Source organism: Tenrec ecaudatus, chromosome 1, assembly GCF_050624435.1.
Source record: "Tenrec ecaudatus isolate mTenEca1 chromosome 1, mTenEca1.hap1, whole genome shotgun sequence".
In the NCBI taxonomy this organism is placed as follows: Eukaryota; Metazoa; Chordata; class Mammalia; order Afrosoricida; family Tenrecidae; genus Tenrec; species Tenrec ecaudatus.
Genome location: NC_134530.1, coordinates 43,185,942 through 43,257,220, shown reverse-complemented (window position 1 = coordinate 43,257,220; position 71,279 = coordinate 43,185,942). Strand labels below are relative to the sequence as shown.

The 71,279-nt window shown below is 47.4% G+C and overlaps 2 protein-coding genes across 2 annotated transcripts; one reads left to right on the top strand and one right to left on the bottom strand.

The window, feature by feature from the left end:
* Positions 1–5,413: 5,413 nt before the first annotated feature.
* Positions 5,414–8,269, top strand: LOC142433542 (group IIE secretory phospholipase A2-like). Its single transcript, XM_075538403.1, has 4 exons — positions 5,414–5,453; positions 6,077–6,215; positions 6,358–6,464; positions 8,127–8,269. The coding sequence occupies exons 1-4, from the start codon at positions 5,414–5,416 to the stop codon at positions 8,267–8,269; spliced, it is 429 nt and encodes a 142-aa protein (XP_075394518.1).
* A 7,704-nt stretch (positions 8,270–15,973) lies between these two features.
* Positions 15,974–42,057, bottom strand: OTUD3 (OTU deubiquitinase 3). The gene is made up of 8 exons (XM_075551512.1): positions 41,722–42,057; positions 37,492–37,640; positions 32,771–32,883; positions 28,611–28,733; positions 23,656–23,787; positions 23,148–23,244; positions 21,870–22,054; positions 15,974–20,745 (listed from the first exon to the last, which is right to left on the bottom strand). Exons 1-8 carry the CDS (start codon positions 41,937–41,939, stop codon positions 20,575–20,577), a joined length of 1,188 nt encoding a protein of 395 aa, XP_075407627.1. The 5' UTR covers positions 41,940–42,057; the 3' UTR covers positions 15,974–20,574.
* Positions 42,058–71,279: the final 29,222 nt, after the last annotated feature.

The window sequence follows — 71,279 nt, the reverse complement described above, 5'->3', positions numbered from 1 at the left end:
AGGTGTCCATCTGCCTCTTCAGGCCAGCACTCGTTCCATGTAGATAGAAACGAACGCTGCTATGAGTGGGCGGGTGGACCCACTACTTCTGTTAGCATACAGATCCACTGCTCAGAGCCCAAAGGTCGGGGTGTGGGCTGGGTAGGATTGAGTAGGGAGAAGGGAGAATGCAGTAGGCAAGCCCCAATGGTTTGGGTCCCTATGCCACAGCTACACAAGCTTCTGCCAGTCTTGCGTCCTATGTCTGCCAGGCCCGGAGCATCCCGGCAGGATGGGAACTTCTGTATGGGGGGGAGTGGGGCGACGGGGCACTGGCTGGAAGGTCTGTGGGGAGCACCGAGATGAGGCAGGGACCTGTGGGTGGAGACACCTGGGTGGGGAGTGGGGGTCTATCTGGCGGGTCTGTGCAGAGCCCTGAGGCTGGGCAGAAGCCCCCTCCGTACACCTGGCCGGCCTGTGGCACCGGTCGAGGCAAAGCGTGCACACTGAGCACTGCAAAAGAGGCCATGGGGGTCCGCAGGGAGTGCAGGTGATACAGTCAAGGTCAGCTTCTGTTTCAGAGAAGAGCTCTGAGTGGTTTGGGTATCGACAGACAGACTTGATACCCATACTTGGCCCCCCCAATCTCCCCACTCACCGATCTCCACAGAGCTCTCGGCATGCGCTACCTATCTGGTCACCATCTTGGCCAAGCCTCCCCTGAATACAGTATTTTAGCAATGATTATTGCTAACAATTATATATTAATAATAATAACGCCTGTTTTACAGATGATGAAACTGAGGTTTCTTCATAGCCGTGAAGACTCTCACTCAAAAGCATACGGTCATTGAGCCAGGAGGCCCCCCCCAGCCTGCCTGCAAGTCTGGTCCTTCTCCACTCCTCTAAGATCCTGATAAGAGTCAGCTGTTGCCTCCCCTCTCCACAATGGCAGCGCCCAAGAAGCTCAGTCTGCCCTAATGCCTTCCTAACCCACCCCCAGCACCAGCCCCACCCCAGCACCGATCTGTGGGGAGCACGCGAAGCCAGGAACATCCTGGAACTGCAAATCCCTGCCAACAGGTCTCCCTCTTCCTTCCTGCTGTCCCTCCTTGCCATTCTCCTCCCAGCAGCCAGGACCCTCTTTCCCAAACACTCAAGCAAGCAGGCCATACCCTGGCTTATAAAGCCCTTCCCCGAGGTTCTATTGTCCCTCAAATAGAGGGAAACATGGCCCAGCTGAAGCCTGTCACCAGGACCTTGCTGACCTCCTAAAAGGACAATAGGCCTAAGACAAAGTTCTTATGACTTACTCTCCATAAAGGATGGGTGAACTGCTGCCACTGGAGGGCTGAGTCCCTGCCTTCCTATCCCCCTGAGCCTCATGCTTCCAAGAGAAGGGTCGTAGGAGGGAAACACCACAGCTCTTTCAAAGAGCCTCTCGGGGGTGATTCCCAAGCCCCACCCTCCCCCTTCCAAGCTCAGAACTCCCAGCTGCCCAACAGGTCTCCTGCAGGATGAGCTCCCAATGCCAGCTTCCTGCTGAATCATGTCCTGCAGGACCCACCCACCACCCCTTCAGCTACTCCAACTTCCCTTCAGCTTCTCCTGGGCACTGCCTCTCCCGGGCCACAGGGCCTTTGCACAGGCTGTTTAACATATTCAGCCTCTCTGCACTTTCCCCTTCACTCAGGTGGCTTCTTGAGATCCCGGATCAACCATTTCTTCTACAGAGAAGCTCACCCGACCCCGGCCCCGATCAGACACCCCTGTTAAACAGTCACCCTAGTCTCATGGATTATGCCATGAAGCCACTGATCCCCGTTAGTGGACCTCCATGCAGGTCATTACTAATGTCTGTCTTCCCCCACTGGGTGGTAGCAGCGCAGGGCAGGAGCCACCCCTGACGTTCTCTCCCTGGGCGTGTCCTCGGCCCCCAGCAGAGCCTAGCATGGCATTGATGGAATGAACAATTCATCCTTCCAGGAATATGGTTATCCTATGGGCTGGGAGCGCTCTGAGGACTCCTGCGGCTCTGGGAGAAGCTCTGTAAACTGTGACAAGCGGGGAGACAAAGCAGGCTCCAGGCTCAGCCCCAAGCCTGCAGCCCTGCAGAGGCTCAGTGAATGGCCTGGCTACGGCTTGACCATTGTTGGTAGCATTGACCATTGTTGGTTACCATTAGCATAACTGCTGAGTGCAAAGGGCAGACTGCACCAAGAGAAAGATGACAGGTCCTGTTTCCGCCCAATCACCCTGCATCTCCAAAGTGAAAGCCTGCCAAAATAAAATGTTTGAGGTTTGTTTTTTCAAAACAGTTGCCATCGAGTGGATGCTGACTCATGGCAACCCGTGTGTGCCGGTGCAGAGCTGCTCCCTGGGGTTTCCAGCGGCTGTTTGCAGAAGCAGCTTGCCGGGCCTTTCTTCAGCAGCACCTCCGGGGACTCGAAGCACCAACCTTTCAGTCGGCTGCTTAGCCTGTTAAAGGTTTGTGCCACCAGGGAGTTCCACCACCTGCCAATAGAGGCAACACTCCGGTTTGGGGGGAGGGGGATGCTTAGAGCAATTCAGAGGATGACTGCTTCCCCTGTGGGTCAGTGGGGAGGGGAGCCCCGGGGTTTATGGGCTCCTCATCTGCCGCAAGGCTTCCTGCTAAAGGCTTTACCCATCCCATTTCCTTTTCATCCATCCACAACCCTGAGAGGCAGGTCTAATTATACCCATTTTATGGATGACCAAGCTGGGCTCAGGGAGGTGAGGTCACCCTGCTCTCCTATGGGGCAGAGAGACTTTGCGCCTCTGCCCATGATGCCTTCCTTCTTCTGTGACCTCCCCAGGGCTCCACCGCTCAGCCTCCTCTCTCCTCCCCGGTGCTGGGTGCTGCTACGGCCGCCTCTGCTTGCAAACTCCACCCCATCCACACCTCGGTCCCAAATCCTGCGTGGACACCCCCCAGGCCACCTCAGCCCCTGCCAGGTGCCGGCCCTCAGCTCCCCATCCCAGTTTTCTGCCACAGGTACTGACCAGCAGGGGCCAGGCCAGGGCTCTCACAGATCACAGACTGGACCTTCTTCAAAACCTGCTGGCCCAGGAAACGCCTTGCAAGCCACTGCAGGAAGGGATGTGGTCCAAAGCTCCCGGGAATCCAAGCTAATTTTCAGTTGTTTGGGAGGCAGCTCCCGGTGACTCACTGTTTAGGCTGTTGTGACCCAGGCCAGCAGCCAGGGGCAGCCGGGATTTACCTTGTTAAAAATCAAAAGGAAGCAGTCAGCAGAGGAGCCTGTGACCCACGCTGCGGGGTGACCCTGGGCAGTTGGACGCTCCTCTCTGGCCCCACTGCCCCTCAGGTGGGCCGAGATGGAGAGAGCCCCAGGAAGAATTAAAGCCGGAAATGGGAGGGGTGGGAGGCAGGGCTCCCCAAATGTGTCAATGTTTACTGGACTTCTCCTGTGCAAGACTATACTCCCCATCACTGGCAGCCTCCCTCTGTCCCAGAAGCACCCTGGCCATCCCAGGCATTGGATCGGAAGGCCTTCCAGGCTGTAGAGGGAGCCACCTAGCAGGGGGCTGTGCAGGCTGGTGGTGCAGCTCCGGGCTGCATCTTGGTTTTGGCGGGGGACCAGGGGCCGTCTCTATATGCATTGACTTGATCGGTATAAAAAGGAATATCCACCCAGGCGGTATGTTTGTCCCTTTCCTCTGGTTTTCAGGAGAGAGCATTTGGCCTAGGGGGTGTGACGTGGGAGGGCAGTGGAGAAGCAGGAGGCTCGGCTGGAAGTCTCAGGAGTCCCTGAGCGGCACCACCCATCTGGCGCTTGACTACTAACCCGAAGGTGGGCAGTTCAAACCCACCTGGAGGCCCGGGGGAAGACAGAGCTCTGGCAGCTGCTTTGGAAAAGGCATGGCCTCAGAAACCCTGCGACGCGTGGGTCACCGTGACACAGAACCAATTTCACAACAACTGTGGGTTGGGGTTTTTCATTTTATTTGAAAGTAGCATGAGCTCTAGGCACAGGGCCAATAGCACCTAGTGGACAAGTCAGAGCCCTTGTTAGCTCCCTGGACTGCCTGGGTCTAAATCCTAACACTCTGTTTACCGAGGTGCGTGCCTCAGTTTTCCTATCCGTTAAATGGGGTTTCTCAGACCACCGCATCAAGGAGCTGTCCAAGGGGATATTGAGCTCCATCTGGTGAAGGACCTGGCACGGTGCCCCACGTGGAGCAGGTACTCAGGCCACTTATTTCACATGAGGCTCCGACTCCCCATGAAGGAAGGAGGTGCCGCCCCATCATGGAGACAGGAAAACTAAGGTCAGAGTAAGGGGAGGCCTTGTACCAAGTGGTGGAACCCAGACTCCCCAGCCTCGCTCAGGCAGCTCCCAGAACCTGAAGGTGAACGAAGTGGCGGTTGAGTGATCCCAGCCACAGACCAGGAACCAGGAGGCCAGGGCAGGGAGAATCACAGGCAGGGCAGGAGGGGCCATGGCGGATGGCGGCAGGGGTTCTCAAACCTCCAGTTCTGCCTGAGTGGAGTCAAGGACAAGGGCACAGCCAGCAAATGAGGCAACTGTGAGCCCAGGACCAGGGGGGGATGTGGCCATTTCTGGCCAAGTAGGGCCAGGCCTAGCACAGGACAAGAAGGGCTTGGCATCCTGGAGGCTTGCCTGCCTCTCACTGGCCTCCAGCCTCCTCATAAAATTGGCCTCCGTGTGCTGGCCGGACAGGGGGCCATCAGCCCCCGGACAATCTCCCAGGATCTGCGGAGTACTTGTGGGTTTCCGCTGGCTGGGACAGAGTGCCTTGCAGCACCCGGAAGCCACATCTGGGAGTGTTTTCAGAGCTTCCCAAATAAGCAGGGGCCAGCCAGGAAGGGCACAAGAAGGGCATCTCAGCCTCACTGTTCTTGGACCAATGGCCCTCCAGGGGCCCTGGCCCAGCTGGCTGTGTGGCCAAGCAGTTGAGCAAGTCTGTGCCACACCCGCTTTGGAGAATGTTCTAATGGGGAATGGGTGAGGAAGGAAGAGGAAGAAAGAGAGCATTTAGCATTTCTATGCGATGTCTCTGAGCCTCAGCTGCCGCATCAGTGAAATGGGCCTGAGACAGGCAATAGGAAGAATGTAGAACCGGGCTCACAGAGTAGAAGGAAGGAAGGGTGTGGGCAGGGTGGAGAACAGAGCCATAGACCCTCCCAGGAACTAAAACCTCCCTAGAAGTAGAAGCCCAAGGCCGTGGCTGCCTCCTCCCCCTGGAGACTCGCTCGAAGCCCTGGAAGGATCATTGCATCACTGGCCATCAGAGGGTTAATGATGGGGAGTGGACAGCACTGGGTATTTAACCAATTGGGGAGGTGCCCTGAGATCAGAGGTACCACTGCTACCTGGCTGCTTGCTGTGGTCCAACTCCTGCCCCCCCCCTGCTCACACCCCTCCCTGGGATGAGGCCACCCCCTCTTCTCGTCTGCCTTTGCCTCCAGGGTAAGTGACCCCTCTGACCTTCCCCCTCCCTGGGTGCCACTGAGCCTGCCCAGCCAGACTTACTTACGTGGGGGAGTGGGACAGGGCGGTGCTCAGAGCTTCGGGGCCACCTCCTCCTGCCCCTGGGGTCATCCTGGAGTCTTCTGCCTGAGCCGGTGCTGATCAGTGGAGGAGAGAGAGGGAAGCCTGGGAGGAGTGGGGGATACGCGCAAAGCGGGGCCAGCTGCCACAGGCAGCTTTGGGCCATGTTCATTCCATCCCCTGCCCCCACCTTAGCTTCCATTTCCATCCTATAGGTTCCCTATCCGGAGGGGAGGGGCCCAGGTGGTTAGAAAACTGGTGTGGGACACGTGATAGAGTCTAGGGGGACAAGGGGACCCCAGAGGGACCAGCAGGAATGGGTGGCGAGGAGCTGTTGTGGGAGACAGTGTGCCAGCCTGGTGGGTGAGGATCGAGATTGGGGTGCATCTGTGTATCACTGTTGGGAACTGAGCTGAGTTTGGTATCTGGAGAGATGCGGGCACCAAATTTGAGGGGACACCAGAAGAATTTGGATGCAGCCGGGGAGAGGTGGCCTGGGTGGACCCCGGATGGTCCTCGGCTCTTGACCCCACTCCCCACAGTGGCCCTGGCCGGCGGGAACCTACTGCAGTTCGGGGTGATGATCGAGAGGATGACGGGGAAGCCCGCCCTGCACTACAATGACTACGGTTGCTACTGCGGCCTCGGGGGCTCCAACTGGCCCGTGGACCCGACCGACTGGTGAGGGCGCTGGGGACAGCTGGGAAGTGGAGGCTGGAAGCCCCCTGCGGCTCTGGTTCCCTGGGCGGGCCCCTGGCCCTGCCCCCATGGCTCCACTCTCCTCAAGTTGACAGCGACACCCCCCTCGCCCCGCCCCCGCCAGGTGCTGCCACGCCCACGACTGCTGCTATGGGCGCCTGGAGAAGCTGGGCTGCGAGCCCAAACTGGAGAAGTATCTGTTCGCCCTCAGCAAACACAACATCATCTGTGGTACGTCCAAGACCGGAGGCACCCTTGCCCGACAAGTGCCTGCCTGGGACAGCTAGGGGACAGCTCAGGCAGGAAGTGCCTTCTGATGGCGACCTCCTCAGAGCCTGTCCCCTGGCTGAGGGTGAGTGCGGGAGGAGGCCCAGGCCCGTACAGCTGCCTCAGCCCAGGAAGCCCCCACGTGTCCCTCCCACCCAGCTCAAGTCTGCGTACAGCTGCCTCAGCCCAGGAAGCCCCCACGTGTCCCTCCCACCCAGCTCAAGTCTGCGAGGAGGAGCAGAGGGGCTGAGCTCACAGACTCCTCCCCAGGGCGGGGCCTGGAGGACCCGGTCCAGTGGAGCTTTGCTGTGGGCCAGCAGACCCGGTTCCCCAGGCTGGCTTCCCCGGGCTGGGCATTGCTGGGGCAGTGCAGCTCCACAGAGAACAGGGAGAGTCGGAGAACCATGGGGAGCAACCCACGGGGAGGCAGGGCCGGAGCGTGCGGGGCTTTGAGCCTCCACCGGAGGACTGGGAGGCTCAGAGAAGCCATAGCACAGATGGCCAACATCTGTGCTGGGGGCAGGGCACAGGTGGCTGCAGAGGGCAGAGCAGGGGCAGGAGCCACCAGGGACAGCTTTGGTTCCTGCTCCTGGAGCCTCCAGCCCGAGTGAGGGAGTGAGCTCCCCATCACTGGGACTCTGGCAATACCAAAGATGACTCCTGTATAGGAGGGGTCGGGAGGGGGCCCAGGAGTCTCCCTAGTGCAGCGGTTCTCAACCTGTGGGTCACGCCCTTTCACAAGATTTGCCCGATACATAACAATCGCAAAATTACAATTATGTAGCAACGAAAATAATTTTATGGCTGGGGGTTACTACAATATTAAAGGGTCGTGGCATTAGGAAGGTTGAGAACCACTGCCCCAGGGCTTTGCCTTCCCGCCGTGTTTGAGACTTTGGGACAAGGCACAAGGCGATTGCTTCTATACCCCTTCCCAGTCTCAGTCCTGGTGAGCACCCCCAAAGAGGTTGAAGCCCCTTGGAGTCCCTGGTTTTGCTGGAAGAGCAGGGGTCGGCAGAGCCTGGGTGGGAAGAGGAGGCTGGCATTTGTGGAGGGAAGGCCAAGGCCTGGAAGTTTCTGAGCTGCGCCCTGCACTGGGGGGACAAATGGACCCCAGGACATGGTGGGCGGACAGAGGCGGCTGAAGCAGGCAGAAGGAGGAGCCTGCTGGGCAGTGGGCTCTGTCCATGCTGATGACAAACAGAGAGCCCCAGGAGGCCACCCGCCTTGGTCTCCCTGGGCTCCAGTCTGGGCACAGGCTGCTATGGGGCACACGCTGACTGTCTCATTGTATAGCTGTCCCTCCGTCAAAGCCCCACCACTGGCTGTGCATTCCTGGGGGGCGTGTGGCGGTGCCCAGGTGCTAGGGCAGTGAGTCGGTGACCCAGAGGGTTCCCCCAGGGCAGCAAAGCACAAGGGACTCAGAGGTCAGGAGGGGCAACTAGGACTAACTTCCAGCCTCCTCAGTGTACAGGCCCCGCAGGCCCATGTGAAACATCCCCCCGGGGGGGGGGGGGGCTTCTACCGCCAAGGGGGTCAGAACCAGGAGCTGCCCTCGGCTGTCACACATGTGTGAAGCCAAGGCCTCCTGGATTCTCCCGGTCCCTAACTCTGTGCCCTGTCCAGCCAGCAGGACCACCTGCCAGCAGCTGACCTGCATGTGTGACAGGAAGGCTGCACTCTGCTTTCGCGACAATCTGGGCACCTACAACCGCAAATACGCCCATTACCCCAACAAGCTGTGTACTGGACCCACCCCACCCTGCTAAGCCTGCACTGGGCCCACCCACCCCACCCACCCCCCCACCCACCCCCGCAATCCATCCACCCACCCGCCCCAGGTGCCTTAGGAATGCTGATGGAGCCCCAGGCCCCGGGGACAGCAGCTCCAAAGGCAAAATGCAATCATGCTTCCCTCCCTCTCTGGACGAATCCTTTCCCGGAGATCCATCCCTCCCTGGAGGCCCCCAGACTGTGGCTGGCCTGACGCTGCTAGTCTCCTGGCCACCTCAGCAGCAGCCTCAGGACCCCACAGCATGCAGAAGGTTCCACGAGCCCCCTCTAGAGCTCCACGGGGCCTTCTGAATGTGTGAATAAAGCACCCCTTGATGCAAGCAGCCTTCAGCGCTCCACTTGTTACTCCGGGGACTTGGTGCACAGCTTCTTCCACTCTCGTTCTTGAACATCCACTCCGCACACCACCCCCAGGAGCCCTTCCTGTGCCACGCCAACCTGCTGGTAGCTGGTCTGTGTGATTCTAAGGTTCTCCAATCTTATCCACAGCGGACAACAGCAATCTCCGGCAACATTTTTGGCCACATGGTATATAACAAGCCAACTTCCTCATAGCGCCACCCCCATCGTCAGGCCTGAAGTCTCTGCCGTAAGCAATTCAAAGGCTGGTCAGGAGGGAAAAGGAGCTCCCAACTCTTCTGGGACGGACGGATGGACGGACGGAGAAGGAGGCATGCTGACCACCTGGCTACACTTCCTCCGTTGCTGTCTGCCGTGGACTCTGGGATGGCCGTGGTAGCCTGGCTGATGTGAGGCTCCCGGAAAGGGAGGGGAGGATTGTATCAGCATCAGTCCCGATTTAAACAGCATCGTCCCCCTCCAACCACCTGGCTCCGATGCCGTGAAGGATCCTACCAGATGGGAAGCAGTCTACTCTGGAAGCCACAGCCTGCAGCAGATTTGACTCCTAAGGCTGGATGAAGCCCAGCCCCCACACTGCTGAGGAAATGTCTGCGGCCTTCAGCTTTCCTTGGTGGGAAGGCAGGGAGGAGCAGGTGAAACAAAAGGGAGAGTCGTGCTCAACTTTAAAAGGTGGAGTTCTGTGCTGCCAAAAGAAAGAAATAAAGGCGGGAGGGAAGAAAAGAAGGCAGGTGTGCGCACTCAGCTGTTACAACTGGCTGAAATCCTTATTAATCCCCCCGGCCTGACCTCTGAATACCTGTGACTTAAAGTGAAGAAGTGTGGTGGTTGGAGAGCCTTTGGCTTGATGGGAAAAGTGGTCCTGGGGCGCCCTCTGGTGTCCGTTTTATTCAGGCTTCTAGGAGACCAGTTGCCTGAAGTGAGCCAACAGGGGAGACTGGGTCTCTGTTCTTACTTTTAAGTATTCAGACATCACCGGGGCTTTCTTCTGAGGCACTGTAGAGGGACTCAACTCCTCAGCCTTTCAGTTCTCAGCTGAATGCTTTGACCATCTACACCGTCTGAGCACCTAAAGATGGCTTAACCCTGGAGGGTCTCTCATCAGAAGGGGGTTCTGGACCAGTGAAGCTGACCCCTCATTCCCAGTAAGAAAGACATTAGCACATTGCCTAAAAAGACCTTACAACCATCCTGAAACGCTGGTGCCGCAGGAAACAGGAAGAAGAGAGGGAATGCTCTGGGCGTGATCAACTTCAGGCACCAATGGCACGTATGACAGGTGGTGGTGACGTTTTATCACCATCCGACAAGGTGAAACTAGAACCCAAGAACAAGACCACAGCCTGCCCGTTGTGACCCACCCTCCTAGGTCTCCCAAGCACACGAGGCCTTGCCATTTTCCCTCTTTGTGCTCAATACGTTAGTGAATAAATAGGTCTGTCTAAATTGTGTGTGTGTGTGCGTGCACATGCCTTTGATGTGTTTATAGTACAAACCCGTGATCTCCAGCTGCAGCGTTATGAAGGGGACTGGAAACAGACAAAACAAGCAGATGACCCTGAATGTGAAGTCAGAGGGTCCAGCTAAAGCCCTGGGCCCTCCCTGTCCCTCCGCAGCAACGGGCCTTGTGTGCACAGTGAGGGTCAGGGAGGGCAGCGGCCGCAGCAGGAGGGATCTGGTTGAAAAGGCAGTCTTGAAGCCCAGCCCAGAGGCGCCGAACTGAAAGCCAACACGTGAGGAAGAGCGCCTGGTGACTTGTGTGCCTGGCACACTCCGAGCGGCTCTCCTCTGTGGCAACGGCCTCGCCGTCTACGTCTGTAAGACAGAAAGAATGTTGTGGTTTGGTCTTCCCAAGCCTTAATTGAGTTAGCACATGTGGATGCCCACAGAGGAACACCTATCACATAATAAACACCCATGTCTGATGGATGACTAGAAAGAAAAAAAAAAAGCCGTCATCAGTGCCAGCTCTTGGGAGCCTGTGTATCAAAGCAGGGTTTCTTTTCTCTCAAAACTCTGTGAATTACATGGCAGAGCAGATCATAGTTTCACAACTATTCAACCACTCATAGACATATTCTGACCCAAAGCACCCATGGCGATCCCTGCTGTGTACCCTCAATTGTCCCACCTTCTCACATCTCATTTCAGTTCCTCCTCCTTTCCTGCTTGAGCTCTGTCCTTGGGGAAATGTTGCCCTCTGGATCCTAAATGGTCCATGAATCTAATATACGTATGAGTTCAGTTCCATCCCGGAAGGGGACAGGGCCTTGCGGGTACCAAGAGTCTATAGCAGACCAATACTCCTGGTCTCTTTTATGATTTTGAGCTTTGCTCCACATTGCTCTCCCACTCTACCCACGACCTTCTAATGTAATCCTTTCCGGAGCAGTTGCTGGTGGTAGCCGGGCACCATCTAGTTCTTCTGGTCTCTGGGTCATAGAGGCTGTTGTTTGTGTGGCCCATTAGTCCATTGAACTAGGTTTCAATGTTCTTCGCTCTTCTTCCCTGCAGACTGGGAGAGACCAATATTTTCCCGAGAGCTATTAAGATCCCAATCACTACACGCGGATTTTTCAGTGACTTATTTTTTTGAAGTATTCTTCCAAGGTCCCTGAGTAGACTTGAACCATCAATTTATAGGTTAGTAGCCAAGTGATTAACTACTTAGATCACCAGGGACTAATAACAGCTAGCTTTACTAAAGAGGCCCTGGTAGTGCAGTGGACTAAGCATTTGGGCTGTTACTAACAAGGCATTTCAAACCCACCAGCCATCCAAGGGAGAAAGATGAGGCTGTCTGCTCCAGTTAAGTGTCACAGTCTGGGAAACAATGGACCAGTTCTATCTCACCATGAGATGCAGCAACTTGACAGCAGTGGGCTGAATGTTAAGCACTTGGCACTGTCCTCTATGCTTTGCGTACCATTAACTCATGAAATGAAACAAGGAATGAGGCCAGACTTTTATCATGTTGACTCTCCATTTTTGATGGCAGGGTTTTGGATCATTTTTTGCTTTTGTTCCTACTTAGCAGATAACAGAAGCTGTGCATGAAATGTCTGATCACCACTTTCTGAGTAAGTGATTAGAAATCACATGGGAATCCCAGGGTTGGCTGAAGTCTGGTTTTGAATTCTGGGCCATCCCGTTGCTCCGAGGTTCCGTGTTGTATCTCAGCTGGAGAACTGGTTGCTTTAATACGGTTCTTCTTTTCTTTCAGAGCTGTTTATAACTAGCTCCGCTCTTGGCTCCCCTTGTTCACACACACACTCATCGCCATCTTAGAATCCACATGCTTCCGGCACCCCTCAAATGCCCCTTTACCCATGATGCTCTTCAGGTTGGAGCAAATCCTGCCCTCTTTTGAACTGCCAAGCAGTGTGCCAACCTTTCCCTGCACCACTTCCACTACAGAGCTCTGGGTTCTTGTACCAGGGAGCGACCGTAGGTGGATGGGGTCAATGGAATTAAAAGATCACAGCATCTTCCCATGACCTTTTGTGAAGCTCCATCTTATGGGGGTTGTAGATTTCCCAGGGCTCAAACCCTGCCTCGCCTACCACACAGTGACCTGAGGTCGGTTATTTACTCCCTCAGAAATGCAGGTCCCATCTGTACCAGTGTCCATCCTCTGGTCTAGTCAGACTTGCAAGGTAGGATTCGGATCATGACAGTGGGAGGGGGGAGGAAGCATTTAAGAACTAGAGGAAAGTTGTATGTTTCATCGTTGCTACATCGCACCCTGTCTCATCTCCTCCCAAGACCCTTCTGTAAGGGGATGTCCAGTGGCCTACAAATGGGCTTTGGGTCTCCACTCCGCACTCCCCCGCTCATTCACTATGGTAAGATTTTTTGTTCTGATGATGCCTAATACTTGATCCCTGACACCTTGTGTTCACACAGGCTGGTGTGCTTCTTCCATGTGGACTTTGTTGCTTCTGAGCTAGATGGCCGCTTGTTTACCTTCAAGTCTTTAAGACCCCAGACGCTATAACTTTTGAAAGCTGGGCACCATCAGCTTTCTTCACATTTAGTTGTTCACCCACTTTGTCTTCAGCGGTTGTGTTGGGAAGGTGAGCATCATAGAATGCCAATTTAATATAAGTACTCTTGCATTGAGGGAGTACTTGAGTGGAGATCCAATGTCCCTCTGCTATCTTAATACTAACCCTATAAATATATGCACATAGACCTATTTCCCCATCCTCGTGTATAAATATATTTGCATATAGACCAGTGGTGTGAGTGGCGATACTGGGAGAGCATAGGGTTAGGAAGGGGGAACCGATTTCAATGATCTACATGTGACCTCCTCCCTGGGGGACATACAACAGAAAAGTGGGTGAAGGGAGACGTGGGACAGAGCAAAATATGACAAAACAATGATTTAGAAATTATCAAGGGTTCATTAGGGAGAGGGGAGTGGTGAGGGAGGGGGAAAAAATGAGGACCTGATGCCAGGAGCTTGGGTGGAGAGCAAATGTTTTGAGAATGATGAGGGCAACGAATGTACAGATGTGCTTTACACAATTGATATACGTATGGATTTTGATAGTTGTATGAGCCCAATAAAATGATTTTTAAAAAAGAAATGCAGGTCATCGCACACTGGAATCAACTTGATGACAGCGGGTAAAATGGGGGAGAGCCCTCAGCCTCAGAGTGGTTTGCAGGCTTCAGTGAGACTCAGTGTTGTTCAAAATTCCTGGGGCATTACAGATGCTCTAGCCCACCCCCCACGACCCACTCTGCCACTAGGACTCCTCTAGCTGGGATAGGTCACTTTGTGTATTCTTGCCTTCTCTACAGAATCCCTCGCCTAATAGGTACTAATAGTCCAAGGGAATCCACGGGGCTATGTCAATGGAGTTATTTTAGGAAAGTGGTGTAGGATAAATACTATGGTATTTGAATAGCCTCTGGCTCACTACCATCAGAGTGCTCCTCATTTATGTGAGAAGGGCATGTGTTGGAGAAGCATTAACCTTCAGTGATCTCCCACAGTACAATTGGCTGGGGGGGTGGGGGAGGGCTACATGTGCAGACCTCTTCCTGGAGGGCTGCTACTGGTCATGTGTTCCAAGATCAGTGTGCACACATAGCCCGACTTAGCACTGTGAAGAGAGGTCAGGCTGCACTATATGCAGGACGTCTGGTCTTCAGAACCCAACTTAGCAAGTGCAGATTACTCTCCCAGCTGCCAAGGCACGTGAGGTCAATTGAAATGCCACCTTTTTCCAGACCAAGTGTGTACCCTTAAGAAACTCTCCAAGAGGCCTTGGGTGGTGCAAATGTTCAAGCACTGAGTTGCTAAGCAAAAGGTGGGTGGTTCAAACCCACCTAGATGAGCTGTGGAAGGTGGACCTGGAGTTCTGTTCTGTGCATACCGGGCTGCCAGGAGTCCCAATCACCTGCACAGTAACCAACAGTAGAGTCACTGCTTCATACCCAAGACATGCCACCTCCAGGCTCTGGCTTGTGCTTGCCTTCAAACTGCCATTGCTCCGTTTCTCCTTCTCCACATCCTCTCTCCACTTCCTAAATGCTACTGTCCCCAGCACACTTTCCGCGATTACCCTTCAGAAGTCACAACCCTCTCACCAGAACCTCAGCAGCATGCTTTCTCTGGGATCACTTCCGCCTCAGCCTGGAAGCTTTCTGAGGACCAAGCCCGTGACAGATTCAATGACCAGATGCACACACAAGTGTCAGCAGAGGCTCGTTGGATTCATGAGTGATCCAAGAAAGAAACAATGCAAGAAGGATCTTGGGCTACTGAAGTCCCTCTACCAGAGAGAGCTTCCTACACATTTCTCCAAGAAGAAAGTTTCCCTCTTATGAAATGGAAGGTTGATCTCAATCCTTTTGAACCAATTAAGTTCTAAATCTCCACATCCTTACGAACTAAGAGGGACCATTTTGCCCAACAGTCTGGCCAAAACCTTATCAGAAGAGAATTTATGGTACATTTTTATTGCGTCTCAAAGCACACATACTGCTTATATGCCTTGTGGGGAGAGAGGCGGCCCAGCGAGAGGAAGGCTGGGTAGCAACATGGTATAGTTGGATGAGTAACTAAACCCCCAGGTCTTAAACTCTGATTTCTCCTAGGCAACCGTGAGTACATGTTTCCAAGGAGGGCCATGAGCTCAGCAGCTTCTGCCCGTCTGGATTTCCATCTTTGGCATCATAAACTGTCACTCACCAAGAACTCACAGTGTTCTAGCCTCAAGGAAAATATAAATAATGAACTTTAGGTTTTTTAATTTATTCCCTACTTTGCCCAAGAACCTTTCTGTCCTTAGAGACTCATCTAATCTCACACATGACCGTATAGGTCACCTTCTCCAGCATCTGCTGAGCCAGGAGCGCTTCTAGAACTAACCCCTACTGAATCCCAGCTATGATGCAATAAGGTTTTTGTAGAGAGAGAAAGTGGCCTAAATTGGGGCATCACTTTGGTTCCTAGCAGGGTCTTTCTGCGAGAATAGTTGGATTAATAGTGAATCAAAAGTGAGCAGCAGTCAGTTACCACCACTCCACCCTTAGCCCCAGGCCCTCGGCAGAGATGATCAGTCTCTCAGCTGTGGACCGAGGCTACAAAGTAAGAGTGGGAGCAGCCCCTCAGCAGTGGCAGGAATACAGGGGGTTTCGAAAAGTTCATGCAAAACTGGAATTCAGACACTAGAATTTTTCTATTTACTCTTTTGGGAACTCCTGTATTCTCATCCATGGCACTACCCTACTCTAACCCCTCTTGGAAGTGAGGTTCTGGAGAGACGACCAGCTGATGGGGAAGGAGTAGGAACCTTAAGGTCAAATCAGGACAGTGTGCAAAGGTCTGGCGAGCCAGCCCCAAAGCCATATGCCCCTGGCCCAGGACCAGCCTGTGCTGGAATACAGAGGGATTCCCCGGCCCCCCGTTTGGATGCATCTCTCCTCTAGGAAGGGTCATGCTTCAGTCACACTGCTGCCCCTGGGAGCCAGGCAGAGTGTGCCGCCACTCACTGTGAATTCAATCAAACTGACTCTCAGAGCTCTAGAGGCACCTGAGCTGGGCGGCTCTACAGGACCACAGATCAATTTGCAGTGGGCCGACAGACAGAAATTGGAATTGTTCAGCTGCTGTGTGTGGTGGCTGTACGAAGGCTGCAGTTGGGTGCTTTCAATTCGGAGTTGAGACACACTGGACAGCACTCAATCTGACACACACACACCTCCCACTCGCAGCTCTCTTAAAGGGCCATTTCCCACCATGCTCTCCCAGTCCCAGTCACACGCTGGGGACATCATGGTAAAAACAACCTGAGGCTCCATTCTGAAACCAGAATTTATTGGTATACAAAACTCCATTTCAGTGATAAAGTGGCACATCTTTGCAGCTTCTATTGCACCAAGTATTGAAGATTAAAGACCAAAAAGAAAAAAGAAACATTTGGTTTTCAAAACACTGCAAATAGCCAAGTACAGTACTTTTGGTAAATAAAAAAATAAAATGGTTCAGACTAACACAGTCTGTGGCAGGAAGAATGGACATGGAGGGAAAATCAACTATGGACATCAATCAGCCAATGGTCGCACTTCTCACCATCGAGCTCCACAGATAAGGCTAAGACTGGCTAAGTCTAGGCATCATGACCCTATGGAGGTCTGAAGTAGCTCCAAACTGAAGCTACAACAAGTATAGTGCAAGTAGAGAAAAAGAGAAGGCCCCTTCATTACTGAGCAGCGCCCTCCTCTGGAAAGGAGACAGCAGCACACCAGCACTTCTGCACCAGGGAGAGGAGCCCCTCGGCCCCAGGCCCACCATCAACGGGCTCTTGCTGGGGGAGAGTGCAGGGCAAGAGCCAGGGAGGCACAGGGTCCTTTCTAGAAAATGACAAAGAGTGGGGGTGGTACGAGGACTCCCACACCAGCATCCCTCAAGTTTGGTTCAAGCCGCCTGCCAGGGGATCACACCACAGACCGACCAGTGTCTGTGATGGAGTTCAAATGATTGTCAGGGCTAGTTGGCAGCAGCCACCCGCTGAGGGTTGACGGGCAAAGGGTTAGGGACAGACCGCAGAAGGACTGTCCAGCGCTAATCACTTCCCACGGCTCCCAGCACAGTGAGCTGAAGTTCTGTCTCACGGCTCACAATCAACCCACTGTGCAGACGGGCTTGCGCTCACAGGCACGCATTCTTCACACCGACCAGTGCCTTCTCAAATAGCACTGCAAAGATGCTACGTGTAAGGAGTCCTAGCCAGAACAGTTGAATAGAGGTGCTCTAGAAAGGAGCCCTAGGAAGAAAGAGTTCAGAGCCTGAGGTTCTGTAACATAATGTAACGGGGCCCAGGAGTACACAAGGCCTGGCCCTAACCAGTGGCCTCAGCCTCCAGGGTGCATACTGGGAGTTTCACCATTGTATATGTACTTTGTGACTGGTGTTGAGTTTCATCTCCACTTTCAAGAGAAGTATTGATTCCCCCCCACCCCCACCCCTTTTCTAACCTGCGATGGCAGAGGTATGCTTTAATTAAATATGCCAACTTTGTTATAGCTTAAGTAAAAAAAAAAAAACCGCTTAAATGGGGAAAGCTCGTAAGTTCAATGAGGTCAATGGAAAAATACAACTTGTTCTCGGGTCAGGAAAGCACACCCTGTAAAAATCTGCCTCAGGGAAATCCCTTCAGACTGGTCGGGAGACCCTGGGGTGCCTGAGCCCGTTGTCAAAGCTGAGATGAAGGAAATCACAAACAACAATGGTAAAATGGACCAACGCTGCAGGCTCTGCATCTGAAGGCCTGCTACAGAGACAGAGCCTTGAGGTAAAAAGGTGAAGAGCTATGCTTCTACCCAAAAGGAAGCCACAAATATAAAATGCTACAAGAGCCATGCCACTCTCTTCCGGTCTACAAAGACCGTTTTTGGTCAGGTGACTTTTAGTCAACTCTTCACTAGGAACCCAAGCTTCCTTTAACCATCCAAGTAACTAAGTGGAACAGTCCACAGAAGTAAACCGATAGCATTCTATGTTGACCTAGTAAAACCCAGGCAGTCTAGAGGGTTTCTGAGAACCAGAGAAATTGCACGTTGACTACAGGGACTCCCTACGAGCACCATTCCAGCCAAGTCCATTTGCTATCCACCTACATAATCGGTGAACAGTGCTCCCCGCCCCCACCCCCCACCGTCTCAGTTCACATTGGAAAGGTTCCCAAGGAAGGAGCAGGGCAGGGCAACCAGGCTTACCTACAGGAAGGCTCCCTTTAAGCCCAGCTCCAGCTGCCTCCCACTTCACAAGCCCTTCACGAGCAAATGGGTTTGAAGTATTTTCGGAGCTTACAGAAGAAACTATAGACAACCACAAGTAACAGTTTAAGGTTCTTCTTTCTGCCACAATTCTTCAACCTGGCATCACTCCCAAAAGAACATCTTCATAATATTGAAAAATTAAATATTCCTAAACATTCTAATAATCATCTGAGGGCAACTACATTATTTAGAAGTTGTGGATCTATGTAGTTTGAATATATCTACCTCTCTACTTCAAAGTTGCTGCCACTGAAAGTTTACTTATTTTTTACCTTTAAAAAATAGTTTAAAATCCATAAAACCTTTATACACAGCTCTTAGGACTAGTAAGCAGCTAGGGATCACTGCTCCAGCCTCTCTTGCTCTCACTAGAAGCTCCCAAGAGAATTCCATGAAACTTAAGTCTCCATGCAGCCCAGAAGTTAAGACAGATTGAGTTCCTAATAGAGCCCAGTATCTCACTGGAGTGACTGTACGTAGGTAAGTTACTGACAAGAGTCATCCCAGGACAGAGGACGCTGGGCCTCCATTTTGACTGCTGATAACTGTCAAGTGCCCACTAAGGCAATTAGGTAGAGGAGTCCATCTGTTCCATGAGACAGAGGCAGTGAATTCTAACTTTAAACCCTTAGCGAAGAGCTATCACTGAAGGTGGGTAACTGCACCCCATTCTATTCTAATGATCAACACACTAGCTAAAGAGAGATCAATTATAACTGGGAAGCTCTGAGATGGACATAAAAGAAAATTATAGAATTCGTATGATACGTTTTAAAAACCACTATTAAATTACCCCAGAAAAGCTAAAGCCTATTGCCAGAAAGAACTAGGTAACTTACAAATAAACTTGTCCAGTCTTCTCTAATTCAAATTCTTCTATCAGTGGGCTCCCCTACTCTCCTTCTGAGTTGGAATTCTGAGGAATTCCTGGTACACCAGCTCAGTCACCTGGCAGGGTCTGAACGTCTGGGCTCCTGCACTTGTATACTGTGAAGCAGACACGATGGACTGTTTAGAAGACAACCCTGCTAAATATTACTAAGCCCAGTGCCCGGGAAGCCAGTGTCCTAGGAGCCAGTCCAAGACACTCTTGATGTTCCAACCGGAAAGTCACCAAGACCCAAAGATTAAACAGCATCATTAAAGCCTAAGCAAATGAATAGCCCACCGGTAAAAGCCATCCAGTGAAACCTTGGGGCAACCCAAACAATGATCTGTCTATACACATCAAAACATCATTGTGTCCCTTCCCCTGTCCCACTTTTAAATTTGAGGGGAGAGGGAAAGAGCTACTCTTTTAACTTGTGATTCAACATACATGCATATTATCTGTCCTAACATCAGGTCTGCAAAAGGCACAGCTTGTCAGAGACTGGCCACTTCCTCTGTTACAACCAGTTTTAAAGTTCAGGTCTAACTCCAGTTTTAGGAATGGCAATTCCCCACTGAACCAAATATGCCTACCTATTCCTGAGCCATGGAGTCGGTCATTCAAAGGTCCTAGCCAAAGTCTGCTCTCTGACAACTTCTGGTGGGTTCTGGAGGGTTTCTAATATCCAAGAAATAAATGCAGCATTTTATGTGATAGAATTTCCATAATACTAGGAAATTTGAGGGACCTATAAGGTCAAGTTATCTTTATTTCCCTGAAGGCATCTAACTAGAACAGCAAAATACAACTACTTAAAATATGAACATGGAAAAACTCAAGACTCTTTCTAGACAGTCTTTCCCTCTAAATGCAAATAACGCTTTAACTCCTTCCTGGACAGAGCCCCTTGGTGTCTTACTTGACAGGGATGGAGTCTGCTCGACACACAACCAGGACCCAGAAGCGCTCCACAAATCATTAGCAGCCAGCCTCTCCTTTGTCAAGAAGTGGGGACCAAACACTGAGGACTACCACTGCTTGACTGCGCCGCGCGGTGTGGGCCTCACTTATCACGCGGCTCAACTGCCAGATAGTGCTCAGAGGTGCTTCACAGCACCTGCCCTCCGGCTGAAATCACACTCGTTACTGACTCCGGGGCAGGAACCATGCAGCAGTTCCATTTCCACCGAGAATTGAGGCCACAGCCACTGTAATTGCCATGACTTTGGGGAAACATTTTAGTGGTTTTAAGAAGTTGGAGTAGCAGAAAATGTAACCCAAACGTGTTCCTGAGTTGCAGATTGTTTACAAACTACTCAGTCTATTCATCTGTTAGAAACTCAAAGGGCAACCAAGGAAAGGAGGTCTGAATTGCTGACCATGAATCCAAACGACTCCACAAACAATTGCAGCAACACTCACCCAGGATCACTAAGCTCTGATGTGCGGAGCAAGCAAAACTACACTGAAAAGGTTCTCCTGCCCTAACTGACCGTCCCTAAAACTTAGTATTTTAAGGTCCTATTGCGGGAGGTGAGTGGCTTCACTGCACTTTCATAAAGCAAAACACATCACTAGGGAAACGTAAAGAAGAAAACGAGGCAGCTTGAAGAAAACCAATTAGTGTCTGAGCTAATGCGTGGATTCTGTAGGTTGCATCTCGTTTTTTTAAAAAAACGGCCTCCCTGGGCAGTTGGTACACAGCATTCCAGTTTCCACCCGCTGATCACAACTCCCAGGAGAGCAGAGTCAGATGTTGAGAGCGGCGAAGGTCTTCACCAAGGTGACCTGCGTGTTCACATCTGTTTCGCTTCTGTTGTTGTCCCTGTGGCTACACCTGCTCTCCAGAGCTTTCTGCCGGTGCCGCTCCTCCTGCCGCTTCTTCTTCTCCAGCCGATGCTGCTTGCCTGAGCCTGAGCCCTGGAAGAGAAGACAGCTGTAGGGAGGCGGCCGACACAGATGACCAGGCTGTTGCCCACCGCCCGGAAGGATGCCAAAGACACAAACAGCCTCCCCACAGGAACAGAGGGAAAAAACTGTCTGAGAAACCAAACGCAATGTATTTTCCATGACTGCTCAAAACATACATTTAAATCCATATCCCTGGCTGAGCTAACAAGCAAAATCAATTCCATTCTCCTCAGGAATCAACTCAACATTTCTCAGCAGAGCATTAACCCCTAGTCCTGCAAGGGATAACATTCAAACAAGCCTTAGGGACCCCTCTCTCTACAGAGCTTAAAGCCCAGGTAAGTCTAGCAAAATCTTCAGAGGCTTACTTCATCTTTGCCTCTGCCTGTGGCTTTTATTTTTTAATTAGGCTACACTTTGAACTCAGAACTGTTTGACGAGTCTTCAAAATGAATTCTAAACTCAATTCAATGAAGGTGACACATGCTACGGATGGGCATTTGGGCTGGGGAGATGCACCACCTTCTGGGGAGCACTTGATAATAAAGTTACCAAAGCCTTAAAAAGACGGCTATATCCATGCCCTTTAACCTGTTAATTCCTCTTCTGGGTCTCTACCCAAGAAATTAATGTGAAAGACCAGATTTAGACACCGAGCTGTTCACAGCAGACAATGCATTGATAAAAATAACACAGATTAACACAAGAACACCCATCCAATGATGTTAGGCTGGGGAAAAACAGCACTGAATATGTACACAGAAGATGGATTCAATTTACATATGCCTCCTTCCAATCTTCACTGCCTGCACCCAAAGGACAACAGACACATGGGGCAACACTCCTTTCTGCTTTTTTTTTAAATCCTTGTATTGGGGGCTCATACAACTCTTATCACAATCCATACATACATCAATTGTGTAAAGCACATTTGTACATTCGCTACCCTCATCATCCTCATAACATTTGCTCTCCACTTAAGCCCCTGGCACTCCAGATTTTCTACAATAGCTATTCTTTTAAATCAAAACAAAATAGAAATAAACATAAACATAAATAATACAAATTCCACATTCCCATCAACGGCCACAGAATTCCAGCAGCCCACCCTTTGCCCCTCTGGTTTTTCATACCTTTGGGAGCTGGTTTTTATTTGCTTTGTTTCCTTCACTAGGGCTGGCCCGCACCTTATTGTTCTCAGTCCTGCCTTCATTTAAGCCCTGACTTCCAAAGATTCTGGTGCCACTGCCACCCTCCTCCCATAAAGGGCCACGCTGCTTCAGCACTCGACCACTGGGCTCAAGGTTCTCGTCGGCATCTTCCAGAGAAAGACAGTGCGTTAAAATCATCCCATGGCATGACTGCTGTCTTAAAAAAAACCCGCAAAATTACCCGGGTCCCTGGCTGGCTAGCCTTTGGAAAGCAAGTTTCCTTAGACGACATTCCAATATCAAGTCAATACAGCGGAGAGCACAGAGAAAAAGAGAACTGGTCCCCTCTGGAAGAGAAAGTAAAAAATAACCTACTGACCAGTCCTATCATCGGCATCTCACCAACAACACACATGTGCGTTATTCTCCTAGAAAAGCATGAAATTCTAAAGAGAGATCTTTCACTTGCACCCAAAACCAGAAAAGAAATAGGCTTGAACACTTTAATTATGTTATAATTTTATAATTACAATATTATCCATGGCCAGCTTCCAGAGTCTATGTGGTCCAGCACAACACACGTGGCTATTTCATTTCAATTTCCCTTGCTCTAGCCACAGTTTACGTATCTACCTTATGGGGCAGCACCCATGCTGGGCAGCGCTGCAACACATCCAAAGTCCTAGTGACGTACAGCTTTCCAAAGAGCACAGGAAAGAAAGGCACAGCAACCACATGGGAAACCGTATCACGCAGCACGGTGCTTGCCACCTAATACGTGGCAATACATATTTTTTGAGATCATTAAGGGACATGTGGAATTAGATGTCACATCCTTTATCTACGCTGCATCATAAAGTTGGTCCCAATTCAAGTACTCAACACCTAAAATGCCACCTAGTAACAGATGCTAATAATTTAAACTCCTAGCTTCATCAGAAAAAATAAGTCTGTTTTATCCCACTGTGTTTCAGCTCTCACTTTGTTTGTAGAAGAGGAGCTTATAAGTAAGACTTCCCTGAAACTCTCTATCCCATCCCTCCCCATTGGAGTTCCCCAACACTGCACTGCACGCTATTTACATATATTTACTTATCCACCTCCATACGCCCCTTCCCCTGTGATCTACTCGTTCAATAAACAGAATAATGAATAAATAAATGATAGTTTAATTACTACTTGTAATCTGATCAAAAATTAGTATTTGGAAAATCACTAACACAAGCTTTTGGAAAACATATAAATCAACCATAGACTTACTACTTCTTTTCCCTTGGTTCATCTGAAGCATGGCAATTATTGCAGATTCAATATTATAATTTTCAGCTTCCAGGTTCTGGACTATTAAATTAAAATCCTATCAAGAAACAAAGAAATACTTCAACTAGAAAAGAAATAGGGAGAGTTGCAGAAAGGCATGCAGATCTTTTTCATTTAGAAAATAGCTTACGTGTTTGTTAATAAAGTGGGTTCCCTGACTAACCACTACTATACATTATTAAATGAATTCTCTTTGTAGAGTGCAAACACTATTCAGAAAAAATTAAAACTGCATACCTTCCTTAAAACTCTGAGGAGTACAGGCAAGCAAACAAGAGAAATGAATAACCGCGCTCATCCAATGTCACCACATAAACTTAGTCAAACTACAAATCTCCTGGATCTAGTTGGCTCCCCCAGGTGCTGGCATGCGGTGGTGCCACAGACAGAGAGGTGAGCGAGGCGCAAGAGCAATGGTTCAGAGAACAGCGCGTGCAGAAATACTAACTGAGCATCCGGTTGCGTTCCAGACTTTCTGGACAGCATCTTCTACTTCATCTCGCAGGCCCTCCTCACAGTCCACGCCCTTTGACTTGAGCGTTTCTCTCTTATTTGCATCATCTTGACGAAGTAGCTGGAACTAAAAGGAAGCAAAGAGTCATCACAGAACTCTGGCAAACTCCTCAGAATCTTCAACATAAGGAGCCCCTCTCAGCCCACACACATTCAAACAGGTGGGGGAAAGAGACAAGCTTCAGGGAGGTGGCAGTGACGAGGTGGGAATCGACCCAGTCATTGAGATTCCTGGCCACAAGAGGAGGAGGAAAGGCAAGGCTGAAGATGTGGGGTGAAGTGTTCCCTAAGAACGGCATTCTCCTGCATGCTAGAGGTCATGATTTTGGCGATGATGGCTGACTGGTTTCCGGAGTTGTGAGCGTCTGACTGAAGAGGATTCGCTACACTAGCGCCCAGTCAGCTTCTGCAGCAGGGCAACACTGCCCTAGGCCCTCCAGATCACCAGCCTGATTCAGGGAGCTGCAGCTCCTCTCCCTACTGGACAGCTAAGCTTAGGAGCATACCGCCACACTCCGGGGAACCCGCCAACCCAAACTCTGAAACCACAAGGGGCAGTTAGCTTGTGCCATGAAGCTGTTCTGATCGAAGCTGAAATCACAAAATCTTCCCTCTGTAGCACTTCACTCACCTTCTCTCTCTGCTTCCGATTAAACCAGAGAGATGGGTAAATGAGCAGGGACATCTTTACTTTTTTCATGTAAAAGTGTTAAGTGAGCCCCAGCAATGCACAGTGATATTCCTTAGAACATTAATAAAACAGAACCGGTTATAAAATTACACCCTCAATGACAACGCACCTGGATGCAAGGAAGCAATCTCTATCAAGACTCTTGGACCCAATAGTTTCACAGCTTGGAAATTTAGCCAAAGGAAATGTTAACTATTGGATGGACTTACGTAACGATGGTCATCACAGTGCACTTATAATGGCGAACACCTGGAAACTACCTAAAGGCCTCACGTGGATATGGTTAAATAACCACTGTCAATGTGAAAGTTAATGGCTTCATTCACATCAAAGTCAGGAATATGATAAGGATTTTTATTACTACCATTATTATTTAACAATGTTTGGGTGCTAATAGCCAATAGCAATTGGCCAATGTTTAAATTTTGTAATTATAGAGAAGATGAGAAGTTATCTCTAGTTAGAGATAACATAATTTTACAACTAGGGGAAGGGAGTGGGGAAGAAAGTACACAATAAAACCCATCTAAAAGCTACTATCAAAAAAGAATCCTGCCAAAACATGCATCTGATAAAGAAGTATAAAAAGACAACCCCATTCAAAAATGGGCAAAGGACTTGAATCAGCATTTCTCCAAAGATACAAGGGGGCCTTACTTTCCTGTTACTTTAGTCATTAAGGAAATGCATACCCAAACCTTAAGACGCTACATCACAACTATTGGGGTAAACTCCAAAACAAACTCATTGCCATCAAGTTAATTCCAACTCACAGTGACCCTGATAAGACAGAGTAGAAAGCTCCACAGGGATTCCTTATGAGAGCAAATCACTGCCAACCTTTCAGTTACCAGACCAACGTTTAACCCAATATAATTTAACCCACCGCACCTTTATTTTAAAATAAAAACAAAAAATATCAAATAACCAAGTATAAACTTAGCAAAATAATAGGCAAGATTGATAGGAAGAAAATGCCCCACTATCACGATCCCAAGTCTATCTTACAAACCCAGCTGGACCAGAGGATGTACACTGGTACAGACAGGAACTGGAAATACAGGGAATCCAGGACAGATTAACTCCTCAGGACCAGTGGTGAAAGTGGCAATACCAGGAAGGTGGGGGGAAGGTGGGGTAGAAAGGGGCAACCGATTACAAGGATCTACATATAACCTCCTCCCTGGAGGACAGTGGAGAAGTGGGTGAAGGGAGACGTCGGATGGTGTAAGATATGACAAAATAATAATTTATAAATTATCAAGGGTTCATGGGAGAGGGGGTAGTGGGGAGGGAGGGGGAAAAATGAGGAGCTGATACCAAGGGCTCAAGTAGAAAGCAAATGTTTTGAGAATGATGATGGCAACATGTGTACAAATGTTCTTGACACAATGGATGGAGGTATGGATTGTGATAAGAGTTGTACGAGCCCCCAATAAAATGATTTTTTTTAAAAAAAGAAAAGAAAATGCTCCTAGAAAACTCAAACTCACTGTCATCAAGGACAAGGCAGAATCATTTCTGTAGGCTTCTGAGACTGTAAATCTTCATGGGAGTAGAAAGACCTATCTTTCTCCAGTAACCTTGTGGGTTGCAGCCCCAGGCTACTACCCACTACGCAACCATACATCACCAGAAAACAAATCAATTAAGCAAATAAAAAAATCTTTCCAAGTTCATGGCTGGGAAGAATTCAGTACCATAGAGATATTAATTCTCCCTTGAGTTACTCTATAAATTTACTGAGACGGCAATACAGAGCAACAGGATTTCTTTTTAAGCAGATAAACCAATTCTAATGTTTCCGTTTTTAAAAAGATCTAAAACTAAGATATTACAAAAAAGAAATGAGTAAAATGTTTCACATAGTCTTAGTAATTAAAATAATGAGGCATGAGAATGTGAACAGAGAGACTAGTGGAAAAGTACCAGAAATCTAGAAATAGACGCAGATACATACGGGAATTAGGTGTATGGAAAAGAAGTGGCATTTTCATCAGTGGGGAGAAGAGAGTTCAAACTAAAGTACAATTGGGTAGAATTGGGTAACCACCAGGCACAAAGTAAAGCTGGATTCAAATCTGAACACTCTTGAGTATACAAATCTCAAATTTAACTTTTTATAAAAAATGAAACCATAGCATTGAGTTAACCTCAAAGTGAGAAAGGCCTTACCAATTATGACCCAAAACCCAGAAGAAATGTAAGAAAGTAATAATAAGCTCATCCACATAAGAACTTAAAATTTTTCACAGTAACCACCACCACAAGGAGAAAAATGAAAGGCTGAATGATAGATAGCCTGTGAAGAAACATTCCAAGTCGTAACACAAAGGTGAATTTCTCTCATATGAACAGAGTTGCTACAAATCAGTAAGTTAATAGGAAAAATATGAACAAAAGACAAAAAGAATGGTGGTGGTGGTGGTGGTGGTGGACACGGAGATGATTCCAAGTCACAGCAACCAGCTGACCAAAAAGGCCATGCAAGCAGACCTTAAGCACAGGGAGCGATGCCCGCATGCCCTTCAGAAAACCCTAATTAAAACTCCGCTAAGCCAACAGTTTAGTCCCAACACTGACAGTTTAAAACAACAACAAAACAGACAGTACATTGTTGGCTAAGATGTAGAAGACATACTATGCCGGTGGAACGTCAAATGGGAAATGCTCTTGAGAGCCACGTGGCAACACCTTTGAAAACTAGACAAGCAGACACACTCTAATACAACAGCGCCCTTCTAACAACGTATCTTGCAGATGCCCTTACATGTGAGGCTCTTCACGTTCACGTGCGTGAGGTGACTCAGATACAAAGAAGTGCACATCATTTGAATTAATTTCAAGATCTGGTTCAACATATACAATCTCTCCAGAAGATCCTGCCACACACTGATAGGCCGGATGCCTCCGGGAAGGGACAGGAATGCTTTCCACTATATATCCGGTTACACATTCTTAATTTTTTTAAAAACACAACTTTCTTTTAATATTGAACAAGTGTATTTCAGGTTAAATATGAATTATATGCAAGAACTACTTAAGAAATCCTGAAAAACCCAAACGCACTGCCATCAAGTCATTGCTACTCAGTGATCCTATCAGACATAGGGCTTCTGAGACCGTAACCCTTTTACGGGAGTAGAAAGCCTCATCCTTTCCCTCGGTGTGGCTAGTGGTTTCAAACCGCTGACCTTGCCAGTAGCAGACAAATGTGTAACCCACTAGGCCTCCTTATAGAGAACATTATGTATGTTCAATGTGGGTTGTTTGTACTGTGATTTGGGTGAGAGTTTACAGAGAAGACTGGTTTTTCCATTCCACAATTTGCACACACTGTCTTGTGACATCAACTGCAGGCCCCTCTCTGGAACAACGATTGCATCCTCCTTTCCTGTCCCTCTCTGCCTTCTGAGCTTTATCCCTGAGCTGGGGCTGCCCTCTGCATCTTTTCTTTTTTTTAAAATCATTTTACTGGAGGCTCACACAACTCATCATAATCCATACATACATCAATTGTGTCAAGCACATTTGTACATTCGTTGTCCTCATCATTCTCAAAACATTTGCTCTCCACTTAAACCCCTGGCATCAGCTCCTCATTTTCCCCCTTCTTCCCCGCTCCCCCCTCCCTCGTGAACCCTTGATAATTTATAAATTACTATTTTGTCGTATCTTACACTGTCCAATGCCTCCCTTCATTCATTTTTCTGTTGTCCTTACACGGTTGCTCATTCCTTCAAAACATTTCTATCAATATGTGTGCAATAATGTGAGAAAGGCGTGCCTGTGAGAGTTAAATGGTGTAAAGAAACTTAAACTCAAGCTGTTCCTTTCTTGATGCAGTAAGTAACTGAAAGGCAGTCTATGAAAGCAATGGGAAAGGCTGTGGGTGGGCAGCCAGTTTTGTGTCTTTTTTACTACCTTCAATCCTTTTTATAGTTTCTAAATGTTAGGTAAGAAGTGTGGATTAATCTTAAGGTATAAGATCAATATGTAGTTCTACATAATTATATTCATATGGTCATAGTTATCGGTGATTAAAGAAAGCACAAGAATGAAAGCAATTTTCTCGCTCACCTGCACTGTAAGGAAAACAAACATAGTAAACCCACAGCTTCCTAAAGGCAGTTAATGTCCATGGAACCCTCACTGGCTTCAGCTCCAAGAAAACAGAGGAACGCCCAGGCCCCACTCACGTCCGTCTGCAGATGTGCGGGTGCTTCCGAGTTGTCGTTGATCCTCCGAACGCTGTCATAGTGTTCCCCGTATCGATATGCAATGTGTAACTCCCTCACATTGCTTTTATCTGTACCACGAATCTGTGCACAGAGGAAGGGCGAGAGCAATGAGGGCATGGGCGATGCTGCCGTGTGGAGAGAAACATGCTATCTGTGGGGTCCTTCATCACACCTGGGCAGAACTAGGTGCCCCAAAGATATCAAACTGGAACTGTGACTGGGATACTTTCTATGCCATTTTTAAGTGCTCTCCATCCCACCCACATCAGCCTCAAGGCACATCATATGCAGTCTTAAGGAAATACATTTCCGTGGAGACATGTATCTGAAAACCAGTCAGACTTACAAAGAGAGGAAGCAAGTCACTGCTGGGCTAGCACATTCCTATCTCTATCTTCCAGGCCCTCTACTACCCAGCCCCCGCCCCCCCACCCGTTAAGTGGGAAGGCCCAAGGGCCAATCCAGACTTCGCTGGGCTAGAAACTCATACAATGTGGGGCCCTCTTTGAGAAAAGGATGGCAAACTACAAATATACAATTGCTAGAACCACTGCCAAGGTGGTGGAAGGGGCCCAGGCAAAGGAGGGGCCTGACATTTACACTACATCCACTTCTCAGGAAGCCCAGTCCTGCTGGAAACACAAAGGGGCACTTTCTATTAACCGCAGACTAAGAGACATTATCAATCACAAACCTAATTATCTTCCAGTTTTACCAATCTTAAAATTATAAAACGGCTAGACTGCAAAACACACAACTCCAGTAGCATCACTCACAACAGGGTCTGTGGTCATGGCAGCCCTGGGGCACAAGCCAAGCTGGAGTTCCTAGAACTGTGCAAGGTGAGATCCCTCGGGGCCAGGGACTGTGTATTCAAAAATGCACCACCAACACCACTCACACAAAAAGAGCACGTATTCCTGGATCTGTCCCTTAGGAAGGAACACAGACTCTCCCCTAAAGTGACACAGCAACCTCATCCACCCCCCAGCGTGATGAGCATGCTCGGTGGCTGTCTCCTTGTTCGTGCTTCCTGAAAATCACAAGCAGGAAGATGCAACTTTCAGTCTGAATGCCAATGAAGAGCCTACCACAAGCATGACCTCCCCAGGCCTGCAAGTGAGATCTGCGAACGTTCACGCCAGCTAGAGTACCCCACTCTCCAAGTCCAAAGAGGGGGAGGTTTACATACTACGGCTGGTTTTCACACTCTCAGCAGAGAGCCCGCACCATTCTTTCTACCAGGAAGAATACTGGGAAAAGAGATTGCTTATAAGAGTCTTCAAATGACATAAGCCCTAAATTAGCACCCTGAGAAAGTTTGTGGGGAAATGCCACAAATCTACTCTTTCAATTCGATTTCTTTCACAAACTTTTTGAAGGTCTTGCACATATCTAAATATAAATATATATATCTTATAAATAGAAAAAATTACTGGAGGAACAATCATCTAACTGAGTTATGATTTCATGGGGAGAGAAATAAGAGGGAATTCTTACTGTCCATGTGACATTTTATATTATGTTCCCCTGTGTCCACTGTCCCTCTTGTGGGTGTGTGTGTGTTGGGAGGGGGTGGTGTTAGGGAGGAGAAGCAGATTCATCATTAATGCAAGAGCTTTAAAGGGCCACAGCAGCGGCACCCACTAAAGCTTTACTTCTGAAATTTCAGAGTTCCTTCATGGGGGCTGGGGAGAGCCAGTGAAGAGCACTTTGCCATTATATAGCAAGGTAGATTTCGCTCAAACTCAAACACACACACACACACACACACACACACACGCTTCACTTTCAACATTTAGAAATCCATGAGAGAGAACACTAAAGAAATCTCCAACTATACAGAATTATCTTTCCCAACTACCTGGGTATTTACTACAAAACACGTTCCTGATGTAGGAAAGGCAGACTACACTGACTGCTTCAGCACTGAGGATTATCCAAGAAGGGTCATTACATGCTATATATTCAAATGACTTTGACGACTTCAGCTAAAGTAGATGAATTTAAGGATCAAAAATTAGGGCCACGAAAAGGAAAGTAACCGGTATGTTTGGCCCAGAGGTGATACTTCAGAGAGTGCCACCTGAAAGCCACCGAAAAATACGACAGCTCCTCCAGGTGTCAGCACAACCAGCCACTCGGCGCCACTCGGCACCACCGACCACACACGGCTATTGTTTCACTGGGGCTCACCACACAACCTTGTAAGGGAGAAGTCCCCTCAGGCCCAGGCAGGTTTTACTGGAGTGTAATTTCGTTACAAAGGACATTGGATCTGGCACTCTGGAAAGAGCCAAACCACATGAAAGGGGACATATGACTACAGAGAGACAATGATTTCTACTTCTATACATTGACAATGGTTACGTGACCATGTGTCTTAAAACCTAAGAAGCACAAGTTGGTCTTCTTAAGCTAAATTATATCTAAAGTTTGCTTCTTTTAAAATAAGCGAAGGCTAGATATAGGCAATTTATGAAGTAGTCGATAAACATTAAAAAAAATGAGAAAAGAAAAGAAAAATAAATAAAAAAAGAGAAAAGGGGGCACTGTGACCTTTACAGTAAATAATGTAGGATATGTAAGTGTGTTGTGTATAAAAAAGGATGTGTGTCGGGGGAGGGTGTATGTATATTTAAGAGCATTCTGGGGTTTATTTTCCAGTTACATGTGACTATTTCTATAATTCGTGTGTGTATGTGGTCCCTGGGTGGAGCAAAAGGCTGGCATTCATCTACTAACCAATTAACAGTTCAAACATACCTAACAGCATTACAGAAGAAAGGCCTGGATGACCTGCTTCCATAAAAACTACAGCCACGAAAAACCCATCAAGCTCTATTTTTTACAAGCAGGGCCGGGCCTCCAGGAATCAGAATCTACTTGAAATCAGTGGATTGGTGTGGTTCGGTTTTGGTGTATGGCAGAGTCATACCGTGAAACATTAACAGTGGTAATCTCTGGGTGATGTAGCTCTCAAAATGGCTACTTGCCTACGTGGGCTTTTCTGTAGTAGAGCACTACACTTGCAGAAGGCTACAGATTCCAGTGAAAGCCCTATACCCATTTTGAGTCTCAAGGATTCAGTATCCATTGAGTTATATTTCATATTGCCCTCAAGCAGCATGTATTACAAAGTGAACTTACTACCACCTCCCTAGGTAATCCAGGGAGGGGTGGCTGATTCCTTAGGGACCTGCTGGCGTATACCCTAGGTAAAAACTGATACCAGGGTGTGCAGGATCAGGAGTCATGTCCTGACTGCCCTGACTGCACAGGCCCAGAACCAGTCCTACAGGCTTTTCTATCTAGCATGGTGTATCTAGTCCAATCGTGGTGCCATTCCCACTTCTGTAGGCCTGCCTACAACTGTGATGTAGTGAGCAGTCACCAATCATGCTCTGGCAGTTTCCCTTATACTCCATGCCTCATCAAAGGGCCCCACTGATGGAAATCTTTGGACTCCACTGTGCCCTCCTGCCACTGCAGTCTCTCATCCAGATGATGAATTTTTTTCTATAAGGAATCTTTTTCTTGTCTTTGTCCTATTTAAGGATTCTCATGTTTTTCTACAATTCAGATGTCCTGCCTTTCTGATTTGAAAAAGAAAAGTTAGAGGTGAAGTAGTAGTGGGAATGGAAGGCAAAGAGTTGACAGGTCCAATGCTCACGGCTGACTTGTAAGTACCTGGACACACTTTCACCCTGACCTTTGAACTTCTGTACTCCAGAATCCTGGGTCTGAGAGATTATTTGGGTGATTAGGTTCCGTGAGGATATAGGAGATATGAGACGCTCCCCGTGTTTCACAATAGAAACAAAAAAGTTGTGGGGTGGGGAGCATTGACAGGGGAGAGGGGCATAAACAATTTAAGAAGAGTCTCTGCTATCGTACAATGCAAACCTAACATTTCATTGCTTTAGAAAACCCCTGGATCCATTCATGCCCAGAGAGAGGGGACTACAACTAGAGCTTGACATTTAAGTCAGGAATTATTTTTCTTGTTCAAAATATACTTTTTAACAATGGACATTATAAGGCATTTTATCTTTTTGTTTCTCTCTACAAAAGAAAAAGTGCAAGAATTTAAGATAGGCTCTTGAGTGGAGACCTACCTGCCACAATGGAGCATTAAGCTGATGAATCACCACATTCAGCTGATGATTTCTTGCAAAGGCTACAATTGCATCATTGCCAGCAAAGGTGCCAGGCTTTGCCAAACTGGCCACTGCATGGAAATAGGAGAGAACAGAAATGAAGCCTGTATAACGGAAAAATCCACATGCAAACTATGGGGTTTATTTCGTTCCAGATGAAGAATAACCATCTGAAAAGTCCATTAGCTTTGTCAGACTCCAGGATTTAGTTAGCTGAACACTGCAAACTGCTACTCAGAAGCAGTCACTATTTATTCCTTCGGTAAACATTTGCTGAGTGCTTCCTATACACCTCGTCTGTGCCAGATACTGACAATGCAGTGATAAACTCAGTAGTCACAATAGTTAGCATTAATGCATGCTTATATATGATGCACCTCCACGTTACAGATGAAGAAACTGATGCAAAGACTAATTCAGACTGTGCCCATAGTCAGAGCCAAGAGCTGTGGCTCCAAGGCGAGTCAACTTCAATTGCTGTCACAGCTTGCCCTCAATTCAGTTACACTCCGTGGGGGCAAACCAGAAGGTATGGGTAGAGCCGATGTACAGGTGCCATGGAAGGAGTGCATAGCAGGTGTGAGAGGAGCACACCAAAAGAGACTCTCAGTTAGTTCAACAATGAGGTAAGGAGTGTCAGATAAACTTCTTACTGGGACACTTGCACTAATGCCCAAAGGACAGTCAAGGGTCCAACGGTAATGTTCCACTCTGGTTCCCAGCTAGGCAGCATCTCTAAACCCTTCTCCACCCCCACCGAGTGTAACTTGACACCTAGCTTTCTCAAGACTTCTCAAAGAAACCTTCCCGCCCCACCCGGCTTCACTGTTCTGCTGCTGCCACAGCCAATGGTGAGAAGCATAGGCTCCTTTTAGACATAATTTATTTCTGTCCCCCAAAAATCCTGTGTTTATTAACATGGGATTCCTTTGTGCTCTCTTCACTTTCTCTTGTGGCCACACGTCCCTGTCTCTTCCCCTCTAGCTCTCTCTTTCTTACTTTGAGCCATTCTCTCTTCACTCCGTCTTCCAATCTTCCCTCACCTTGCCCCCTTTACTCTCATTCCAGTCTGAACACCCAGGCAGGTCGTTCACTCTAATAAAACCTTTCATTGAAAGCCAAGCTCTGGGTCCACTTTCCTTTTATTCCCGTGCTGACAGAGATGTAGGGAGGAGCCGACAGTGATGCTGCAAGCAGAGGCGAGCGAGCATGAGGAGTTGGAGGACTATAAAGTCATGGCAAGAATTCAAACTCCTGAGACAGGGGCAGGGAGAAAAAAATGGTAAGAAATGGGCAAAGAAACTTCTCAAAGCACAGATTACGGCGCTCAAGAGCTTGGTCTCTCGCCTAAGGGCAAGGGGAGCCACCAGTGGGTTTTAAGGAAGAGAAAGGTGTCATGAGATGTACACAGTTTTAAGACCACTCTGGATGCAATGTATAAAATGACTGAAGGGGTCAAGACTGGAAACAATGAGGCCATCTAACCGGCACTGCCGAAAACTAGGCAAAAAGCCACGAATAAACAAGCTGCCATCTAAGCGAGGAGTCAACCAAGTCCACATGGAAGAAGCACATCAGCTTCTGGTCCAATGATGACAATAACAAAATTCAAATATGATGAAGGAAAAAGTATCAGAGCTAAAATTCTGAACACCCAAGTGGTAGAAGGCTATGGAGGGAAGTGGGTTCCCCAAACCCATCCGCAGAATAACTAGTTCGATTAAGCCAATGGCAGATCCCCACTGACTACAGGCAAGAGTCCCGAACACCCTTACTATGAGAGATCATTGTAACCTTGATTATGCTGGATCAAACTTGATACTTGGTCAGTTGACCTCTCTCTTGACCCAAGCTGTTTTTTGTTCTAGGTGAACATGTTCCATGACAAAAATTTCTTCCCTGGCGTTTTAAATATTGAAGAAGGTCTTTTCTTATTATTTGTATTTTTATACTGTTATTTTAGCCTTACCATTTCATTTCAATTTTATTTTTTATTGTTTCTATTGGGTTTCCCAGTTTGTGACGCACAGAAGGGTGGAGGCACAGAGATAAGTGATGCGAGGGTTTATAGTGGACTTAGGGGTGGGAGTGGGAGACAGGGAGAGTGAGGGAATTTCAAGAGTAAACAATGAAGGGGGGAGGGAGCACTAGAAATGACTGTGATTACACAACTCATTTTAAAGGAAATTTAACCATGGGGAGGATGTTCTGAAATTGATTGCACAATTCTTCTTAATATGACTGAATGACTGAATTGTATATGTGGATTAGGTGCCAATAAGAATGTTAAACAAACAAACAAAAAGACATGACGGCAGAAAACGAGGCAAAGAGAGGCCTGGTGGCACAATGGTTGAGTGCACGATTGTGAAAAGGACAGCGGTTCACACGCACCAGTGGTCTGGCGAGAGAAACCCTAGGTGGCAGTTCTACTGGGTCTATGGGGCTATTCTGAGTAGGAATTGACGGAGTGGCACACAGCAGCAGTAACCAGAAGTGAAGGGAAGAAATGCCGTGGAAATGTGACAAGACTTAATGAATGGCTAATGACAAGGAGAGTGTGAGAGGGAAGCATCAAGAACATTTGGGCTTTGTTGTTGCTGTTTTAGCTTTTATTGTGAATTGGGTAAAATTTTACAGAGCAAATCCATTTTCCACTCTACAGTCCACACACATACAGTTTCATGCCATTCGCTGCAATCCCTGCAATGTAGCATCCCTTATCCCACTTCCTCCCCGAGGTTCTTGTGTCCATTCCACCTCCTTTCCTAACCTTTCTGAACTTTGTCATGGGGTGAATGCTTTCCTTTGATCTCAAATGATTATTTTACGGTGCGTGTATCAATCTAGTGCTATTCTGCCCAAAGACCCGTTTATAAACTGAACCACAAGGGTAAGTTCAGTTCCAGACTTGAAAGGTGGTTAAGGGCCAGAGACTAAAATGTTCTTCCAGTCCCTATCCAGCGAGGAAGCCTTGTCTTTTATATGACTTTGCGTTTGTTCCACATTTTTCTCCAGGACCTTCTAACATTCGGGTATTTATACAGTAAGGAGAAAGGTGTTGCAGGATCCCTGAAAGCACAGCTTAGAGGAAAGGACTAACCCAAGAAGATACAATGAAATGCCACGGTAACCAGGTACTCAAAATTAGTGAGCACAGTCAAGTCCCTTCTCTAGTGCTCAAATTCTTATGTAGCACTAACCATCAAGAATACAGAGGACACTAAAAAATAACAACTTCCCACTGCTTCCTGTCCTGCCACATTCCAAAGCTACCACAGAACTTTCACTGACAATGTTCAAAATAGAATTCCACATCACAGTCTTAAAGCTCATTTCATCGAAAATAATACTTTCATAGAATCAACACTACATCTGATACAGCACACTAAACTACCTGCCTCACATTCGTCCACTGTATTAGCAAACATGACCACTGGATACATTGTATTCATATGCTGCACAGTGTGTGCCTCCGCACAGAGACCAAGAATCAGAAGCTGATATATGTATTATCATCTGAGCTTTCACTCCCCCATCTCTGGTACCGACTGACTTCCTGCCTAGTGAAGGGTGAGGGGTGGGAAAGGCTGAGGATCACCGACAGTTGCCCTCCATCTTGCTGGCAGCACAGCTATGTAATCATTCTCCAAGCAGCAACTTCAGATCACCTTTGACTCTATCTTCCCTCTACTCATGTCCCCACCTCCACTGAGTCCTTCCTGTGAATTATACTGCAAAAGTGCCTTGGTCTGGACCGTACTCATTAACCTGGTTTAGTGGAGACTCTCTTTTCTCAGTTGGTCAATGTGAAGATCCTACTAACTAGTCTCCTTTCTCGGTTCCTCTCCCCATCCATCTACTCTCAACATTGTCTCCGCCATTTTCTTCTGAAACACGATTGAGTATGTCTCTTTTCTAGTGAAAAAGACAGACCTTGAGCCATTTATAAGGCATAAATATAACAGCATATTGCAAACTAGATTCATAGTATGTGTTAAAACGAAAATATAAAAGATCATGTGGAACTAGTAAGAACTGTTAACTGACTTGCCGCAAAGAAAACAACCTGTGGCTGGGTTTTGAGAAGTAAAAAAAGTCTTCACTGGTCCATCTGATTATAAAAGCAAGATTTGATCATTTTTAAATTAGAAAAATCTATAGATCATCTAAAATATGCATAGTCTCACCATCCCCACTACCGTTACTAAGAGCTTATTTTATTTTAATTGACTAATTAAATCCTCATAAAACACCTATGAGGTACTAACATTATCCCTTTTATAAAGAAATTTAAAGATAGTGAATAATTTCTGGTGAATAAGCAAAGAATAGAATTAACCGCCATAAAATGTTGGTATTTTTCCAGACTTTAACTCGTATTGTGTACACACATTTTAAAAATGAGATCAATCTATACACACTACTTTATAACCCGTTTTCCCTGATTTGATGAGAATTCACAAAGAGCTTTTCAGGTCAATTAATAGCATCCTGTTTATGAAGGACATATACATCTCACTCAAATACCTAGCATGTTACCTAGTGCAGAGTAAGCAAGTAAGTATTTGTTGAATAAATGAACGCCATAATTTATGTAACCAAGTCTTTGGCTGGGACTGTGGAGAATGCTGATGGATTTAACTCCTGGGGAGTGTTGTGTCCCATGGTGAACCTACCATGCTTCTCAAAAGGAATATCATCTTCTACAAAGGGCTCAAAATCCCCACGCTGCTTGACCATGTAGTCCACTGTCTCCTGCCGGTGCCTGAGATGATTCCGAGAGTGTCCCTCCAGTTGGTCACCAAGGGCTCGGAACAAACAATTGCTGTCAAAACAAAAGTGTTAATCAAGATCTTTTTAAAACGAACTCAAAACTAAAAACCAAGCTCATTGGCATCGAGTTCATGCCAACACACAGTGACCCTAAAATGAGATCAGTTCATCTAAAACAATGATTCTCAACCTTCCTAATGCCTGGACCCTTTAATACAGTTCCTCATGTTGTGGTGACATCCCATCCTCCCCAACCATAAAGTTATTTTCATTGCTACTTCATAGCTATAATTTTGCTACTGTTATGAACTGGGTGGCCCCTGGAAAAGGGTCGTTGGACCTCCAAAGGGGTCTCGACCCACAGGTTGAGAACCGCTGATCTAAAAGCAAAGATGCTTCCAGCTAGGCCATCCACACAGAAGTGATCAAGAAAGCTGCCACCTCTGGGGATCCAGGATTCTTCCCAGAGCCTGCAGGGAATGCTCTGGGACAAGTAATCAACTAATTGGGGGAAGCAGTCTGTCCCCTGCTTACTGTTTGGCTGACTTGAAGGAAAGTCATTCAGCCTTCTGGCCCACCTCCACTGTTGCCTTCTATAAAGAGGTGGTGCTACACTAACCACCTAAGGACAAGAGTCCCATCCTTACAAGCCACTCCATACTCTGGTTGTGACTACCAGAGTCCCTTCTAGAAGGATCAAACTGGTTGCCTCTTTTCTGAAACAAGTTTCACTAGAGTTACAAAGACAGCAATTTGCTAATTTTCTAACCTAAGTTCCTGAATTCAACAATGATCAAAGAGGTTTGATCGCAGCAACACAGAGGTGTGAACCATGAAAAGGAAGGAAGACCCTTACACAGGGAACAGTTGTACAGAACGCTGACAGACACTCCCTCCCCGAACCAGATACCCGACATCCCCTCACACATGAACATCCCCCGAACCAGATACCCGACTTCCCCTCACACATGAACATCGCTGTGGCTGCTCCTGCCAACTGACACTTAAACATCGTTTTAGGTTTTCTCACCCTAAAATTTAAATGTTAGCAATTAACTCTAAGAGTTATCTTTCCTTTCGGTTCCCTGAAAGACTTGTCTAATTCCAAACTATATCCCAGACACAGAGGCCCTGCTACACAGAGACTAAAGCAAGCAAACACAATCAGGTCACCCTTAAAACTAAGGAAATGTGAAACCAGTTACCGTCTTACAAATGGTTTACTCTTCTAATAAAACCCTACGATATTTTATAGAGGGAAATGTAATATAGGGCTACATTTAAAAGATACAACTAAATCAGACATACTAATCTTGTACTGCCTAATCCAATTAGAGATTCGTTTCCCGATGTATCCAATTATGTTTCTAAAGAGTAACATGAAGGTTAAATTATTTCTTTGCAACTGGCTCCAATGTACACGACTCCACCCACATCAGTTATAAAGGTGGCCATGATGGCATTACAAAGGCCCACAATTAGTTCCACAGTCTATGTTAAACTGGTACCAATATACGTAAAGCTACAAAAAGGACACCAATTAATTAATCCATCCCCATGTTCCAGAATGCTGCAAGTACCACACTGCCAACAATCTATCCACAACAAAATGGTTACTTCAGGCTACTCAACTGTAACTGAGTAAACCATAATTGTAATTGTAATCAGACAAGAATGAGAAGATGGAAACTAGAGACTGCATTTTTTTAATATTACCATAATTATATTGCCTTTCAGAGAGTACTCAGTGAAGTATTAATAGCTAAGAAACTTTGCTGACACAGGCCAGTAGGAGTCACATACACAGGAAACACCATCCCCAGCACAGTGGCAAAGCCTGACATCACCACATGCAAAAGGGCCACAACACTAAAGTGGGCGGAACCACAGTCCAGGTCATGGTAACTTTGTAAAGGGCTTGGGAGCAAAGAGGTGTTAGCTTCAAGAAGCCCACATCAAGGGAATTCAAAGAACAGGTTATTTCATCCAACCGCAACGGTCCACAAAGACCACAGATCTAAGGATGGGATGAGAGTATTCCAATCGAGCCTCCCCGCCCCTGCAGCCTCCCCGTCCACAACTTTGACCTGGGTACCCAGTGCTCTTATCAAGCTGAACAAGTTGTACATCTCCTAAAAACGTGTTCCTCTGCCTTTCACACGCCATCTATCAGCCTGGAATGTTCTCATGGCATATTCTGACCAGTCCTGCAAGATCCAAATGAAGATGGCATCTACCCTTTTCACCCTTATTCTCTCACAGGGGTAGTTTTTCCAAAGCTTCATCATCTGTGATGAGGCTGTAACTCAGGCAGCTACTGGAAGTCTGTGTACACCTGTGTTTTAAAAGGTTCTCGTGTTTATCTCTTTAATACAGTAACTACTAATAAATCCAACTCCCATCACCAAAAGCTCTGAGTTCTACGTAATTTTTGAGAATATAAAGTTTGAGACCTACTGTTAGATGTGTTTCTCCTTTACTGGGACATGAACTTAAGAGTATCTTAGTCAACATATTCTCGGAACCTTGCTCAGCCAATATTTGCTGAATTAACTGAAAGTAAGCTCTCCTGGGAAGGTGGGGGCACAGAGGAAAGAGAAAGGGAGTACAGTTAGTACCCCAGTTTCCCAGTGTTTTATGAAAGACTACATAATCCCGAATGCTGACTCCTGCTCACAGTCTTCGGAGGGCTTCAATTTCCTGGGCACTCTGAGCATGGGAATATCGGGACCAGCATAATGGACACAAACAATACAATTGTTTGCAAGGAAGAGCACTACCTCACACGCACCGTATTTAACTGATATATTGGTTTACATAGCAGTGTCTTATGCTTGTTTGATGAGCGTATGTACGGCCTTAAGTAGTTAATAAATTTGAGTGCATACTTGTCAAATGAGGGTCACAGGCTGACAGAGAGACTCAGCAAAACAAGTCTTGAACTGCAATGACCCTACTAAGAAAATGCCCTTGAGGGACCCTGCTGAATGGGCAGCTGACCTCCCTATTTTTACCACTCACTCAACGAAAATGTACCGAATGCCTTATGTCTCCAGCGCTTGGAGAGTTGGTGGTGAATAAGATGCAATCAAGCCCTAATTGCCACTTACACAAAAACACCACAAGGCAGCAGAGGTGACTAACCTCTGTAGCAGGGACGTCCAACTTGCCCAAGCACCGGGCAGGTGAGGGCGGCTTCCAAATGTTGAGGGGAAAACACCAGTATCTTTTAACGCTACCTTTCCCATGAACTTTCCGAAGCCCCCTTGTATGCAGGCTATGAAAGACGGGAAAGGTAAATCAGGGCCAGTTTACAGACTTGATTAATAAGCCGTGTGGTGTGAAATAAGCCAATTCTGGGCGCTCTGGCGAAGTAGCTTTAGCCTCCCCTCAGCCCAATGGGGCCTCAAATGCAGGGAGGAGAAACACCAGCCCGGACGCCATTAAAGGGGGGCAACCAGAAGCCTTTTCACTGAGCCACATTTAGGGGTGCTACCTGTCCTCCTTCCTTCTTCTCTAATCTTTTTCCTCTCCTGTCCACACCCTGGGCGAGCCAGGGGGTAGAGGGCTGGGCGGCTCACCACAAGCAGCAGCTGGAAGCCACCAGAAGACGAGGCTTTCGACTCCCGGGAAGAGTGACAGTCTCAGAAACGCAGAGGCAGGCAACACCTGTGCTTACCAGGGAGGCCAGTAAGAACGCATCAACGACAATCCTTCACAGACCTCATTTCCCAAACATAGAGGCGGCAGCAGGCCACCAACAGTCAGGAGTCCGGGAGGGGCTTTCTGAACGCCATTCCGCCGGCTGTGCGCGCGGTTCGGCTCTCCGAACGACAGGTTGCATGTCACCTGCCATGAAGGCCCTATGTGGCCATCTAACTAACGTCAACCTGCCGCGATGGTCACTCTCCGCAGCCCCTCGGGGCTCCCTGCGGCGCCCGCCACGACTAGGACCCTGTGGGGACAGCCCCGGCGAAGGGCCCTCGTTCGCCCTAGAGCCCCTGCGCTCGGAGCGACGGCCGCCGGAATGAATGAATGGATGGATGGATGGATGGAGGGACGAAAGCGGGCGACGGTCGCCAAGCCCGGCGCGTCCCCCAGCGCCGCCTCCCGCGCTCCCCGGCCCGCCTCACCCGTCCCCCGGCACCTCCCGCAGCTTCAGCCCCAGAGCCTGCAGCTGGTTGGCGAAGCTGAGGAACTCCTCCTCGCCGCTGCCGCCGCCGGGCTCCGGCCGGTTCCGCCGCTCCTTGGCCAGGGCCCGCCGCGCCGCCCGCTCGTCCCGCTTGCGCTCGGCCTCGGCTTTGCGGCTGCCGCTGCCCGGCCGGCTCTTCGCCGCCTGTTTCCGGGACATGGCCCTGGCCCCGCCGCCGGCAGCCGCGGGAGGGAAAGCCGAAGGGCCCTCCGAGCGGCTGCCTCACGCGCGGAGGTGGCGAAGCTCCGCGGACGACGGAGCCAGGAGACTCGACCACGACGCCTGCGCCGGCGCCCGGCGCCCGTCACGTGACAGAGGCCCCGCCCATCTCCCCGCCCTCCGTGGGCCTAGGAACGAGGCACCATAGAGTGCTGGCATGGGATAGAGGGGCAGGCATGCTGGTCGCTTCGACTGTTCCCTCTAGTGGTGGGTGGTTGAAGAGCCAGTGGGAGCTGAGAGAATGAAGGAGAAAAAGGTCAACGAGAAATGGCGGATGATGGTAAAAGAAAGCAGGGGCAAAAGTTAGGAAAGGAAAGGAGCTAAAGTATTTCAAGTCTGAAGTTGTCGATGAGCCTACAGTTGAGGTAGACTCTTTCACATAGCTTGTCTTACGTGCGGTGTTAATATTGGGTGCTGTCCATAGCAACCTAACGTCCCACAGAAGGAAACATCTGCCTCACATTCCTTGCTATGTTTGAAGCCATCGCTGCAGCCACTGTTCAGTCCATCTTGCTGAAGATCTTCCTCCTCATCACCAACCCCCTGTTTCACCAAGCAGGATGTCCTTTCCCAGGGGCTGGGCTCTCCTGATAACACATTCTAAATACGTTTCTAAAGAGCATTCAGGCTGCCCTTCTTCCAAGGCAGAGTGTTCATTGATTTATTTGGGAAGTCCATTCAGGATTCTTCACCAACACCATAGTTCAAAGTCATCCATTGTTCTTTAGACTGCCGCGTCCAGGGGCATGTGTCCCGGATCCACGTAAAATGAAAGATTTGACTGAGAGGCCAACGCTGAGACGCTGACGGGAGATGGAATTGAGACAAAGAAGTGAGGTTAAGAGCAGCTTTATTAGGGCAGGGGAAGCGCTCCCAGGAGGGAAGGAGAGCAGAGAAATGGTTGGGGGGGCACAAGCCCTCTGGCGGTTCCGAGACCCAACGAGTTAGGTCAGGGAAATCGAAGCTTGTTGGTATGGCAGTGGCTAGATATATAGGGCTCGAGCTAAGAAAGTATACGCTGACAGAAGGAAGGGAGATTGTTTATTGCTTGTAGCTGCAGGGCCTTGAGTCAGGATTTGACCCGTGGGAAGTTATCTTGTTGTTTGCAAACCTGCGCCCTGGAGTGCTGGAAAGGGGGCTATACAAACCGCCCTGGGAAGATAAATTGCTTCCTGGGGTGCTGGGGAAAAGGCTACACAAACCTGGCCTGGAGAGAGAAGCTTTTTGGACTATTGGGGCAGGAGTTGCATAGTCCGGGTCACCAGGGCTCCGTATCAGTGCCCGCCTCTAGCAATCTTGACTCCATCCTACAGGGACCAGTCTGCATTTGCCCAGAACTGTGGGTTTTCCCAAAAATGCAGGACTTCTCCTTCTAAAACTGGGAGAGTTTCAGGCAAACCAGGACCGTCGAAGGCCCTAACCCACAGCCACCTGCTCTGGACTCTAGCTAATCAAGAAATCCTCCAGAAATGCCTCTTCTCCTTCACCCTGGCTCAGCCTTCTTCACCCACTTTCCTCCCATTCTGAGACTACTGTGTTCCTCTCCTTTGGGCCTGCTCGTTCCTCTCTCTCACCATCAAAGGAAAGGGTTCCAATGGCTCTTCCCTTACCAGTAGAAGTTTCCATTAAGTGCATGCTGACTCACAGTGACCCCATGTTTGTCAGAGCAGAACTGGTGACATAGGGCTTTCAATGACTTAATTTCTCAGAAGTAGATTGCCAGGCCTTTCTTCTGAGGTGCACCTCGAGGAACTCAAACGTTTTGGCTAGGAGAGTTGATTAGAGGGAGACACAGCAAGATGTCCAAAAGCAAGTGACGGTACCAGTGATTGTGATGGTGGGGGCTGGAATGGAGAGGAAGAAAGTAGATTGGTCTAAGATGCTTAGTAGAGTTCATGAAACAGAATGAACTTGCAATGCCTTGTCAAGAAATGTTTTTGCTGGAGAGCAAATGCTTTGAGAATGATTAGGGCAGGGAATGTATGGATGTGCTTTATACAATTGATGTATGTATATGTATGGATTGTGATAAGAATTGTATGAGTCCCTAATAAAATGTAAAAAAAGAAAAGAGGAGAAAAAAAAGAAAATGATTAGGGCAAAGAATGTACAGACGTGCTTTATACAATTGATGTATGTATATGTATGGACTGTGATAAGAGCTGTATGAGCCCCTAATAAATTGTTTTTTTTAAAAAAAAAGAAATGTTTTTGCATATTTTACAACTCCTGAAATTCCTTCCCAACAAACCCTTCTGTGTTAGACTAGAGAAACAAATCCATAGAGACTCCTATGTGTATAAAAAAGAGCTTTATATATGCGAGCAATTGAATATTGAGAAAATATCCCAACCCAGTCCAGATCAAGTCCACAAATCTAATATTAGCCCATATGTCTAATATATATATATTAGCTATATGAATTAAGTCTATAAAGTCCTCTTCAGACTCATGAAACACAGCAATGATGCCAAATGCAGGAAAATCACAGGTCAGCGGGTGGGGAGTCTTATGGATCCAGTGACATTATAAGCATCTCAGCTCAGGGGTCTCTACATGGCTTCTCCATCTCAGGGCACTAGTGTAGTTCCATGTGTCTTGTCAGTAGAGCATCTCCCAGGGTATGAGCCTTGTCAGTAAAGAGTGTTCAAGGGAGTGAACTGAGAGTGTGTCCCCTGCCTCCAAGGAGGAATACAGGAGTTCCCAAAATCCCCAGGAGAAGGCCAGGCTCACACAGAGGTCTTATTGTCTATGATCTGATTGACATGTCAGACTCCACCCCTTCACTCCCAATCCTCTTGAATTGGCAAATGATTATATAACTACCACACCTTCTTTTTACTTTCAGGAAAAATGTGGATTGTGCCTTGCTCCACTCTCTCCCACACAGACATTCCAATGCTTTTGCTGGCCCCTCAGTTCATACTGGTATTTTGTAGGGTTGAGGGGCAGCACTGGGAGTGGAAACAACCTGGCAAAATTACAGAGTGGTAGATGCGGGACCAGCTCTGTCACTAACTAACTTCATCATCTTGGATTAGTTGCTTAACTTTCTAAGCCTCCCTTTTCTCATCTGTACAGTTGTAATTAAAAATGGTGAAGGCAATGTAGTCGTCATGGCTAGCTGCCGTGGAGTTAACTTCAACTCAGAACTAAATGTTTCCCAGTCCTGTGTCAGCCTCAAGCACCGGCATGTCTGAGTCCATGCCAGTCCAGCTCACTTGGGGTCTCCCATGCCCTCCTTGGCCTTCCACTTCACCCACTCTCTGACCTCCTTGCATGGCTAATCCCACCATTTGGTGGTCAGGGTGTCTTACTGTGGTAGCGTGTGTGTTGCTGTGATAGCGAATATTATGTCACTGGTATTTCTAATCCCAGCAGGGTCACCCAGAGTGAACAGGTTTGAGCAGAGCTTTTCACCCAAGGGAGTCATGTTGGGTGAAGCAGAGGGCCACTCAGGGAATGGAAGACCATAGTCATTGGTCTTGCAGAATTCCATCATGCAATTTCCAGCTTCATTTCTATCACCAAGACCATATTTTCCAAATATTATTCCTTCTTCTTTGTTTCCAACATTTGCATTCCAATAACCCAATAATTAACCGTGTATCTTGGGTTTTTATGTTTGATAAGTTTCTGATGGGAGACGTTGTATAAAATTCTTCAATGTCTTTACCAATAGCTGTAGTGGTCAACGCATACATTGGAATAAATTTGAAAAAATACCATTTTTCAACAATGCAAATTGCGACTGTGTGTGTGGACTTCTCCAGATAGAATATACAGTAATCAAATTGACTACATCAGTGGAAAGAAATGATAGAGAGATTCAATATCAGCAATTAAAACGAGGCCAGGGGCCGACTGTGGAACAGATCATTGATTGCTCATATGTAAGTTAGGTTGAAGGCGAAGAAAATTAAAACAAGCCCAGGAGAGCCAAAATACAACCTTGAGTGTATTCCATGTGACTTTTTGAGAATATCTCAAGAATCGATTTGGGACATTGAATACTAATGACAGAAGACCTGATGCTCTGTGGGAGGACAACAAGAATAGCATACATGAAAAAAGCAAAAGGTCCTTAAAAAGACAGGAAAGAAAGCAAAGAGCAAAAGGATATCAGCAAAGACTATAGAATTTTCTTTTAATCATAGAGTAGCTAAGGAAAATGGGAAAAATAATAGTCAGTGAGCTGGACAGAAAATTTCAAAGGGTAAATCCAAATGACAAAGCAAAATGTGACGATGAAACATGCAAAGAGCGAGAGTTAGTAAACCAAAAAGGAAGAACACACAATATAAATGGAAAGAACTCAAGACAAAGTTAAAGTTGCTATATTGAAAGGTTCTATGGTAAAATATTGAGCGATGCAGGAAGCATCAAAAGAAGTTTTTTTTTAAGTTTATACAGAAATCACTGTACCCGAAAGAACTAGTCACCATTCAACCATTTCAAGAGGTAGCCTATGAACAAGAACCAATGACACTGAAGAAAGACCTTCAGGTTGCACTGAAGGCATTCACCAAAAACAAAGCTCCAGGAAGTGATGGAATAACTATTGAAATGCTCCAACAACATGCAGCAGCCCTGGAAGCACTCACCAATCTATGTCAGGAAATTTGGAAGACAGCTACTTGGCCAATTGACTAAAAGAGATCCATATTTGTATCCATTTCCAAGGAAGGTGACCTAAGAGAATGCTCAAACTATAGAGCAATATCATCAATATCACATGTAAGTAAAATTTTGCTGAGGATCATCCAACAACAATTGCAGCAGTACATTGACAGGGAGATGCCAGAAGTTCAAGCCAGATTCTCAAGAGGACATGGAACAGAGGATATTATAGTTGATGTCAGATGGATCTTGGTTGAAAGCAAGGGATACTACAAAGATGTTTACTTGTGGTTTATTGACTATAAAGGCATTCAACTCTAAGGGTCATAAATTATGGACAATTTTAAGAAGGGAATTCTAGAACATCTCATTATGTGGGACTTGTAAGTGAAGAGGCAGTTGTGTGAACACAAAGGAATACTTAATGGTTTAAAACCAGGAAAGGTCTGTGTCATGATTGTATCCTCTTTGTGTTAGGCCACGTTGACTAGAGAAACAAATCTAGAGACACTCATATATGCATAAGAAGAGCTTATATCAAGAAGTAATTATTTATCAAAAAAAAACAGTCCAACCCACTACAACTCAAGTCCATAAGTCCAATACTAGTCCATAAGTCCCTCTTCAGACTCAAGCAGCCACAAACAATGGTGCAGAATGCAAGATGATCACAAGTTGGTGGGTGCAAGGTCATGTGGATTGGTGGTGGTGGAAGCATCAGGTCTCAGAGGGGCCTGCCAGCAGAAAGATAAAGGCAGAGAGGGAAGGGGAAGTTCCCAGGGCCCTCTTTACTAGAAGACCAGGCCCACGAGGAGGCACCATCAGGCTGTGACCTGATTGACAGGTTGAATACCAGCCCTACACTTTTGTATATCTTCACATTGACATGAAATTTTGTAACTACCATACCCTCATTATAGTTATTTAATCTGTTTACTAAACAAATAATCCAAGAAGTTGGATTATAGGAAGTAAAACAGTATCGGGATTGGAGAAAGACTTATTAGCCTGTGATGTGCTTGCTGAAAGCCAGGAAGAACTGAAGCATTTTCTGGTGAAGTTCAAGAACTGAAGCCTTTGGTGTGGATTAGAACTCATAGTAGGTACTTCTGACAAGATGGAAACTGAGTAACACATACCAGAGGGACTCCACAGAAATCAGCCGAGGAGAGTCACTAAGAGGGAAATTCCACACTGCCGGGTCACAAGAGAAGCATCATAAAGATAAGTAGCCACAAATCCACTAGGTTTCGAGGAGCTGGGGGCTTTTGACTTATCACAGTGAAGGCCAGCTAGAGTTTGACCTTAGTCCTGCTACTGTCTTGACCAGGGCTGGGATCATTTGGAGCCAGTCCAAAGGCTTTATCTCAACAGAGCCACAGCTTGCCATTGCCTCGGGACAGAGTTTAACCCCCTCCAGCTCCAAGGTCAGGGACTGGAGCTCAGCTATATTGTTACTTTTGTTTCTCTCTCTTCTCTCTTTTCCACCACAGTCTCAGTGGGCTCCGTTTCTCTCTCTCTCTCTCTCTCTCTCTCTCTCTCTCTCTCTCTCTCTCTCTCTCTCTCTCTCTCTCTCTCTCTCTCTCTCTCTCTCTCTCTCTCTCTCTCCTTTCCCTTTTCTCTCACAGGCCACTGCCAACCTCCAGGCCACTCCCCTTAGCCGATGACATTTAGACCTGCCCTCCACCCAGCTGGGAGAGCTCCACCCACTACAGCATAACCCAAGGCTGGGGAAAGCCTGCCCACCTTCTTCCTGGAGAAATCCTGCCTGTGTGACTGGGAGAGCTCTTACCTGTTCTCTGTGGTCCCATGTGACTGAGGGAACTTCCTCCCACCTGCCATCATGTCTCACATGACCTATGGCAGCTCGGCCAATGCTCACCAATGTTCCACGCTGCTGAAGGAACCTCTGCCCAACCTCCGCAGTGATCTAGCTGATCAGGGAAATTCCACCCACCATTCTCAGTGCTCTACACCAAAGCGGTCACACCCACCTGCCTTTTATGGCACTATGGTTGCAGCAGGTACCCCTGCATGCCCTCTGCTTTTCCCCAAGCTGCTGTGGGCCACGCCATCTTGGCTTCTTGTGAGATCACCCAGTAGCACCATCCTTGAGGGTTCACAACCACCCAACCAGCATCCTCCCAGAGGATCATCCAACTTGCCCTCCAAATAACAGAATGCTTGTTGACTAAGGAAAGAGTGAAACCACAGAATGATAAAGCAGTAGACCAATTCCATAGTGCAATTAGCTTCAGGCAATTCAAAGAAGCATTCCCATGAGTCTCCCACAGAGAGCTCAGGGCTCTTCAACTCTCTGGAAAATGGCACCTGCCTCTTCTAAAACAATGCAATGCAAACACCAATCAGCCCCAACAACCTCAACAAAAAAATGGGAAAGCAAAAGGCAATATCAGAAGATGCTCTGAACCTATTGATGTGCATGAAAGAAGCAGACATTGACCTGCCACAGAAAGAATTTTTCAGAATGTTTCTTGGAGTCATACAAGATAAGCGGAAAATGATACAGAAAAGGATGAAATGATATAGGAGATAAAGGCCATTCACCAAAGAAAATACAAGAGCCTAGGGAGGAGATAACAAAAACCAGTAGTAGACTCATGGACTTCGCCAACAGACTGGAAGGGGCAGAGAACAGCACCCATGACCTAGAGGACAGCCAAACAGACTATAGCAAACGTGAGCATAAAACTACTAAGATCATCAGAAAAGTTGTGTCTGATGCTATAAAGAGGAACGGCATCAGAATGATTGGATTACCGGAGGAAGACACAACAAAGAAGTCATCTGCAAAAATAAGGAGAGAATTCTTGGAGGAAAACTTCCCCAACTTAATCAATGAAAACCAGGCAACCATTCAGGAGGCTGAAAGAACACCAGCTAGACTCAATCCCAAGGAAAAGTCACCAAGGCACATAATAGTTACTCTATCCAACTTTGAAGAAAAGGAGAAAATCATGAGCGCAGGTAGGGAAAAACAAGCAATCACATGTAAAGTTTCCCGAATAAGAATATACTCAGACCTATCAGTGAACACTATGAAGAAGAAGAGAGAGTGGAGTAACATATTCCAAAAAATGAAGGAAAATAACACAAACCCAAGAATACTCTTAGGAGAGGGACATGTCTGATCAGAGCACACAGGAGCAAATGAAGGGAGAGGAAGAGAGATTGGAACACATCCTGGCCCACCAATCCCTGAGGACAATATTCCTGCTCAGAGCAACCAAAGCACAGAGAGGACAATAGGGCCAGCCCCTCTATGAGACATAATGTCCCTCATTGACCTGGCATTCCAGGATGCTCACCTCCCCGACATGATCACCAAAGACAAAGTGGGTACATAAGAAAATATGAAGAAAGCTGTGGTGCCCAGCTATCAAAAGATATAGTGTTTCGGGTCTTAAGGGATTGAAGATAAACAAGCGACCATCTAGCTCAGAAGCAACAAAGCCCACATGGAAGAAGCACACCAGCCTGTGTGATCACAAAGGGACATCCTCTTACAGAAGGGTTTCGGGGAGGAGATTAGACCAGTCAGGGTGCAGTATAGCACCAATGAAACATGCAACTTTCCTTTAGTTTTCTAATGCTTCCTTCACCCCACTACCATGATCTCAATTCTACCTTGCAAATTTGGCTAGATCAGAGCATGCGCACTGGTACAGGTAAGTGCTGGAAATGCAGGGAATCCTGAACAGATAACCCCTCAGGACCAATATTGAGAGTAGCCATACCAAGAGGAGAAGGAGGGGCTGTGGGAGAAAGGGGAACCAATCACAATGATCTACATATAAATCCCTCCCTGGAGGACAGACAACAGAAAAGTGGGTGAAGGAAGACATTGGTCAGTGTAAGACATGAAAAAATAATAACAATTTATAAATTATCAAGGGTTCATGAGAGTGGGGGGAGGGAAAACAATGAGAACTGATACCAAGGGTTCAGGTGGAAGGAAAACGTTTTGAGAATGATGATGGCAACAGATGTGCAAGTATGCTTGACACAATGGATGGATGTATGGATTGTGATAAGAGTTGTATGAGTCCCCCCAAAAAATGATTAAAAAAGAAGACGAACTCATTGTAAAGAAGACCAAAATCTTCATAACTGAATCATCATGGTAGAAGACAATACAAAGATAATGTTGTCAAGGATTTCATTTTGCTTGAATCCACAATCAATGGTCATGGAAACAATAGTGAAGAGATCAAATGATGCACTGCATTGGGTAACTCTGCTGCACAAGATCTCTTTAAAGTGTTGAAAAGCAAGGGTGTTACTTTGTATGAATGTGAATATTGGACATTGAATAAGGAAGACTGGAGAAGAGTTGATGAATTTGATCCATGGTGCTGGTGAGGAATATTGTAAGTACCATGGAATGTCAAAAGAACTAATCAATCTGCTTGGAAGAAGTCCAAGCCAGAATGCTGGTCAGAGACAAATATGGCAAGACTTCATTTCACGTTCTTTGGACTTGTTAGGAGAGACCAATCTCTGAAGAAAGATATCATGCCTGATAAAGCAGAGAAGCAATGAAAAAGAAGATCCTCAACAAGATGCATTGACACAGCGGCTACATCCATGAGCTGACACATAACATCAATTGAGGTGATGGTGCAGGACCAGGCAGTGTTTATTCCTGTTCTACATAAGGGCACTGTGAGTGCGAACCAACTCGCTAACACCTAATAGCAACAACATGGGATCTTACCCACTACACTTGTGATAGTTTGTGTCAACTTGGCTGGGCAAGAATTCTCAGGTGTTCACTTACTCTATAGAGTCGATATTTGTGGGGGGACATCAGACGCTTACAGACATCCTCCTTCAGGGAAGTTAGTCACCAGACTACAGGGTAGACCTCGCTCCCTGCTTCTGGGGACAGTAAACTATTTCTCCCTGAGGCCTGCGACCAAGCGTTCTCATCCTACCAATAATGGTCTCTATCAGTTGAGCCAGGGAACAGGCCAAACTGGCTCTGTGACATCCAGAGTTACGTTGCCATCCTAAATCTAGGATCCGCCCATCTTGCCACATGTATACCCCCAATCCCTCCTCTTCCTATTACATGGATACCCCTAGATCACCCCCTCTCATTACTGGATTACCTATAGCACAATCCCTTCCTGTGATGTATGTCTTCACCTGTAATTGGGGGTTTGCATGTCCCTAGAGAATATAAAAGCCTGGGCTAGCATTAAATATATCTCTTTCCCTCCCTCCACGTGCACCACCAAGCGGGGCTGAGGTGAGCATGCTACCATGAAACGTGTCTGGCTCCATTTATTTCAATACTTCTCTTCTATCTCTCATGCTCTCTATAACTCTACTATAATCTTTACTTATTATGGCTGTACAATTATGCCTACCAGACCCAGTAATAATGCATTAAGGGGCTGGCAGATATTGACAGATATTGATTGGATTGGACAGAGCAGAACTGCCCCTGTGGGTTTGCAACACTACAAATCTCTATAAGAGTAGAAAGTCTCATCCAACCCCCCCCCCCCACCACTCACACACACACAAAAGTGACTGCTGCTGACCTTGCAGCACCAGGGCTCCTTGTTTGGCAGTTATCTACTAATTCCGATGATGTTATATAGCCCAATGTAATAACCTCTTTAATGGGCTTTGCTATAAGCAGCCTGTCAGTTGTAAGATTACAGTGGGATTCAACCTCCTTACTCAGATCATAGCCCTGATACAATCGATAGAAAGATAGTTTCCCCTAGTGTGGCTGCTTCCAATATAAGTCGACACTGTGGGGAAGCTTGTGTGCTCTTTGCTGGGTCTGGAGGCTCCATATGGCTCATTAATCTCTGGTTCTTTGGACATGAATCAATGACCTGCCGTACCTGGGAGTTATCAACAGCTACAAGCCTGTCAACCTTGGATTTATTTCCCTCTCCAACCACAAGCCTGTCATGTTTCTGTTCATCTGGATTCATCCGCTACCATCACATATCACTATTTTCTATTTTACTTGCTCTGCCTTATAGAAGCAAATCACAGAGATGTTGCAGCCAGATAGGCCTGGGTTCTCAATTGCTTTCACCTTATGAAAAACCCGAATACATTGCTGTCCATTTGATTCTGACTCATAGCAGCCCTGTAGGGCCGAAAAGAGCTGCCCCACAGTTTGCCAGGATTATAAATTGGCACTGAAGCAGACTACCATACCTTTCTCCTGCAGAGAGGCTGGTGGGTTCAACTTTTGGTGAGAAGTCAAGCATTAATCACTGTGCCGCCAGGGCTCCTGTATCTTTTTCCTTTATGTGAATGAGTTATTTAACTTCTCAACCTCATCATTTTAGTCCAAGAAATGGCCATGGTGGCATAAAAATGGGAGGGAGACTTGGATAGAGTACACGAAGATGCCAAACCGAGGGCTTGCAGTGAGTGCCCCTTTATTGAATCTTTCTTCCGATGGTGCAAAGCTTCTGAGCTCATCATACGATGCCGACTGGCATTCCAGCCATAGAACCCAGGGAACAGGTTTGACACCACAACACATGCGGACCCGCAGAACACAAGTATCGCCAGCAATACAGACACTTGCCCTTTAGGTAAAAATCGTTTTCTTTCTTTCTTTTTTGGCATAAGCCACATGCACAGAATTGTGAGTGAGCTCTTTTCTCCCAGCGGAGGCCTGTGTTCCTCAGTGCCTCTCTTGGAATGAAGATCAGCCCTGCTTATAAATGATATCTAAAGGTCAAAGGGAAATAGTGCTTGATAATGAATGTGCTGCCAGCTTCACCAGAGTTAATGAAAAGAAACATCAAGTCTCATCAGATCCAAATTATTACAAATTTTTACAAACACGTTTTACAGAAATATGAAATAAATATAGGTGAATGTGAAATTAAAAATGCATGAAATAGCGTGGGATTTTCATGAACAACTGCAGCTTTGGGGCATCCAAGAAATGAGAACTCTCACAGCTCAGGAACAAACTAATCTAGTCATTTGTGGGGCAATTTGAGCTGTGTCTAGTAATATTTTAAATTCCTGATGGCCTGCATAGACCACATATGTCATTATATGTCCTAAAGAAAATCTTGTGCATGTCCACTAGGAGAAAGGTCAAGAATGTTTAAGACACCTTGCTTTGAAAAAGAAAGAATTAGAGACATATTAATCATCACCAATGGGGAAATGGCTTCTTAAATTATAGAACCAAACCAAATCAAAACAAACCCACTGCCCTCAAGTCAATGTGACACATAGCAGCCCTATATAAGGTTTCTGAGGCAAATCTTTATGAGCAGACAGCCTCATCTTTCTCCTAAGAAGCAGCTGGTGGACTTGAACCACCAACCTTGTACATAACAGCCCAGTGCTTAGCAGTTCACTAACAAGATGTTTTTGTTGCTATTCGGTGCCATCAAGTTGGTTCAAGTGACCTTATGTACAACAGAACAAAGTATTGACTTTCTTGCGCAAGCCTCACAATTGTTGTATTTGAGCCCATTGCTGCAGCCACTGTGTCAATCCTCCTGCTTCCTGCTTGTTCAGTGGCAGTTGCATGAGTTGGGAAGGCTTTCCAGCTTAGCATGTGACCCACTAACTCGAGTGGACTGGCCTTGCCCACTCTGCATCTGTGGGCCATTCTCGTTATACAAATTTATTTTTTTCATGGAAATTTCCTTATTATATATACTTGAGTGTCACTGCTTTTTGATTCTCTAGAAAACTCAGCTTGAGATACACTTCTTTAAAGAACAAAGCGCAGCACCTCTGCCCACCCAGATTCAGTCCTCACGCAAACTCGACATAGTGGGTGTGCTCTGTGCAAATGACTGACTGGCAGAGGCCCCAAGAGAGACTACCGTAGGTCAGGGTAAGGACCCTCTGGTTTTCTGCTGCCAAGGTCAGATCTTTAATGTCATCCTCTTTGTACCTGAGGATGGCGAAAAAGGCCACACAGTTTGACTGTCTTCCATGATAGGCCCTATTAGGTCACAACGAAGAATGTTTTTCAACAACAAAAACTCCTCCCTCTTTGTCAGTCATTCTGTGTTTCTGTATGTCTTCGCTGTTGTTGTTTGGTCCATATAAGTTCATGTGTGTGGTGTAGTGTGCATACATATATATAGCTTTGTCACACCTTGGCTTTTCTTTCTGTTGTGGCTCCTGGTCTTTGTGTGGCTGATACAATCTGCATGCCTCTGTTTGCCACGCGTTCCCTCTCTGACTTTGTCCCCTTTATCTAGACGTTGGCACGCCTTCTGTCTTACCCCTTAGCATATGGTAGATGGCAGATAGTTTTAGAGGGAGCTGATTGATTTGAGTCCAAATTCCATTTATGCTGCTTCCGTGCCATGTGCCCATTAATATTTTCTATTATCTTTCTGAGCCCAAGTTTCCTGGAAAGTGAAAATAGTCACGCTTCTTCTTGAAGTGTTCTGAGGTATTCATAGAGCGCAAATTAATAAGCCCTGGCGTGGCAAGAGTTCCTTCTCAGCTGTTAACCGGAAGGTTGGTGGTTCAAAATCTGCCAGAGGCACCACAGAAGATAGCCCGGTGATCTGATTTCATGGAGCTTATAGCCAGGAAAAGGAGTAGTTCTTTCTAGAACACGTGGGGTCACCGTGGTTCAGAATTGACGACTGACAACGACAATAGCACAGTAGAACGTATGCAGTGGCCACACAAGAGTGCCAGTTCTCCCCTCCTCCTCCCTCTGTTTTCCTTTTCCTACTTCACCGAGGCCCATTAGCTCCCCTCCCTTTACCTGGATGGAAATGGAAGTATCTTACATGTAAAATGAATCGTTTAGTATCCTCCATCGTTACTTCCTCCAGCTACTGCATAGAGCATCTTATATTGCTCTCAGGGGAATAAATGACCCAAAAATGATTTTGCCTCCATTCCCTAGTAGCCCTTGATGGTGACGCACTGGCTAAGGGCTCGGCTGCTAACCGATAGGTCAGTGGTTCAAACCCACCAGCCGCTCTGTGGGAGAAAGAGGTGGCAATCTGCTTCCATCAAGATGGTAATCTAGAAAACCCTGCGGGGCACTTGGACTCTGTGCTGCAGGGTCACTATGAGGCAGAACCCACGCAACAGCAACAGAGAATTAAACAGTGAATTAAAGCTACGGAATGCTAATCCCTGAGCTAGATAGGCGCTCACGCTCAGTCAATGCCCTGGCTAGACCTTGAGCCGCAGGGTTTATCTTGACAAGTCCATGATGATTTCATTTTGGTATCTCTGTGCCAAAGATCTTAATTGCCCAAAGTGTCAGTTGTTATAGTCGTCCTACGTCAACAAATTACCTATGACTGTACTATCATCACTTATGCCCCGGGTCCCTGCCCTTCAGAACAGATGAACTAACCTGGCTGGTGAAGACAAGCGGAGGCCTGTCCATGAGGTACACAAGGGGGCAGCAGAGAGACATATTTTGTGCTTTGGAGCTAAAAAGCTGGCAAAATGGTTTTCCAGCAACTTAAAAGAAAAACGTGGGTTGTAGAACAAACCAAACCAAACCCAGACTCACTGCCATCAAATTGATTCTGACTCGTTGTTGTTGTTATTAGGCTCTGTCGAGGTTCCAGCTCATAGCAACCCTCTGTACAAGCAAGAGAGCAGAGCGCTGCCCAGTCCTGTGCAGTGCTCACAATGGTTCTTACCTGTGAGCCGTTGTTGGAGCTACGGGGTCGATCCAGCTCAGCAAGGGCCTTCCTCTTGTTTTTGCTGTCCCTCCACTCTGCTAAGCACGATGTCCTTCTCCAAGGACAGATAACCAAAGCAGATGAGAAAAGTCCTGCTGTCCTTACTTCTAGGCAGCATTCTGGCTGTACTGCTTCCAAGACACATCTGTTGGTTCTTCTGGCTGTCCATGGGGCTTCCAAGGTTCTTCACCAGCACCATAAAACAAATGCATCGATTCTTCTTCCTTCCTTATGTACTGTCCAAGGTGCACACGCACACAAGGCGATTGAAAACATCATGGCTTAGGGCAGGCACACACTAGTCATCAAAGTGAAATCCTTGTGCTTCAACACTCCAAAGAGATTTCTATGCCGCAGACTTGCTCGCTGCAATACACTGTTTGATTTCTTGGCTGCTGCTTCCATGAGTGTTGATGATGGATCCAAGATGAAACACTGAACAACTTCAGTCTTTTGTTCAATTATTGTGATGTTGTCTATCATCCATTTGTGTGGCAGTTACGTAATCTCCTGTCAACTTGAGTGAAAGGATGGAAGCTTGCCTGTCAATCAGGTCATAACCACTGGTGCCTCTGTGTGGGCACGGCCTTCTCCTGAGGATTCTTGGAACTCCTGTCTTCCTTCCTGGAGGTGGGACACTCTCTCTCTCTCTCTCTCTCTCTCTCTCTCTCTCTCTCTCTCTCTCTCTCTCTTTCTGTTTTGTCTTGCTGCTGACAAGCCACATGGAGCTATGCTGATGGAGTCAGAGCCCTGGAGTTGGAGGGCTCATGCCAATGCTGAGATGCTTCCACCGCCACTGGATCTACAGGACTTTCCACCCACTGGCCTGTGATCTTGCATTCGGCATCATTGCACAGCTGTGTGAGTCTAAAGCAGAATTTATGGACTAGTATCAGACATATGGGTTAATATTGGACTTATGGACTTGATCTGGACCTGGCTGCGATGTTTTCTTGATATACAGTTGCTCCTTGATATAAAATTCTGTCTTACACACATATGCGTCTCCCTTGGTTTGTTTCTCTAGTGTTACCCATACTAACCCAATTTGCGAGGGTTGTAATCCATGCTTGGATGTTCATCAGCAAGTGCTTCAAGTCCTCCTCCCTTTCAGAGAGCAAGGTTGTGTCATCTGCATATCGCAGGTTGTTAATAAGCCTTCCTCCAGTCCTGATACCACGTTCTTTATAGAGTCCAGTTCCGATGACCTGCTCGACATACAGATGGCGTACGTGTGGTGAGAGCACACAGCCTTGACCCCCACCTTTCCTGCTTTTAAGCCACAGTGTTCCCGTGTTCTGTTTGCACAACTGTCTCTTGATCCATGCACCGGTTCCGCATGAGCACAATGAAATGTTCTGGAATTCCCTTTCTTCCCGAGGCTACCCACAGTGTGGTATGATCCACACAGTCAAACGCCTTGGCGTCGTCAGTAAAACACATGTAAACAGCTTTCTGGGATTCTGTATTTTCAGCCAAGACCCATGTGATGTAGCAATGACTTCCCTCTGTTCGTGTCCTCCTCGGGATCCAGCTTGGATTTCTGGCAGCTCTCTGTGCATGCACTGCCGCAACGGTTGAATGATCATCAACACAACTTTGCCTGCATGTGATAATGTTCTATGATTTGTGTGTTCTGTTGTCACCTGTCTCTGGAATAGCTGCAAACGTGTATCTCTTCTAGTCAGTTGACGGGGGAGCTGTCTTCCAGATCTCTTGGCATAGTTAAGTCAGTGCCTTCAGCGCTTCATCAGCTTGCTGAAACATTTTGATGAATATTTCATCCATTCCTGGAGCCTTTCCCCCCTATAACACCCTCAGTGCGGCTTAGATTTCTTCGTGCGATATCATTGGTTCTTGAACATATGTTGAAATGGTGGAATGTTGACCAGTTCTTTTTGGTACAGTGGCTCTGTGTATTCATTCCATCTTCTTTGGATGCGCCCTGCAATATTCCAGTTTGCCCATATTGTTGTTCTGAGGGCCGTCAAATCTATTCTGATTCATCGCGACCCGTGTACAAGAAAATGAAGCATAACGTGGTCCTGCGCCATCCATCCTCACACTCGTCTGAGACTCTGTCGACATTGAAACTCGAGTCTTCCATGTTTGCTTCAGTTCCTTCAGCTTGAGATGTGCTTCCCTTTTGGGTTTCTGGCTCTAGGTCTTCGCACGTTTTATTATAATATTTGTCTTTTTAAACTGCCCTTTCAGATGTTCTGCTCAGCTCTTTTACTTCATTGTTTCTTTCATTTTGCCTTCGCTATTCCATGAGTGAGAGCAAATTTCAGAGTCTCTTCTGACATCTTTTTCTTTCTTTCCTATTTTATTCGTGACCGCTCTCTGTCTTCGTGGACGACGGTCTCGATGTCCTCCCCAAGCTCATCGACGTCAGCTCTTCTGTCATTAGCGACCCAGGCATCAAATCTGTTCTTGAGACGCTCTCAAAATGCGGACGGGCGAGACGCAAGCTCCTATTGGGGCTCTCTTGGACTTGTTTGCATTTCCTTCTGCCTCAACTTGAACCTCTGTATGAGCACTTGATGGTCTGTTCCACAGTCAGCCTCTGGTCTAGTTTAGCTGCTGACACTGAGCTTCTCCATCATCTCTTCCCACAGACGTAACCAATTTGATTCCCGTGTATTCCAGCTGGCAAAGTCCATGTGTGCAGTCAGCATCTATGTTGTTTAAAAAAAAGGTATTTATAATGAAGAAGTCTTTGGTCTTGCAAAATTCTGTCATGTGATACCACCTTAATTTCTGTTACTATGGTCATATCTTCCTATTGCTGTTCCTTCTTTCCTCCCTCCCCAACTTTCAAGTTCCTGATGCCAATAATGATCGATGCCTCTTGATTGCATGGTTAACTAATATCAGCCTGAAGAAGTCGGTGAGATTCTTCAGTCTCTTCATCACTGGCTGTGGTGTCAGGGGCTCCTTTGATGACTGGAAGTGTAAATAGTTGGGGCACAACACATTCCTCCTCCTGGTTATGAAAACACTGCTGCACCCCACTGGCCCTGGATCACATCTGCCAGTCAGTGTTCTCTGCCTGCCCAGGAACATCTGTCCTGTGAAGAACATACATGTAGAATCAGCCCAGGGAGCTGCCTTTGACTCTGGGGTCATTTTTCTTCTTCCAAGAAGTGAAAGGAGTAAGAGGATGTGCAAAGGCGAGCAGACCTGGGGGCAGAAGCTCTCAGACAAAGTGGAGTGTTCCCATACCTGGATGAAGTAACAGGAACAGTGTGTACTTACGCTTAAATGTCCACAAAACTCGGGGTAGAAGAGAGAGGGTTGGAGCTAAAGATACAGATGCTTAATTCCACAGGTTCTTTCTTCTACATTGCATTGCTAGTCCCAGGTGATCATGATACAGAGAGGTGGCAGAGAGACAGGCAAAGGGAGGATAGGATTTGTCAAGCCTCTAATATGTTAGACACTCTGCTCTGAACACTTTAGATTTCTCAATTTATCTAATTATGCATAACTGCCCTGTGAGGTAGGTACCTTCATGCCCCCATTTTACAGATGAGGAGACGGAGACACAGAGAGATCAAGTGAACTAGTCGAGGTTGAACAGCCAGCAAGGGTTGAACTAGGATTCAAACTTGAGAGTCTAACTCCAGAACTACTCTCTGGACCACAGAGTGGTGAACAAAACCTTCTTGTTTCCAAGGGCCCGGGAGTCATTTTTCCTACTCCGTGGCTTCAGGCATACATATCTGAGCTTTCAAAACTGAGCTTCACACTCTTTCTAGCCGACCCCTGCCCTAATTCAGAAAGGACGAAATCATAACCTCCAGGTTCCAGGAAGGGTTTCTTTGAAAAGCAAATCTTCAGTCCTGTAAACGCTAACCATCCTTACCACCTCTTCAGATGTTATTCTCCAAGGGAGACCAGACCAGTTTACAGGCATATCAGTGCTCCTGACAGCCTCATAAATTGGGAGTCAAGGGTGGAGCATCAAAGGGGGAAATGCTTTATTGTCCCTATTTTGCAAAGGCTGGCTCCAATTGAAAGTGAGTGAGTCATCCAGAGATCAGAATCCAACACCCGTTTGGTTCCATCCCCTGCATTCCCTCCTGCTCTGGGGGACTTTACCCCATATAGAAAGTCATTTCTCTTCTAAGAAACATGCAAAGCAGATTATGGACTTTCAGGGATAGAACGATCGATGGGAGACAAGTGTGTACCGAGTCTCTGAATCTCCCTTAGGACTGGCTGGTTTCATATCTTGAATTTGCAGGACATTAATCAGGATTCAAGATACTATGAACAGAGCATTTGTCCCTAGACTAAAGCACGTTTTAGCAGGATTTGGGGTGATCTTTAGGCAACCTTCTGATGTAGGTTGTGTTATTATCCCCATTTTCAGAAGCAAAAACTGAGGCTCAGAGAGGTCAATTCACTTGCCATGGCTGCTTAATTAGGAAGCTGCAGGCCTGTGGTTTAACACTCTGAAGTTGGTGATCTTACATTTACTTTTCTCCTCCTCCTCGCCCCCCCCAGATGTGCTTCTGAATAGTAAGACTAGAGCAAGAGATAAAGCACTTCCCATGGACCCAGAACCACACCCGGACATAGCCACGGAAGCTGAACCCCAGACGACAGACTACAGGAAGAGGAGAAGGGTTTTCCTGGAAACAGCTGGGTGGGAGTACACCGTGCTTGTTGGCATGGCAACCTGGACACACCTGAAAACACCTGCTCCAATCCCTCGATGATCATAACATAAGTAGGGTAAATGGCGCTGGGTCATGCTTTTCCCGCTGTTGCTCTATGTTCTTTTCTGTAGAGTCTTTAAAATGGCAGGTTCAAGTTCAAGGATCCTTATCTTACTTAAGAATGAAACTTGAAGAACTTTTTGTCACCAACGACTATCTATCAGACAAAGTCCCTCTGTGAGAACAACTAGACTCCTCTCGATCACATGATGGAAGTGACTATGAGAAGTGCCAGCATCTATCAGAAACTTCTCCCATACCATAGCAGAGTTCCCCAAGAGTGGGCAGCAGGAGAAATGAGAAAACATCAGATGAAATGGCAAAGGTGGAGGAGGATTTTCATCTATAAAGCTGACACAGTGAGCCAGGTGATTTTTAATGCTCTTCTCTAATGCTCCATTGATCTATTTGACTGATGCATTTGAATTATGGTATTGGCAAAGAACACTGAGTGTGCTGTGGACTGCTAGAACAATAAGCAAATCCGTCTTGGAAAAGTATGGTTGGAATAATGATCCTTAGAAGCAAGGATGGGGAGACTTTGTCTCGCCGACTTTGGATATGTTATTGGGGACATTTTTCCCTGGAAAGGACATATCATCATGTAAGTAAAGTAGAGGATCAGCAAACCAAGAGGAAGATCGTTAGAATGTATGAGAAGCCATCTAAGGGGCAGCTATTGGTCTTTTCCCATCCAGGGAAAATAAGAGTGATCAAAATCAAAAGATTCATAGAAACAATTAGTCCAATGGACTCATGAACCACACAAACACCAGTCTCAACAACCCTGAGACCAGAAGAACTAGATGGTGCCCAACTACCTCTACCAACTGCTCTGGAAATGTATAGCATTAGAAGATCTTGGAGAGTGTGGGATGAGAAATGTGGAACAGAAGTAAAAGTTCCAAGACAGAGTAAATACTCCTCTCTCTAGGGTGGTATAAAAGTCCTCAGGAACTTGTGCCATCTAGAACAGCGGTTCTCAACCTGTGGGTTGCGACCCCTTTGGGGGTCGAGCGACCCTTTCACAGGGGTCGCCCGATTCATAACAGTAGCAAAATGACAGTTATGAAGTAACAACGAAAAGATTTTTAAGGTTGGGGAGTCACCACAACACAAGGAACTGTATGAAAAGGTCACGGCATTAGGAAGGTTGAGAACCACTGATCTAGAACATTCTGGAAGAGACTCTCTATCTAGTCATTAGCTCACATCATCCCAACCTACTTTGAAGGTGGCATTTCTGCTGCTTTGAAGCCAAGTTGAGCGCAGGGGTATTTGCCCAGGCCAGGAGTCTCTGTGCCTAGGACCCAAACTCCCTCTACTAAGCCTGTAACTGTTCCCATTGCAGTGTTGCCGCGTTTCTGGTTCCCCAAGATATCTATTTACTCTTCCTGTTCTCTGGGAAGCCTTTCCCAGACATGACATCCCCATGAATAAGGGATGTCTTTTGCTCATTGCCCACTTTCCCAGCTTTCAAAGACCTGTTCCCTCTAACACACTCCCACCAGCTCACCCACAGGAATCCAAGTCCCGGAGGAGGGAGCTGATCGGAGAAGCCTAGAAACTTCTGCTCCTGGAGGGATGAGGGAGAGGAACTCATGATTACTCTGAGCACGCAAGGAGGTCTGATGCACAGTGAGGAAACACCTGGCCTCTGCCCCACAGATCAGTGAGTCAAACCCACCAGCTGCCCCCCCGGGGGGGGCGGCAATCTGTGGCAGTTTGTTTCTGTGCAGATGTACAGCCTTGCAAACCCTTCAGGACAGCTCCATTCCACCCTACAGGGTTGCTATGGATGGAAACTTCAACTCAATGGCAATGGGTTTGGGGGTCTTAGGAAAACAGCACCCCAAATTATCTCCGTAAGTTATCACGTATTACACACGGCATGTTTCTCACATTCCTTCAACAAAGTCTGACTTAGATTGAGCTCTGAGTGATGACTGTTTTTGCATTTCTCTGGCGGGTGTTCTTTAGCTGCGTTGACTTCTGTTGCCTTTCACTCATGCAATCCTCCCCGCCCCCATGGTTTTTCTGTTGACCTCCCTCTGATGGTGTTTTATTTGTAATAAGAGATCCATTTGCTCCTCAAACAAACTGTGCTTTTAGCAGACAATGTCCTGTGCCAATTATGTCTTCTGACCTAGGTCCCCGGCAGACAATGTACTGTGCCAACTGTGTCTTCTGACCTAGGTCCCCGGCAGACAATGTACTGTGCCAACTATGTCTTCTGACCTAGGTCCCCACACCAACTGGACGAAGGTCTCCCGAGTTGCTGACACGGTTATTGTAAGAGACAACGAATTTCTTGAAGATGAATGGAGCATGCTGGCTTGGTAGGGCAACACAGTCCCCATAGAAGGTCAACAACAAAAGAGAAATAGTCGAGATGCCATCCTCGCTGCCTTGTTCCCTTATCTTCCAATTCTTTTACATTTGGAAAATAGTTTTCTCTGTTTCCTCCTTTTTTAGGGTCATGGCTGGTTATATGAGAACAGAGGTCCCTGTCAAGGTAAACGAACAACCTTGCTGACGCCGGGACAAAAGTGGGGCCAAGGCTACAAAGCAGGACTTTACTCCGAGAGGACAGTAAATCTCCGCGAGGCCTCTGTGGCTGACCAGCCAGTTGCCAGCTTGCTGCCTTTTGATGAAAGAGGGGAGGACAGCCATCGCCGCCAGCAGGGTGGGAGGAAAGTGCAGGCCAGTGAGCAGAGCTCGTCCCCTGGGGGAACAGCCGGCACTCCAGGCCACCAACCTGCTGTCCAGTACGCTTCAGAGGACAATACCAATGACCCGTCAAAGGGCTGAAGGAGGGCACTGAAGCCACAAGAGAAGCTTTCCCTGTGGGGTTGGGCCAGGGAGAGGCCAGACAGGTGGTCCAGGAGTAGTTAGGCCTTACATCAGAGGGAACAGTGATACAGTCATGCAATCTTTGTGTAATTAAAATGAACGTTTAAGTTTCATTTCCAAACAAAAGTACATGGCATACAAAGTCATAGATCCTGGGTTTACGATCTCCTTTTCTGCATTTACTGGGCTCCTGTGTCCCCCAAAGGAGCCCGGGTGGTCCAGTGGCCATGCACTAGGATGTAACCAAAAGGCCGTGGTCCGAGCCCATCAGCCACTCCCTGGGAGAAAGCTGCAGTGACCTGCTTCTGTCACGTTTAGTATCGGAAAGCACATGTGCAGGTACCCTCTGTCTTAGAGGGGCCGGGTCAACACGATGGCATTGGGATTGGTTTCCACGCTCACTGCCAATGGGTTCGTTCTGATCCACAGTGACCCTACAGGACAGGTAGATCTTCCCTTGTGACTTTGAAAGACTGAACCTCTTTACACGAGTAGAAACCTCGTCTCTCTCCTGCAGAGTGGCTGGTGGTTTCAAACTGCTGACCTTGAGATTAGCACTCCGGTGCATAACCACTATGCCACCAGGGGTCCTGGGGATTGCCTAGAATGGCTGACATGAAACAGAAAGATAGGAAATAACAAATGTCAGGGATGCTGTGGGGAAATTGGAGCCCCTCCCCATCGCTGGTAGGAAGGCAAAATGGTAGACCACGATGCGGTGACTCCTCAGAGAACTCGCAGGAGAGCTGCCTGCCGTAGGGCAAGGCCGGTCCACTCCTGGATAAGCAGCCTTGGCTTGAAGGCTGAGACCTGTACACCAGTGCTCACGGCACCACTCTTCACAATGGCCAAAGGGGGACCCAACCGAAGTGCCCATCAACAGAGGAATGCAGAAACAAATGGTACGGCGACACAGCCAATTGCTGTCAATACATCGTATGTCTGTAAAAAGTTGAGTTGGCAAATGTTGTGTGATAGATAGATTTACGAGGACAAACACACAAAGAATAGCTGCTGAGGCTGCTTGTGTTCAACCCCCAAATTAATGGGATTTGCTTTCTTAGTTTGACGGTGTAGGCTCATGATTTCATGGAACATTCTAGTTAATTGGCCTAATAACACGCTTAGTGGTTCTATTCTACCTCTTCCTAGTTCACTTGGTAGCCCCTGCAGTCTTCATAGCGTGCAAGTGGCCATTCGAGACACAATGGTTGGCTTCTGTTCCCCGGGAACAGCCATGGGTGAGGGAGGCATCAGGAAGGAGGAGAAAGAGTAGATAGAATGCGGAGCTCACTGAGATGATGAGACCAGAACTGGGTGGTGCCCAGCAACAAGCACCAAGCATTGTGATCACAGATCCCATAGAAGAACTCCGTCGATCAGAAGAGGGAAATCAATAACAGAATTTCAAATGCTCATAGACTCCAGACTTCCTGGAGCCACGAAAATTGGACAAACTCTTGAAACCATTACCCTGAAATCCTCTTTAACCCTTAAACCAGAATTATTCCCCAGAGGTCTTCTTCAAAAATCAAACAACCTGAGAGAGGGAACTGATGACAGGGATCTACATAGAACCTCCTCCCTGGGGGACGGACAACAGAAAAGTGGGTAAAGGGAGACATCAGATAGTGTAAGATATGACAAAATAATAATTTATAAATTACCAAGGGTCCATGAGGGAGGAAGGAGAGAGGGGGGTGTGGAGGGAGGAAATGAGGAGCTGATATCAAGGGCTCAAGTAGAAAGCACAGGATGCAACCGAGCCTTTTTGGAGAATGATGTATCAAGACGGCCTGGGAATCTGGGATGAGTATGGTTATTGGCAAACACCAGGCAAAGGCCCTCATGGAGTCAGTGAGTGTTGCGGTAGAGGGGTGGGTATTTATTTTGGTGTCCCCCTGTCACCCCTAAAGGTGCGTATGCATCTCCTGCTTTGTAGGGGCAAGAGGAATCGAACTCTGAGTGGTGCGCTCAGTGCTGAGCTTTGTTGAGGAAACAGCTTCTGGGAGAGCAGGTGAGATGGAGGCAGTCGGACGGCCCTTTCAGCAAATGCCTCCCTTTTGTGAGGAGGTGTAAATTCCAGCTTCTGTGCTGGATGGAATCCCATTTGGGGGTGGTCTCCATTATGCTAATGGACAGGAGTAAGGTGGGATGGATTCTGGTGGCGTAGTGGCGGCCAGTAGCAATTGGGCTACTAATTGCAAGGCCAACAGTTCAAAACCACCAACTGCTCTGTGGGAGACAGGTGGGGCTTTCAACTCCCATCAAGAGTTAACAGTCTCAGAAACTCAAAGGGCCAGTTCTATCCTTCCCTATAGGGCCCCTGTGATGCGGGATCAACTCGATGGCAGTGAGTGTGGGTTGGTGTTGGGACCTTACCAGAGGGTGGGAACCGTCACCTTTGTTTCCTTGGGGATATGGTTTGCTGAAAGACAAAAAGCACACCTCCGTGTAAGAAAGCCATCCCCAAAGCAGGAAGAGATGGAATTCCTGGGACCATCAAGGAAAAGCCATCAGAGGAGTACATTCGAAACCCCTTCTTTAAGTGATGGGGGGCTCGGCTGAGCCATAGGACCCACAGCAGACTGCCTGCCCACTGAGGCAGAAGTCAAGGAACCACGTGGCTGAGAGACCGATGAGCAGAGAGAGAGAGAGAGCCTTGGCAGCTGGTAAAGAACCACTGCTGTGGACCAAGGACTGTATCCTTACTGTAGACTGATCCTGACTTGTGGTCACTTGGTAAGTCCCCGAATAAACACCCATAATTGTCAGTTTTGTCTGAGCTCTGTGTGGCCATTGCAATGAATTACCAAATCCACCAGAAAAGTAGAGTGTTGTCGGGGGAAGAGTTGGTGATGGCACAGGTAAAGAAAGATGGAAGGTGGAGGCATATCTGTCCTCTGCCTTGTGGCACCCGGCCTTGGGCAGGTATGGCAATGGCTCCTCCTTCTCCCTTGTGAGGCCAGAGAAGGTTAGATGTGGTCCTCTCACCATCTACTCTACAGGTGACAGCAAGCATGATGCTATGTTCACCCCAGAGGACAGGGGGGAAGTCCTAGGACAGGGAAATCCAGACCCCCTTTAAGGCTTTCTCTTGACCATGGACAACACAGGAAATTACTCTTCCCAAAGAACTCTTACCTGTTGTCTTAATTACCTGTGCTGCCACAGCATTACCACAAGTGAGCGGTTTTAAAGAATGGTGATCTAATGTCTGATAGTTTGGAGACCAGGAGTACTGGCAGAGCGGTGTGTTGTGGACTCTAGGACATCCTATCTGTGTCTTTCAGTTTCTTGAAGCTCAGTGTTCCTTGATTTGTGACAAGCCTACACGTGGTGCCTTTCCCCCTGTGTGTATCTGTTCTGTTCTTTTAATAAAGCACCCCTAAGTAGGGATTCGACTTCAGATCCCCATTAACATGACAAAAGCAGCCCTTATTTCCAAACAGGGTCACCAGTGATGACTTCAACTTATCTTTTGAGGGGACCCAATTCAACCTGTAACACATCCCAACGGCGTATTGGGTGTTTCATGAGCTCTCTAAGCCTCATGCAAGTCTATAAAGTAGTTGATATGATTCCCCTCTTACAGAAGTAAGGCCACAGTGTGCTCCTTAGAGGCAAGGATGGCAAGACTTCGTCTCACATACTTTGGACATCTTGTCAGGAGAGACCATCATGTTTGGAAGAGAGGAAGGGTGGGGGGAAGAGGAAGGCCCTTGAGGAGATGGATGGACCCAGTGGCCGCATCCACGGACTCAGGCATATTAAGAATTGTGAGGCTGGGGCAGGACTGGGCAGTGTTCCGTTCTGTTGTGCACAGCGTCGCTATGGGTCCGATGGCATCTCACACCAACAACCGAAGAAGAAACAGAGGCCAGGAGAACAGCAGACCAATAATGAGTTACAGCCTCGTCACATGGTTGGATTCTGGACTCAGCTGGACACCGGATTTTGTCCTGGCCATGGAATTTGACTTCTGCCTCTTTGTGACTCAGACCTCTCCCCCTCCGAGAAGGAATAATATTGACTGTGTAGTCCGTGACTAGTTCCTGAAAGCAATCCACTGCCTGAGAATCAGGAAACCAAGTCTTGAACTTCCTCCGAGGGCTCGGGCACAAGAGCCTTTTCTTCATGCATGAGGCCGGCTTGCGGTCAGTGTTCTGTCTTTATGACTCAATCATCCTCGAGGCAGAGGATTTTAATCTCTACCAGGCAGGTGAGGGAATTGAACATCAGAGAGGTTAAATGGACTCCCCAAAGGTACAGATTAGTAAGTGATGGAGCTAAGATTATTTAAACAGGTCAGTCTGACGTGTCCAAGGCCTTCCATGGTTTGTTCCCAGAGTTCTTGGGGAACATAAATGGGTAAGTATTCAACTACAAGCGGAAAGATTAGCACTTGAAGCCCACCCTGAGGCACCTCAGGAGACAGTCCTGGTGGCCTGCTTCTGAAAGGTCATGGTCAGCTTAGAATACCCTGTGGAGAAGACCTACTCTGTACACCTAAAGGGGAGGGAGCAGGGGTGTGGGGGGTGCACAACAGGAATCAAAATTGACTAACAACAATAGCTTCCCTCCCAGGGGGTTTCTGTAGAGGCCAGGACTGGACAGGGCGTAAGAAGAGGGACTGGTTTGGCAGCCTCCTCAACTAAGACTGATCATCCACAGCGTTTAATGGGTCACAGGCTGAGCTTAGGAAGGGGCTGGTTTTTACATGGTCCAGTGGTCCAGATCCCAGGTTCGTGCTCTCTGAACTGTGGCCACCAGAGGACAGCTGAGACTGGTGGTGGAGTGCTCTCCAATAGGCACATGTCGTCCCCACGCTCCCCCATGCAGGACAGCGTGTGTCCGAGGAGGTGGGGGTTGGAGGTGGGGGTGGGAGCTGAATCAAGGGCAGAGAATTCAAGAAGCAAAGTGAGCCCCAGCAGCAAAGTAGCACAGGGAAACCGTGTTTGCCTCCATGACTGGGCACCCATGACTGTAGAGAGCACATTTAAACAGAATCCAGGGAAGCCAGGGTGGATGATCCCTTCAGGACGAGTGGTGACAGTGGCAATACCGAGAGGGTGGGTTGGAAAGGGGGAACCGATTACAAGGATCTATATAGAACCTCCTCCCTGGGGGACGGACAACAGAAAAGTGGGTGAAGGGAGACATTGGACAGGGCAATATATGACAAAATAATAATCTATAAATTATCAAGGGTTCATGAGGGAGCATGGAGGGAGGAGGGAAATGAGGAGCTGATGCCAGGGGTTTGAGTGGAGAGCAAATGTTTTGAGAATGATGGGGACAATGAATGTACAAATGTGCTTTATACAATTAATGTATGCATGGATTGTGATAAGAGTTGTATGAGCCCCTAATAAAAATATTTTTTTAAAAAAGAGGTTTTGATTCTGTAGGAAGATGCTGAGGCCAGCCAGACCTAGAAGCAGTCTTTGATGTGGTGAAACACGGTGTGAAATTGTTCACTGCCAATTAGTAAGTAAGCACGAGTAAGCCTGTGCTCATCTTGCTTGCTGGGTAATCCGACACTGGGTTTATTGGTAATCTTCGTTAAGCCTGAAACTCATCTTTTCCTTCTTTCTAAGACTCACCAAGTCCTCCTCTGGCCCCCTCCTTCCCTTCTTGCTTTGCTTCCCCATCCCACCCATCCCTACCTCTCCCCTTTCCATAAAGGTTTTGAAATTGTTTACAGAACACACATCCATCTGAAATATACATACAAAAATTATCCATCGGATATTAACTAAACAGATAGCTGCAGTTGAGCCAACTCCAAATCAGTGGCCTTCTGTATGACTGATCAGCATGCTGGCTGGTCCAGTGTCATCCTCACAGTGACCGGCAGGTTCAAGTTCATCACTCCGGCCTTTATGCCAATGCATCTCACTCTCCTTGTTCGCCCTCCAGTCATTAAGCACGATGTTCTCTTTCGGCGGCAGACTCCTCCTGGTGACATACATGTCCACAACAAGCAAGTCCGACGATGTTCTGTGTGACTCACCCGTTTTCCTTGCTTAGTTTTCTGAAGTCGACCACTAGGCTTTTCTATCTAATCTGGCTTCTTCCAGAGGTTCTTCGGAAGCTTGTCCACAGGGGTGGTTTCTGGTGTCGGAAATACTGGGGTCAGAGTCTCTCCGGCATCAGAACAAGGCACAAGCCACCACGGGGAGACAAAATGACCCCAGATATAGGGCCAGATAAGCAATGAACTAGAATATACAGATTTATATTTGCAGACGGCCATGCCCTAAGAGGTCCTTTGACATGTTCTCACAGGCTTGATGGTTTAAAACAATGAAATGTATTCTCTGGCCGTTCTGAAGTCTGATATCCAGGCATCTGCAGGGCCACTCTTTCCCTGAAGGCTCTGCCGAAGACTCCTGGTCGCCTCTTCCGGGGTCTGATGTCTGCGAGTATTCCTTGGCTTCGGGCTGCACTTCTCCAGTCTCTGCCTTGGTCTTCCTCCACACGCTTCCCCACCTGTTTGTTTTGAAGACGTATTTTAGTGAGTTGTGGGTGAAAGTTTACACAGCAAATTAGGTCCCCACTGAACCATTTCTCCGCATTTTGTTCCGTGCCATTGGCCACGTTTTCCACCTCGTGCCAGCAGTCCCTGTATTCCCATGCTGATCAGTTCCCTTCCATTGATCTGGCTTCCCTGACCCTCCTCCCTCCATCCCACATTCACCTTCTCTGACCTTTAGCACATCTGTGCTTTATGGTAAATACTGGCCACACGGTCTCACCAAGTTGGCTATTTTTTTCAGGAGCTCAGGACTCACAGATGGTATGGATTATTGTATGAGTCTGTCTGCATTTAGCTGAAGGGCCTCCAGGAGCAGCTTCTGTTTTTAGTGCAAAGGATCTCAGGGTGGTGGCTCCAGAAGTCCCTCTGGTCTCTGCTGACCCAGTAAGTCTGGCTGTTTTCTTCTTTTTAAGTATGAATTTGACTTTTGCTCTCTTACTTCTTCACATTCTATCTAGACCAGCTATGGTGCTCCTGGCGCACGATCTGGTTTTGGTCCCTGGATAGAGGAGGCTGGTGTTCAATTACTCCGCAATCTTTGGGCTCCTTCTTGCTCTCTTGCTCCAGTTGAGTAGAGACCAATAGTTGGTCTTAGATGGCTCCTCACATGCGTTCGAGGCCACAGACACTATCACACGAGGATGTGGAGTATAAATGGACACAGTTGTATCAGAAGATGACACTTCTTTGCCTGGAAACCCACTAAACAATCCTGTTAGGAGTTTGGTTATATCTGAGAGGCAACAGTGACTGTGCTCCCTTGTTGCTTTATTATATTTATTAATATGCGTGCGGTATATACAATGTAGCTACATGCCTACAAAGACACCTA

Excerpts from the sequence above, each read along its gene's own strand:
- OTUD3 (XM_075551512.1), bottom strand. The coding sequence starts at position 41,939 with ATGTCCCGGAAACAGGCGGCGAAGAGCCGGCCGGGCAGCGGCAGCCGC. Across the intron at positions 23,245-23,655 it reads GGAACGCAACCGGATGCTCA|GATTTTAATTTAATAGTCCA; the intron begins GTTAGTATTTCT and ends GTTTCTTGATAG. Across the intron at positions 22,055-23,147 it reads GAACCAAGGGAAAAGAAGTA|ATGCCGACGAGAACCTTGAG; the intron begins GTAAGTCTATGG and ends TTTCTCTGGAAG.
- LOC142433542 (XM_075538403.1), top strand. The coding sequence starts at position 5,414 with ATGAGGCCACCCCCTCTTCTCGTCTGCCTTTGCCTCCAGG. Across the intron at positions 5,454-6,076 it reads CGTCTGCCTTTGCCTCCAGG|TGGCCCTGGCCGGCGGGAAC; the intron begins GTAAGTGACCCC and ends CACTCCCCACAG. Across the intron at positions 6,465-8,126 it reads CAAACACAACATCATCTGTG|CCAGCAGGACCACCTGCCAG; the intron begins GTACGTCCAAGA and ends TGCCCTGTCCAG.